At 35.0% G+C, this 72089-nt stretch overlaps 5 protein-coding genes across 6 annotated transcripts; 1 reads left to right on the top strand and 4 right to left on the bottom strand.

Moving 5' to 3' along the window:
• The first annotated feature begins 13942 nt into the window (after positions 1-13942).
• Positions 13943-19228, top strand: LOC140044099 (uncharacterized). Its single transcript, XM_072088579.1, has one exon. The coding sequence runs from the start codon at positions 13943-13945 to the stop codon at positions 19226-19228; it is 5286 nt and encodes a 1761-aa protein (XP_071944680.1).
• Positions 19229-37581: 18353 nt separating this feature from the next.
• On the bottom strand, positions 37582-39257 carry LOC140044098 (uncharacterized). Its single transcript, XM_072088578.1, has 3 exons — positions 39233-39257; positions 38634-38985; positions 37582-37920 (listed from the first exon to the last, which is right to left on the bottom strand). The coding sequence occupies exons 1-3, from the start codon at positions 39255-39257 to the stop codon at positions 37746-37748; spliced, it is 552 nt and encodes a 183-aa protein (XP_071944679.1). The 3' UTR covers positions 37582-37745.
• Positions 39258-41899: 2642 nt separating this feature from the next.
• On the bottom strand, positions 41900-43859 carry LOC140044097 (uncharacterized). Its single transcript, XM_072088577.1, has 3 exons — positions 43366-43859; positions 42612-42652; positions 41900-42464 (listed from the first exon to the last, which is right to left on the bottom strand). The coding sequence occupies exons 1-3, from the start codon at positions 43857-43859 to the stop codon at positions 42118-42120; spliced, it is 882 nt and encodes a 293-aa protein (XP_071944678.1). The 3' UTR covers positions 41900-42117.
• A 3925-nt stretch (positions 43860-47784) lies between these two features.
• Positions 47785-49138, bottom strand: LOC140044096 (uncharacterized). Its single transcript, XM_072088576.1, has 2 exons — positions 47950-49138; positions 47785-47846 (listed from the first exon to the last, which is right to left on the bottom strand). The coding sequence occupies exons 1-2, from the start codon at positions 49136-49138 to the stop codon at positions 47785-47787; spliced, it is 1251 nt and encodes a 416-aa protein (XP_071944677.1).
• Positions 49139-51867: 2729 nt separating this feature from the next.
• On the bottom strand, positions 51868-53846 carry LOC140043670 (uncharacterized). 2 transcript variants are annotated; one of them, XM_072088174.1, is made up of 3 exons: positions 52757-53846; positions 52491-52628; positions 51868-52188 (listed from the first exon to the last, which is right to left on the bottom strand). In XM_072088174.1, the coding sequence occupies exons 1-3, from the start codon at positions 52940-52942 to the stop codon at positions 52051-52053; spliced, it is 462 nt and encodes a 153-aa protein (XP_071944275.1). In that variant the 5' UTR covers positions 52943-53846; the 3' UTR covers positions 51868-52050. The 2 variants fall into 2 exon arrangements, with proteins under 2 accessions (XP_071944275.1, XP_071944276.1); XM_072088175.1 differs by having other exon boundaries at positions 52491-52601.
• Positions 53847-72089: the final 18243 nt, after the last annotated feature.

Genomic DNA, 72089 nt, shown 5'->3' with positions numbered 1-72089 from the left:
AACTGTCTATTTATAATAGATAGACAACAGCTATATATAACCTATTAACAAACTACATTTAACTTATATTCCATACCTACTAAATATCTATTATATATAGATAGATGGAGACTACTACAAGTCTATTATAAATCTATGAGTAACACAGTTTTGTATTATCTATCAACTGTCTACTTATAATAGATAGACAACAGATATCTATAACCTATTAACAAACTACATTTAACTTATATTCCATACCTACTAAATATCTATTATATATAGATAGATGGATACTACTACAAGTCTATTAGAAATCTATGAGTAACACAGTTTTGTATTATCTATCAACTGTCTACTTATAATAGATAGACAACAGATATCTATAACCTATTAACAAACTACATTTAACTTATATTCCATACCTACTAAATATCTATTATATATAGATAGATGGAGACTACTACAAGTCTATTAGAAATCTATGAGTAACACAGTTTTGTATTATCTATCAACTGTCTATTTATAATAGATAGACAACAGATATCTATAACCTATTAACAAACTACATTTAACTTATATTCCATACCTACTAAATATCTATTATATATAGATAGATGGAGACTACTATAAGTCTATTATAAATCTATGAGTAACACAGTTTTGTATTATCTATCAACTGTCTATTTATAATAGATAGACAACAGCTATCTATAACCTATTAACAAACTACATTTAACTTATATTCCATACCTACTAAATATCTATTATATATAGATAGATGGAGACTACTATAAGTCTATTATAAATCTATGAGTAACACAGTTTTGTATTATCTATCAACTGTCTACTTATAATAGATAGACAACAGCTATCTATAACCTATTAACAAACTACGTTTAACTTCTATTCCATACCTACTAAATATCTATTATATATAGATAGATGGAGGCTACTGTAAGTCTATTAGAAATCTATGAGTAACACAGTTTTGTATTATCTATCAACTGTCTACTTATAATAGATAGACAACAGATATCTATAACCTATTAACAAACTACGTTTAACTTGTATTCCATACCTACTAAATATCTATTAAATATAGATAGATGGAGACTACTACAAGTCTATTAGAAATCTATGAGTAACACAGTTTTGTATTATCTATCAACTGTCTACTTATAATAGATAGACAACAGCTATCTATAACCTATTAACAAACTACGGTTAACTTATATTCCATACCTACTAAATATCTATTATATATAGATAGATGGAGACTACTATAAGTCTATTAGAAATCTATGAGTAATACAGTTTTGTATTATCTATCAACTGTCTACTTATAATAGATAGACAACAGCTATCTATAACCTATTAACAAAATACATTTAACTTTTTTTTCATACCTACTAAATATCTATTATATATAGATAGATGGAGACTACTCCCTGTCTACATAAAAACTCTTAAGGTGAAAAATATCTATTAAAAACTACTAACAATGGTGTAGCTTAAAGGCCTACTTTAAATAGTACTACATCAACTATGATACAACTACTTACTGTGTACTTTTAATAGGTAGTACCTATTATGTCACCTATCTATTTTATGTAGTCAGAAAGTAGTCGAAGAAATCATGATAAAATCCTTAGTAGCCAAGAGAAAAAAACTACTAACGGCCTATTAAGCCTACTAAGGATAGAGCTATTTCTATTAAAGACTATCTAAATCTACTTAGTTATTTCGTTATGGGTAATTTTCCCAGCCTTTGATTGTTTATATTATATAACTTCTTTATCAGCCACAACTTAATACATTTTTTACAATGCTTGGCCTATCGTATGTATCTGTTCAGAAAAAAATGTTTTGCTGCTCAGTCGATTTTGTGACAAACAAACAACATAAAAACATTAGACCTAAAGGTTAACATTCTATAAAGTATAAATATAAAATGTAAAATGAAACTCTAAAAAATGTAAAAGGATTTAAAGATTTAAAGAAATAAATGTCAAATGTTTATGCAACTTTTCGATGCTATTAAATTTTGTCATGTCACGTTGCGTCGATCGTTGAAAAGTGAATAGGGTATTTAATCTTTTGCATCGATGTTTTAGAATCAAACGGTGGCTTTGTCGTTTTTGTTATTCATAGTCTTGTATAAACTATTTTGTATTTTTTATTATCTTATATTGTAATTGTATAGGTCGAAGTTTCTTGTATTAGTCGTTAAAACGAATAAATTATATTCAATTAAATACAAAATTTATAGAATGTTTTGTACTGGTTTGTACCAGAGATATTATTAATATCTCTATGTTTGTACCTACTCCAAACGGTGACGGAACGCGGAAGTTCCATCGGATTAGGTGATTTAACCAGATAAAAATGAAAAGAACACATAACGCAAGGTTTTTTTTTTATCCGTTACCTAATAACCATGGTACTGTATTATTAACACAAGTAAAATTAATTCATGTTTTAGTATACTTAGGAAATGCAAAAACAAATTTGACTGTCTTATCTATGAAATGTTGTATATCAGACAATTAAAACCTAGTCTGAATAAACAAAGTGACTCTGTAAAAAAGCTAAGAAAAAACTAAGTATTTTGTTATTTAAACTTTGACCCTTGGCTTGTGCTATTTAATTAGTTGTTGTTTTATATTTTATTCATTGGACTTGATAATGACCCCATGATGGAGTCGAAACGTCGTTCTTTTTTAAGCGTTATTTTTATATTATGTATTTACAATAAACGTACCGTCATTCGTAATTAGAAAAAAACCAAATCAAATTTAAGTGAATAATGCTTGTTGAAAAGCCATTCAAAAGTACAGTATTTAAATTAGTGAATAGAACGTTGTGCATTAGAGTTAGCTTCGTTGCATACGTTTAATCGATTATCATTTACTTAACCATTTTTTATAGGGTTTATACCCTCGTTCCACAACCTATGGGTCGCGGCCTATTTTCTGGGTCGCAAAAAAAAAAATTAATAGGTCGCGAAATCGTCTCTGATGCTGAAACTTGTTATCATATAGGCCTAACTGCTCTAGATGCGAAATGCCCCTTTTGTCACCCCTGGATCCGCCACTGCGATCGCTCAATATTTTGTTACAAAAACTAGTATTCCTTATAAAATTATTGTTGGAACTACTGGTAGTAGAGCTTGTTATTGGTCGTTTAAACTGACCTAATATATATTCCATATCGTGGATATAATATTCTAGTACTGGTACTAGTGGAGCTTGTTATTGGTCGTTTGAACTGACCTAATATCGTAGATATAATATATTCTAGTACTCGTAGTAGAGCTTGTTATTGGTCATTTGAACTGACCTAATATTAATATCGTAGTTATAACATTCTAGTACTCGTAGTAGAGCTTGTTATTGGTCGTTTGAACTGACCTAATATCGTAGATATAATATATTCTAGTACTCGTAGTAGAGCTTGTTATTGGTCGTTTGAACTGACCTAATATCGTAGTTATAACATTCTAGTACTCTTAGTAGAGCTTGTTATTGGTCGTTTAAACTGACCTAATATCGTAGATATAATATTCTAGTACTCGCAGTAGAGCTTGTTATTGGTCGTTTAAACTGACATAATATCGTAGATATAATATTCTAGTACTCGCAGTAGAGCTTGTTATTGGTCGTTTAAACTGACATAATATCGTAGATATAATATTCTAGTACTCGTAGTAGAGCTTGTATTGGTCGTTTAAACTGACCTAATATCGTAGATATAATATTCTAGTACTCGCAGTAGAGCTTGTTATTGGTCGTTTAAACTGACCTAATATCGTAGATATAATATTCTAGTACTCGTAGTAGAGCTTGTTATTGGTCGTTTAAACTGACCTAATATCGTAGATATAATATTCTAGTACTCGTAGTAGAGCTTGTTATTGGTCGTTTAAACTGACCTAATATCGTAGATATAATATTCTAGTACTCGCAGTAGAGCTTGTTATTGGTCGTTTAAACTGACCTAATATCGTAGATATAATATTCTAGTACTCGCAGTAGAGCTTGTTATTGGTAGTTTAAACTGGTCTATCGTAGATATAATATTCTAGTACTCGCAGTAGAGCTTGTATTGGTCGTTTAAACTGACCTAATATCGTAGATATAATATTCTAGTACTCGTAGTAGAGCTTGTTATTGGTCGTTTGAACTGACCTAATATCGTAGATATAATATTCTAGTACTCGTAGTAGAGCTTGTTATTGGTCGTTTAAACTGACCTAATATCGTAGATATAATATTCTAGTACTCGCAGTAGAGCTTGTATTGGTTGTTTAAACTGGTCTATCGTAGATATAATATTCTAGTACTGGTAGCGGAGCTTGTTATTGGTCGTTTAAACTGACCTAATATCGTAGTTATAACATTCTAGTACTCGTAGTAGAGCTTGTTATTGGTCGTTTAAACTGACCTAATATCGTAGATATAATATTCTAGTACTCGCAGTAGAGCTTGTTATTGGTCGTTTAAACTGACCTAATATCGTAGTTATAACATTCTAGTACTCGTAGTAGAGCTTGTTATTGGTCGTTTAAACTGGCCTAATATCGTAAATATAATATTCTAGTAATGGTGTAGTGTGCGTTGGTCGTTTATACTGGCCTAATACGATTATATTCTAGGTATACCGGTAATATTCTGGTACCAGTAGGCTCTACTAAGCGCACGTTGGTGGTCTTCTTTTCATGCTATGACCGGTTGGGCCCACAGAACAAGTTGTGCCGCCACTAATTTTATGAAAAATTATACATAATACATCGTTCATGCTTTATACGTAAATCTACAAAAGAAATATTTTGAACCGGAAATTACCATCCCCTTTGGATAAAATTCCAGTTATTTATAAAGAAAATTGTCGATCTCAATTTTAATCAATTTTTTTGCGCTTCATTCATAGAAAATCACGAATTATTAACTTGGCCTTATCCTATTCGATTGTTATAACATTCATAATTATTTAAAAACCAGAACAATTTACATTTTTGTATTGTGAATGGAAAATGTCAATACTAAAAATGTGATTACAGTAATTGGAATGTAGGCTAGGCTCTCCTTCTGAACTCGTCGTTCTGGCGAGAGAGGTCGCTCCGTGCTTCAATAATAAAAACAAATCCTGCAATCGGCGATCCAATACTAGTACTGGTTGGTTGTGTGCGCGCGACTCCAGTACCCCACCGAGATTTAACGACACTGTATTATATTTCTATGATTATACAGTATATCAGAATACATACATATAGTATTACTTTTAATTATAAAATCAATCTTATATGGAAGCAAATGGCGATACTTTTTAAAATATATGTAGGCTAGGCATAGCCTAGCCGGTACACACAGTAGGCTTTACCGACTTTAATTTTCACTCTCGACGCGCCGCATTAAATAATAATTAATATCGAGTTATAGAATATACATCTATAGGAAGTAATGTATTGGTATATTTATTATTGCAACCTAAACTATATTCATAGTAAAATAAAGGTCTATTCACTGTAAGTTGGCCGATCTAACTGCAGCCGGCCGCGGGATAGCCGTTCGCCTGCGAGGCCTATGTTTTCCGCAACGATTGAAGAAAAAACTGCAGTTTAATTTCGAACGCGATCACACAAAACGGAACGCGATCACACACCACATGCACCACCACCAGAGATCGCCTTTCAGTTTAGCTCCTCCTCTTTTCTGATACTCTATTGTTTATGTATGGCGTGGAAATTAATTGGATTAATGCCAATTATGAAAGGTTCGTTAAACCAATTACCGCGGTGGTTAGAGGGTGTAAAGTCTGTGATCGTTTTTTAATCAGGATAAACGATCAAAACAGACTCGAATATGATAGTTTATGATCGTTAGTACTCTAAACATGTACTAACGTGTTCGTCGTTTTTTCCAAAGGGTAAGTAATTAAACAAAAAATAGTCTTCGGAGTTGCAGAAAAGAAATATAATAATAATTGAAGGAAAAAAATAAAACAATGTATTTAGGTAAACTTACTTCAAGTTGCACTGCCTCTATACCCGACGGCCCTGGTTCATTCTGGTAATACCAAAAGTAATTAAACAAATTAAATACAAAATAATAACTGAAACGGTATAGTATCTACAGTAACGTTGTCGATACCAACATTTAAAATAAACCTTAAACTTAATTTATGTACATAATGTAGGGCTATGCTATCTTTGGTTGAGAAAACTCACCTTGCACATGTACTGGCAATGATATTGCAACACCAACCTGGAACAGAAGAAAAGTATATTATTTTGTTTAACAGAGTCATAAACTAATACCGAACAAAGTGGGTACACATGTAATGTTCATGTTTATTTTGTTGATTTTGGATAAAATTGTTGGTATTGGTATTAGGCCTATTTGTAATCTCCTCTAGCCGTCAGTCTATTTACGGCCAAACTTATTAGTTCAGTTTTTAAAATCCTGATTCTATGGGAGAAGATAATTATCTATTTTAATTGACTGCTGAACAACGATTAACTCACTTGTTCTCTAGACGCCGATTCAGGTATTTAAAGAATCTGTAATTGAAAATTGTATTGATACTATATAGATTATATGACTTTATTGTAGATAAAACAATGACATATATTATATCCAAGTATTGTATCAAAGTAATAATTGTAATGACGTGATAGCTTACCTCCTCTCTAACAGGCGCTGGATCAGTTAATTCAAGATTAAGCTAAAAGATTTAAGTTATACAAATGTTAATATTACACTACAAGTAATTTTATTAATCAGTACCATAAGAGACAGTATGTACAGGCCTACTTACGTTTATATTTGAATGCGGTTGTCCAGCCTGTAACAAAAATGCAACCAACGCCATTCATTAATGTTATAGAAATGTCATATAAATAGAATTATGCACAATATACTGTAGGCCTAGTATTGTAAATAAAGTGTTGCGTGTAATTACCCGTCGAATCAAATCTCGTTTAGGCAAAATATAGATTTTACCCTTCCTGATGAATTTTTTCAAGTCTGTCGCTGATTCGATGGTTTCTGGTGACTCTACAAGTGCTCTGCCTTGTGTTGCCCGGCAAAACGTGAACCCGATCCTCGCAAGGCCAACATTAGGGTAAAGCGAATATATGAAATCCTCCAACTCAGCTATATTCAAGGTTAAATCTATGTTGGTTAACTTGTCTCCCAGGTCATCAGTACCTGGTCTTGCAACTGCAAGAACACCTTTTAGTATAAAGTGGTAATATTGAATTATCACGAGTAACTTAACATAATAAAAACCCTTACCGTAACAATCGAGGACACTATCATATCGGAAATACCTTACCAAAATCTAGAACTGTATTATTTCAAGAGACTTTTCAAGCAATGTTAAATGTTAATGTTTTCCAATTCCATGGACTGTTTTGCCGTATCATGTCCGGTAAAAATAACAGTGGAAAGGTTATGGGCTACACGGACAATCAGCCTACTAAATTTCTCGCATATTAATTACGTTAAACCAAAAATACATACCAAGTCCATTTCTATTCAATAGCTCTAACTCCCTTTGTGGTGGTAAAAAAGAACTACCGTATTCGAATTACCCAGGAGAAATATCGTCGACTTCCACTTCTTCTTTGGAAGTGGCCCCCTACCTACAACAAAACAAACAACAGTGGCGGTAAAACAATAGGGGATGGACAAAGTTTTAGCACTAGGCCTAAATTGAAATAAATCGCAACAAATAGCCTATAGGCTATACACATTTATTGGTATATAAAGCAAAATGATCTTGAAATGTCCATTTACCATGTGGTCTTGTTCTAGCCCTTCTAGTGGAGTTTCTTCTGCCTCTGAATAAACGGCCAACCTTTTCGACTATTTCTGCATTTTCTTGAGATGCACGAAATTCTGCCAAAACAGCAGATGCCCTTCTTATTGTATCTGATTCTGACATTGTAACTATTAGCTAATTACAGCACGGTATAGTATAAATGTTTAAAAAACTGCAAGAATGTATACCCTGAGTACCAGTTTGGTTTGACGGAATAAAATTAAATGAATAGAAATATGCGCGAAAAATAAACTGAATGACCATTTTAACGTAATCTACCCTCTAAGGTCACTGAGTGTTACCTAAAATAACAATTTAGATTTTTAAAGTATATTTACAAGGACCGTGTGTGACAACCGACAATTGCAGGGAGGACAGTGGGCATAATAAATCACAGCTCGCCTATATTTCTTGTATCATATATCAAAAATCAACTGACTTCAATTAAAGAATTGGTCTCTACAGTCGTTGATCATACGTCAGTTCAGGCAACCGATGAACTACTGTACAAACATTCTAACCTACAGTCAGTGATGATACGTCAGTTCAGGCAACCGATGAACTACTGTACAAACATTCTAACCTACAGTCGTTGATGATACGTCAGTTCAGGCAACCGATGAACTACTGTACAAACATTCTAACCTACAGTCGTTGTTGATACGTCAGTTCAGGCAACCGATGAACTACTGTACAAACATTCTAACCTACAGTCGTTGTTGATACGTCAGTTCAGGCAACCGATGAACTACTGTACAAACATTCTAACCTACAGTCGTTGTTGATACGTCAGTTCAGGCAACCGATGAACTACTGTACAAACATTCTAACCTACAGTCGTTGTTGATACGTCAGTTCAGGCAACCGATGAACTACTGTACAAACATTCTAACCTACAGTCGTTGATGATACGTCAGTTCAGGCAACCGATGAACTTCTGTACAAACATTCTAACCTACAGTCGTTGTTGATACGTCAGTTCAGGCAACCGATGAACTACTGTACAAACATTCTAACCTACAGTCGTTGATGATACGTCAGTTCAGGCAACCGATGAACTACTGTACAAACATTCTAACCTACAGTCGTTGATGATACGTCAGTTCAGGCAACCGATGAACTACTGTACAAACATTCTAACCTACAGTCGTTGTTGATACGTCAGTTCAGGCAACCGATGAACTACTGTACAAACATTCTAACCTACAGTCGTTGATGATACGTCAGTTCAGGCAACCGATGAACTACTGTACAAACATTCTAACCTACAGTCGTTGATGATACGTCAGTTCAGGCAACCGATGAACTTCTGTACAAACATTCTAACCTACAGTCGTTGATGATACGTCAGTTCAGGCAACCGATGAACTACTGTACAAACATTCTAACCTACAGTCGTTGTTGATACGTCAGTTCAGGCAACCGATGAACTACTGTACAAACATTCTAACCTACAGTCGTTGTTGATACGTCAGTTCAGGCAACCGATGAACTACTGTACAAACATTCTAACCTACAGTCGTTGATGATACGTCAGTTCAGGCAACCGATGAACTACTGTACAAACATTCTCACCTACAGTCGTTGATGATACGTCAGTTCAGGCAACTGATGAACTACTGTGCAAACATTCTAACCTATTTTTGAGAGGGGATAAAAGCCACAAACGAAATATAAGCACAGTCAGGCCATTGCAAATTTATTACATTTATTTTTTTTTTAAATAATATTAATATAATAAATTTAACGTAGGAGTAAGACCTATGGCTTATTACAATATTTGTGTACTAATAGTATAATAAATATCAAATACTGATATCAATAATAATAATAATAATTATGATGATGATAATGATGATGAACTACGATATTACCTGTATATAAATTATATAAACACAACTTGTTTTTTAATAACCTTAAATTCTGTTGTATACAGTAATCTGTTTTGTCTATGTAGGCCTAATTTTTTCTGTACGGCATATAATGTAAACAAACCAATTTTCGTTTTAGTATTCCTGGTATTTTAATGGAAATAAAATGAATCACGATGCGCATGCGGATAACCCCAGTGCTTTGATGCAGGAATAACACCACCATATTCGCGACTATACACTTCCCATCATACTTGGCAACCGGAAACAAAAGCTAAGATATCTCTATTAATAGAGATATCTTAGTTTTAAATAGAGATATCTTAGTTTTTAATAGCGATATCTCTATTAACAGAGATATCTGTTTAAAAAAAATGAGAAAAAACACGAATGTTTACAAATGTTGTGGTATACTTAACTGCACTGGAATTATATAGTTGACAAAATTATTTTTCATATTATTATCCAAATTCTAATCAAATTACACGACCGTTTATCACAATGGGAACCGTTTATATACATACAGAGTCGTTCAATCAAGAGTTATTTCAACTTATTAGACTGCCCGAATAACATTATTAAAAAAGGATAAATATCACACTGATAACTTTAATAAAACTTAAACAAAAATTAAAATATTTAAAAAGCATGTCAAAACACAGCCAAAATGATATGCATCTGAAAAAAGTGGGCAAGCTAATACGATTTTGGATTTGTATGTTAACGTTTAAACAGTGTTTTTATCAATAAACAGTTTATGAAAAATTTTAAAACAATTATTTACAAACCTTTCGAATCCCGAACGTGTTCTGTCCAATACATAAAACTTGACGGCACTCGATACGATTTTATTTTTTGCATCCATTGATGTAACATATGTATTTACACCCGATATGCTTAATAAATCTTCCGCCTAATCCACTGCGATTTTCAAATCATCTACAGATGTTGTGGACTGTATCTGAATTGTTTTTTTAAAAAAGGTTTCATGTATTAGATATGTAAAACCGTTTATTGTAGATCAAAATTAATAATAATAATAAATATTATTATTTTTATTATTATTATTAGTACCATTTCCGGTCGTTTAGGTGGTGTTATTTAACAAAATTCGCTTCGCAATAGGCCCACTCTTTTCACACCAAGTTGCATTCTGGCTACGGGCCTGTAAAGGACATGCAAAATCAAATGATACGTATATTGTACATACAGATATCAATTAACCTATAACACATTAGCCAGTTTTGTGCGGACGTCTCCAGCACCCAAATCTTCTAAGCCGGCTGTGGCTTTGTCGTAGCCGTACGCTACAGCCTCGTACAGAGTTGTAGAAAAAAAAGTAGGGGATATGCCACCATGCACTAGGGCCATTGCTATTAACTGCCCCGCATAAAAATACTCGTCGTTGCCCATTGCTGCAATAAAAAAAATGTTATAAAAGTGAATGTAACTAATTAATTACATACAACCGGGAAATGGAATGTTATTTGTTATAGTAGGAGGGGGAAAGCTGGACCCTTTTTCAGTTTGAAATGGACATGTCATACCGGAGAACTTTGCGTTTTGGACCCCTCTATTTCAAAATCGTGGATCCGCCCCTGGTAGGTACAATTTTCTGTTAAGAATTACGATACTAAGTAGTTTAAAACGTTTACCAGCTTTTTACCTATTAGTTTTTTTAACATTTCTTATTTTAGATATTTATTTTTTGTTTATACGTAATGTTGTGAGGTGTTCCACCGCAGTATTTGTTTTAACATCTTAAAAGTTGTTTACTACGCAACTTTATTTATGTGCAGTGTGCAACTTTGTAAGAAGTTACGTATTATTACAGTATACATGCATAAATGCAATAATAACAATTTTAAATAATGTTCTTCTTGTACTTTCTTAACAAATTTGTCTTAAAACAATGTATTTGCCTTATGATACAAAACACCATACCTGCACTGTTCATCGAAAGTACTCGTTTGGTTTCTGAGCCTTCGAACAAACGACTATGTTGAAGGTATTCCAAAATCTGTGACAAAAATTCCCTTCGTGGCCCACCAATATCCACCGCTCCTTCTACCTGGCCAATCGAATCTGTAAATTTTACAGAAATTCGTTGGGAGGGACTAAAAGTCTTTCTTTTCAGGCCTCTAATGGCCCCGTCCCAAAGCCTGTTTCTGCATATGTTGAAGAAGCTGGATCGGCTTGCGTGTGTGACCGGATCTAAAGCCCTAAACAAGTCTCCGGCATTCTTCGTAGGTCTGAAGATAAAAAATAAAATGAATTTACCATTGAGAGAGGTTTTGCATTACAAGAAACGGAATGTAATGTCCGAATAAATGATTAAAACGGCGAAACTATCAATTTGTATTAACATTTGATTAAAGAATCAATTACAAGTTACAGAATTTAATAAATTTATCTCAGGCTGGTTATTCCATTGGTAGGTACGTCCATACCCAATGGAAGGTTAAATTGAATCATTATCTCGTTTAATACGTTTGGCCGTCCCCCATTACTTAAAAAGTAACTGGGCGTATCTAGAATTCTACAATACAAATTTGATAAATTTACAAAACGAATTTAAGGCTAACATTAACTACGGGATGTGATTCTGATAATGTACCCGACATCCTCAAGGCTTCAGAGAATGGCATAAGCAGTGGATCATTAATATTCGAGCAATATCGGCTGTAAAAAACACCATTAACATTTTTGCAATCATCGCTAATAATAAGATTTTAATGTTATTAGGCCTACACCCATGCATTCCAAATAACAAATTCAAAGGAAAAAGAAAGTAACATTTTATTGAACCAATTAACTGATGATGAATCTATTGATTATGACAATATTAAACTATTTTTGTCATGTCATATATACTTAATAGCCCTACCTGTACATTGCTCCTTCAGCTTGTCCAGAAAATCCTGGGTCATATAATGGTGAGGCATCACTATTATACTAAGATAAAACAAATTACAGTTGGTGTAAAGTATTGAAATATAATAGAACGCCCTCTATAATTTTGTGGATGTTGCTCCTAGGTCTGATATATAGGGGTGTGACCAAATTCCAGGAGAGATGAATTTTGGGTTTGAACAGCGACACATCTCCAACTCGACACTTTTCTAATTTTTTGTTGTGACAAATTGTTTATTTGGAACTTGTTTGTAACTTTTACAACTTGTTTATAACTTTGAAAGCTTGGTTAATTGTATGAAACATTTATGTGTAATTTGGCAACATTTGTGATTTCGACAACCTTGTTACTTTTTATATGTAAGTTGATTCCGATTTTTTCTTTATAGAATACTTTATGTTTATAATGTTGAATAATCGATTATGTCGTTATTGGGCTCGTGAGAGTCTGTATCATTATCGATATACATTAGTTGTTTTAATCATATATATTATCGTTCATACCGTAGGTAGGCTATAAACTATAACTATGCATTATATACCGTATATATATTTCTTGCCTTTGTTGATATTAGTGATTGTTTTAAATTCTCCAGTTGCGATAAGGATTTAATATGTCTAATTAGGATGTTTTTTATGATATTATTGATACATTATAGCAGTTGTATGCTATTTAGAATAACCTACTGTAGTTTGGAAATCTATACATCATTTGTATTAAGGTATAACGATTATAAAGTGTAATGCCTGAGTGGTGCCTCATTTCGATTCATTGGAGGGCAATTTAAGTTTTGGTTGCCAATAGCAACTGGATAGTTGAGAGGGGATGGGTTATAAATTATAAACAAGGATCGATTTATTTATATTGCAGCTGTTTTGAACTGGGAGTAGTTCAAGTGCATCTGTTTACTGTGATTGGTATATTTGAGGCGTCAAAGTCAAGTAGGTTTATATTTTGAACCCCATGGCTCGTTTTAACTTGTAGTGGTAATTGATAAGGAATACGTTTGTTACTTGTTGCTTTAATGGTAACATTGTTGTGATCGCTATTCTATTGATATGTTTATATTAATTTTAATTGGTACACTTATACACCTTTTCATTTAACTCATTATAATATCGCTGTAATTTCTTGAATAATGTTGTATTCTGTAACACATTATAGAAAGTAATGTAGTTTCCTTTATCTTCTTTTAGTCACCAGAACAGAACGGAAGATCGGTCTATTGTAAATAAATTGTAGATATTGTATTTGCTGGATCAGTGTCTTTTGTTATCTGCGTCGATTGACCACACACGCCACCAAGCGAACTCGCGTAGTACGCTACAGTGATTGACTAGCCTATACGAGTATGGCAGAAGATAGGAAGACTACGCTGACTTTGCAGCGCCGAAACAGAAAGGGATTGGTAACAAGAAGTTTGAACACTTTGAGCGCATTGTTAAAAACGGAAGGAGTTACTATTGTTGACATAGACGACCAATTAGAGCGGGTGGACGAGGCATTCAAAGTAGTAGAAAAGGCCCATCTCGCGTTGTTGGATGTCATTGATGACGATGACATATTTGAGCAAGAAGAGGAGTGGATGGCGAAAGTAGAAAAAGAATATACAGATCAGAGGAGGAGCGCATTGGCTCATTCTTGCGAATTGAGGAAAGTAGACCATGGTAATGAAAAGGTCGACGCTGCCAACAACCAACAAGGAACTAAGGCGGTCGGTGAGCTAAAGACTAGTAGTAGTAATTTAAGTATGGATAGCCTAGTGAAGGCGATGTCTTTACCTAGGCCCGAATTACAAATGTATGATGGCAATCCTTTAAGGTATTGGCCATTTATAAGAGCCTTTGATGTATTAATGTCGGAGGTATCTGACGACAATTTTAAACTGACTACCTTATTAAAATATTGTAGGGGTAGAGCAAGTGACGCCCTACAATGTTGCCTTATGCGGCCCCCAACTGAAGGGTACAAACTGGCAAGGGAAATCCTCTCAGAGAGGTTCGGAGATAAAGGGACGATCGTCCAGACCTGGGTAGATAAGATTGTAAATCGCCCTAAGATTGACGTTGCCGAGTTAAGGCAATTTACCGACGATTTATCATCCTGCAGGGAAACGCTAGATGCGATGGGTTTTCTTGGGGAATTAAATAACCAACGTAGCCTTAGGTCAATAATTGACAAGTTACCACGATACTTACAGATAAGGTGGGTTAAAGAATATCAAAGGATAAAGCTTAGAGGCAGTCCACCTACCATTGCACATGTTGTTGACTTTGTTAAATCGGCCTCTAAGGAGGCAAATGATCCTGTATTTGGTAGCCTTGTCTCGGGTAGTGTAGGTAACAAGCCAGAGAGACAGACGACCAGCAACAGAGAACCCGAAAAACGCCGAAATAAGAATTTTGCCATCGGATCCCCGTCCTGTCAAATGTGTGAAGGTTCTCATTCTTTATTTGGCTGTCTACAGTTTAAAGAAAAGAATGTTGAAGAAAGGCTATCATTCGTAAAGAGGAACCGGCTATGCTTTAATTGCCTGAAACCTGGACATAACGCATCAAGATGTCTATTGAATAGGACATGCTCGGTAGCTGGATGTGGACAGAAACACACCAAGTTCCTTCATATAATTAAGCCAAAGGCGACACAACAACAACAACAACAACATCAAGCCCCCGCCTCTAAAGCTCAGCCACATCAAGCAGAGCAGACACCAGCTGCTAGTGTACCGCAGCAACCACAGACGCAGCCAGTTGGGCACGCCGACAAGATGAACACCTTCATCTCATTACCAATCTTGCCGGTCACAATACGATCACCGGAAAGTGGGATAGAGGTAGACGCATACGCACTATTGGACAGTGGGAGTACAAGCTCATTTTGTACAGAGAGATTGGCAAAGACGTTGAAGGTGAGAGGTAGACCGGAGAACCTGATCATTAACACCATCGGTGATAATGAAAGCAGTGTACCCAGCAGAATAATCAGTCTGGAAGTGAGAGGCATGGGTGGAGGAGAACCTGTAGCACTCCCACTAGTATATTCCACACGAAAAATGACAATTCGCTCTTCGACAAGTCGAGCCTTGAAGTTGGATGAAGTGAACAAATGGCCTCATCTAAATGGAGTTAATCTCCCACGACTAGACAACTCAGAGGTGGACCTCCTAATTGGGCTAGATGTTCCAGATGCGTTACAACCGCTTGAAATAAGAGCCGGTGGAAAAGGGGAACCGTATGCCACACGAACATCCCTTGGGTGGTCCCTAAACGGTCCTGTTATGGGAAGAAATGAGAAGAGATCTTCCACGTTTGCTTGCGAGATTCAGAACAATGTGAGGCTTGATCAGATACTGGAGAGATTTTGGACAACTGATTGTGACGTACCTGCATTGGATGACGATGACAGAATGATGTCTGTTAATGACAAAAGAGTAGTTAAACTATGGGATCAAAATGTACAGTTTAAGGATGGACATTACCATTTACCTATTCCCTTCAAGCAACGCCCGCCTATTTTACCGGACAATAGACATACTGCTGAAGTCAGACTTGGCCATCTCCGACGGAAATTGGTGAAGGATGTAAGCCTTAAAGCCAAATATGCTGAGGTTATTAAAACCCTAGTTGAAGAAAATCATGCAGAACCTGTAGGTAACCGCAATTCGACGTTCCCAAATTGGTATCTGCCACACCACGCTGTCCCCAAGAAGAATGGTGACGTACGAGTAGTATTCGATTGCGCGGCAAAACATAGGGGTCTATCGCTAAATGACGTAGTCATGCAGGGACCAGATCTTGTCAACAGCCTGATGGGGGTCCTTCTGAGATTCCGCCGGCGACAATACGCCATCATGGGTGACATCAAGTCTATGTTTCACCAGGTTAGGGTGCCACCAAACGAAAGGGATGTTCTTCGATTTCTTTGGTGGACAGACGACGAAATGACGGAAGTGAGTACCTACCGTATGTGTGTGCACCTGTTTGGTGGAACCTGGTGCCCAAGCGCGAGCACTTATGCTCTAAGAAAGGCGGCACAAGATAACCGTGCTAAAGTTGACGTTAATATCACTGAGATTGTGAATGAAAATTTCTACGTGGACGACGCTCTAATCTCTGTTTCAACCGAAGAAGAAGGAGTTAGAGTTATAAAGAATCTGACGGCCTTGTTATCCATGGGAGGGTTCAAGTTGACGAAATGGATAGCCAATAGCTCAGAAATCCTACGTCATGTTCCAGTGGAGGACAGGGCCACGACGGTTAAGGAGCTTGACCTAGAAGGTGCCACCCTACCATCCGAAAAGGCACTAGGGATGAAGTGGAATGTCGAAGACGACACGTTTGGATTTAATGTAAACCACAAGGACACACCAAAAACTCGTAGAGGGGTGTTAAGTGCATTAAGCTCGGTGTTCGATCCCCATGGATTCGCAGCACCATTCACGTTAAGGGGAAAACTCATCGTGCAACAACTCGTGCGTCGGGGCGTTGATTGGGATGAGTCGGTTCCGGATGACTTGTTGTCACGTTGGCAATCATGGCAGAACGATCTCCAGAACTTACAACACCTAAAGATACCTAGATGTCTAGAAGACAACGTGTTCGGTACTGTGGTGGCACGAGAGTTACACCACTTCGCTGACGCTTCAGAAATAGCGTATGGGGTGACTACGTACCTACGTACGACAAATGAGGACAACTGCACTAGGAGTGCACTTATACTAGCCAAGTCACGTCTATGCCCCATGAAAACTGTGACTATACCGCGATTAGAACTAATGGCGGCGACACTGGCAGTAAAGATTGACAAGACACTGACTCGTGAAATTGGGCTGAAAATGGGGAAATCTTGTTTTTGGACTGACAGTATGATAGTTTTGCAGTACATCAAGAATGAAGAAAGGCGGTTTAAGACGTTCGTTAGCAACAGGTTAGCGACTATACACGACGGCTCTAATCCGGAACAATGGAGACATGTCGAGGGGATACATAACCCGGCAGATATTGTATCGAGAGGCCTCGAAGCGAGGCTGCTGGTAAACAACAAGTTTTGGTTGGAGGGTCCCACATTTTTAAGACAAGATACTGACAAAACCTGGCCTATGCAACCAGATGGGTATGGTGATGTAAGCGCTGATGATCTAGAGGTGAAGAAATCTGTGAATGTGTGTACCAACGTGCAAGATAACGTTGTTATTCAACACTATTTCGATCGATATTCGTCTTGGGTTGGATTAAAGCGAAGTGTAGCTTGGATATTGCGATTCAAACGTTATGTCGTCCTTAAGAAAAGGAATGACATTCAGAGCCTTATCTGTGACAAACTCACGGTGGATGAAACCAAACAAGCAGAGAGGGTGATTATTCAGTATACCCAATCCACACGCTATAAAGACATCACAAACATTAAAGGATTGGGAGCCTTCCTGGCTGACGATGGTATTATTCGGATTGGTGGTCGAATAGAACTGCAGACAACCCTCACCACTGACCAACGACATCAAATTTTGTTGCCATGCGATAACCACGTAACCAACCTCGTTATACGGCATTACCATCTTCAAACAGGACATGGGGGTATTGAACGCACGCTGGCTGATATAAGACAGAAGTTTTGGTTGGTGAAGGGTCGGAGGAGCGTGAGACGGGAACTGTCACAGTGTATCGTGTGTAAAAGGATGAAAGCTCGGCCAACTGATCAAATTATGGGTCTACTACCGAAGTCAAGGATGCAGATTGGCGAACCGCCATTCTCCAGGGTGGGTGTGGACTATTTTGGACCACTCGTCATTAAGCGTGGACGCACAGAACATAAACGCTACGGTTGCGTGTTTACTTGCATGACGACACGAGCTGTCCATATAGAAGTCGCCCATTCTATGACGACGGATTCATTTATAAATGTATTGCAGAGGTTTATCGCTCGACGAGGAGTACCTCAAGAGATGGTCTCCGATAATGGCACGAACTTCGTTGGGGCCAAGCAAGAGCTCAGACGGGCCATGACCGAATGGAATCGTCAACATATCGACAACTTTATGTTGCAGAAGGAAATCAGCTGGTCATTCAACCCACCGAAGGCGTCTCACATGGGCGGAGTCTGGGAAAGACAAATTCGCACTATAAGAACCATTATGTATAGTCTTGTGCGCCAACAGACACTTGATGATGAGAGTCTCACTACTCTGATGTGTGTCATCGAGAACATCGTTAACAGCAGGCCTATTACGAAACTGTCCGACGATCCAAGTGATGATCAACCATTGACTCCTAACCATTTACTCCTGCTGAGGAGTGGACCATCCTTGCCTCCTGGACACTTTGCAGAGCAAGACATCTACAGGAGACGGTGGCGACAAGTCCAGTATCTCGCTGATATATTTTGGAGAAGGTGGGTGAAGGAATACCTTCCATTGCTACAACATCGGCAAAAATGGGGTATGGAGAAAAGAGATCTTAAAATTGGTGATCTCGTCCTTATTACCGATAACTCTACTCCGCGCTATCAATGGCCACTGGGGTTGGTGGTGGATGTGAATGTAGGTAGTGACGGACATGTAAGATCTGTACATATTAGAACTAAGGGTGGTGTCTATGAGAGACCTATAACCAAGTTATGTATGCTCGAAAGAGCTAATTAAGACCCTATAGTCGTGTTTACTATGTACATATGTATTTAGTTTTTATAATATTTCATTTACCTTTTTATTAAGTGATTGTTAAACCCGTTTGGTTTAAAGGGGGGAGTGTAAAGTATTGAAATATAATAGAACGCCCTCTATAATTTTGTGGATGTTGCTCCTAGGTCTGATATATAGGGGTGTGACCAAATTCCAGGAGAGATGAATTTTGGGTTTGAACAGCGACACATCTCCAACTCGACACTTTTCTAATTTTTTGTTGTGACAAATTGTTTATTTGGAACTTGTTTGTAACTTTTACAACTTGTTTATAACTTTGAAAGCTTGGTTAATTGTATGAAACATTTATGTGTAATTTGGCAACATTTGTGATTTCGACAACCTTGTTACTTTTTATATGTAAGTTGATTCCGATTTTTTCTTTATAGAATACTTTATGTTTATAATGTTGAATAATCGATTATGTCGTTATTGGGCTCGTGAGAGTCTGTATCATTATCGATATACATTAGTTGTTTTAATCATATATATTATCGTTCATACCGTAGGTAGGCTATAAACTATAACTATGCATTATATACCGTATATATATTTCTTGCCTTTGTTGATATTAGTGATTGTTTTAAATTCTCCAGTTGCGATAAGGATTTAATATGTCTAATTAGGATGTTTTTTATGATATTATTGATACATTATAGCAGTTGTATGCTATTTAGAATAACCTACTGTAGTTTGGAAATCTATACATCATTTGTATTAAGGTATAACGATTATAAAGTGTAATGCCTGAGTGGTGCCTCATTTCGATTCATTGGAGGGCAATTTAAGTTTTGGTTGCCAATAGCAACTGGATAGTTGAGAGGGGATGGGTTATAAATTATAAACAAGGATCGATTTATTTATATTGCAGCTGTTTTGAACTGGGAGTAGTTCAAGTGCATCTGTTTACTGTGATTGGTATATTTGAGGCGTCAAAGTCAAGTAGGTTTATATTTTGAACCCCATGGCTCGTTTTAACTTGTAGTGGTAATTGATAAGGAATACGTTTGTTACTTGTTGCTTTAATGGTAACATTGTTGTGATCGCTATTCTATTGATATGTTTATATTAATTTTAATTGGTACACTTATACACCTTTTCATTTAACTCATTATAATATCGCTGTAATTTCTTGAATAATGTTGTATTCTGTAACACATTATAGAAAGTAATGTAGTTTCCTTTATCTTCTTTTAGTCACCAGAACAGAACGGAAGATCGGTCTATTGTAAATAAATTGTAGATATTGTATTTGCTGGATCAGTGTCTTTTGTTATCTGCGTCGATTGACCACACACGCCACCAAGCGAACTCGCGTAGTACGCTACAGTTGGTAATGCTTATCATCTTATTGCCATAGTTTTAGTACCTCGACAACCTGCGATGTTTAAACATAACTAATGAACTATGTTCAATATAAACAATTCCCTTACCAAATTACGAATAAACGATTTTAATGTTTTTCATGCAATTATAGAATAATCACAAAAGAGAAATATAAATGTATAATTGCGCGCGCAAACTTCAACTCACCTCAACTCTGGGACGTTGGCTTCTAGACGGCCCTGCAACCTCTGTCTCTTCCTAAACAAGAATATTGAAATGATTAAGTGGATCACAATGCATAAACAATATCATGATTTTACAACAAATGTTAAATTCACGATTTTAATGTTTTGCAAACAAAATCAGCCTATACAATAATCGCAATATAAATATATAATTGCGCGCGCAAACTTCAACTCACCTCATATGATTTTACAACAAATGTTAAATAAATTAAATAAATGATTTCGATTTGTTTTGTATAATTGTTTAATAGTTAATAGTTATAGTTAGGAGACGACCTCCCACTGGTCCGGCCCCCGACGGCACGGACCTCGACTGCACGTCACCACGTCGCGAACCGCGGTCCCGACATGCTCCCCTACCCGGCTTACCGCCACGCGCGGGGCGGGAATTACGGGGACGCAACGGCCCAGGAGTCTGCCCAACCTCAGACTGATTATGGACCGACGGCGGCGGTTGTGAGATAGTACGCGATGGCACCACCGGCAGTGGGGCTGGAAGCTTTGGACGCGAGTGCGAACGGCTCGCCTGGCGTTTCGGAAAACGCGATCTCGTCTCGCGACGTGCCTCTCGCTCGCGAGCCCACTTATCTTCCTTCTCGGCGAACTTACCATAGAAGAGGTCCACAGCACCGAACGACTCGCTAGTTGTGAAGCGGCGGTAATGCGCGGGCGCAATGTCCGTGGCCTGGAGGCAATTGACCCTCCGCGCGGCGGCCGAGGTCATTGCAATAGTCGCTTGTTGGTCCGCGACCAGGCCCCTAATCTGCTGAAGCAAGCAGATCACGTCCGCGTCAAGGTGCCATGGATGGTCCGGATCCGCGAGGAATGACAGAAGGTAGCCCGACATCGAGACCGTTCGTAACGTCTCGCGTGCACCACGGTCGACCGCGATTAGCGCCTCCTCAGTTTTGGCGGCCGAAGGAGACAGAAATCTGCCATTGGCGTCGAGACCTTGATCCTCGCGCGCACGTTCTTTCGCTGCATCCGGGATCGGTGGTGCCGATATATAGCGTTGAAACTGGTCCTGCGGAAGCGGGAAGGCTGCTGCGAGATCTTGAGGTGCAGCTCTACGGGTTTTAGGCTCCTTCGCTATAGCCTCTACCCTAGCGACAAGTTCGGGATCCAGCGACGCAACTGGACAAGTCGTGACCCGCTTCAATGGAGCACGCACTCCAAAGGTAGAGTACCTCTTCGAAGCCGGCGCGGGCGTCATAGGCGTACTCTACTCCAATGTACCAAAGTACAGCAGGAACCACACGATTGACAAGAGCCTGCAAACCGTCTCCACCCTATGCAACCTCGGAGCGATCCTCACTAGGCAGCGAGGTCATGGTCCTGTCACTGTCGTACCCACCGGCATCCGGCGATGGGTGCGTCCCTCGACCTTGAAAGTACTGCGGAGGCAGTACTGGCACAGGGGGATAATTAAGCGAGGATGCCGAGGAATAGTTGTTTAAGAGAGAAATTTAAAACGCACATAAGAAAACGTAGACTCACCTCAACTACTCTCGGCCGTCCAACTCCACGGGAAGGTGTAAGACTGTTAAGGTGTAAGACTGTTAAGGTGTAAGACTGTTAAGGTGTAAGACTGTTAAGGTGTAAGACTGTTAAGGTGTAAGACTGTTAAGGTGTAAGACTGTTAAGGTGTAAGACTGTTAAGGTGTAAGACTGTTAAGGTGTAAGACTGTTAAGGTGTAAGACTGTTAAGGTGTAAGACTGTTAAGGTGTAAGACTGTTAAGGTGTAAGACTGTTAAGGTGTAAGACTGTTAAGGTGTAAGACTGTTAAGGTGTAAGACTGTTAAGGTGTAAGACTGTTAAGGTGTAAGACTGTTAAGGTGTAAGACTGTTAAGGTGTAAGACTGTTAAGGTGTAAGACTGTTAAGGTGTAAGACTGTTAAGGTGTAAGACTGTTAAGGTGTAAGACTGTTAAGGTGTAAGACTGTTAAGACTGTTAAGGTGTAAGACTGTTAAGACTATTAAGGTGTAAGACTGTTAAGACTATTCTAAAGTTAAAAATTGTCATTAAATATTAAAAAAGAATCTTAGGGTCATTCCATCTCAGATCACCCAATGAGTTAAACCCTACCTCTTCCAATTTTGATGAAAGTTGGTATATGGGTGATTCATAGCAATTAAAGCCAAAATTTCAAATTTTAACTTTATCGGACCAACGGTTTTCAAGATATCGCAATTTCAATTTTCGGTTTTTACGCAAAAAAGGGCGCGTCCGCCACGTTTCAAAGAGCTGTATCTCGGGAACTATAGGTTCGATTTTAAAAGCAAAGGTATTTTTGTAAAGGGGAGACCATAAGGAATCTAAATATACTAATTGTGTGTGTTTTATGTTAATTTTAAGTTGAATAAAACTTTGACATATATTTTGACCTTGAAATTTCCCCCGTGGAACACGCCCGTTTTGTTGGTGACTATCATGAAAAATGTAGCCCTACGTGTCAACTACAACATATAAAAAAATTGGAGGGGTTTTTTTCTTTGTTTCCATGAAATTACAATTTGAAGTTGACATACCTCTTCCTTTTAGTGTATTTTTGGTGTCTGTCCATGCATTACTTCAATGTCAATTTGATGTATTCCAAAATTAATTTTATTTACAAACTAAATATTATTATAATGTTACAATTGTCTATGTCTGGCCTTTACTCCTTGTCATCTGGACAATTCAAACAGTATTTAGAAATGTTGTGGCGATCATTTTGGGAAATACTTTAATTCCTAGTCGAAGAGGATTTTATAAACGGAGAGGCTATAATACAATGTACATTTGATTCAGGAATCCAACAACAGTCTTCTTTGGACGGCCAATAAAAGGTTTTCGCTGACCCATGAGGATGCATAAATTTAATTTGAAAATCCCCAAACTCTTCTGAGAGTGAGACATCCACCACCAAACCAATCCATGGGACACCATCATAACTACAGCACACAAAATTCTGAATTCTAATAATGGTGGGTTGTGTATCAGCAACAATTTCATTTTCATCACTGAAAGATTCTTGAATCACTACCACATCCGGAGGGTTTATCTGGGTACTAAGTTTGTAGACCTGCATCTGTGCCAGAGAAACGGGAACAAAGCGATGATATTGTAATGTACCCTTGATGGTCTGGGCGAGGTTGAATCTCGGCTTTATTTCTTTTTCCACAGTAGATACCTCATCTATTCCCACATGAAAAAAGTTGATGCCTGGAATGTCCATATGAGCGAGTCATATGGCCGAGCGGTTAAGGCAGGGGCGCCGTTTACCGTACCTAAAAGAGCCAACAACAACATCGGCAAGGGTTCGAGGCCGACTCGCTCCGTTCTGGTGGTGGAACAAGTCTTCTCGGATAAGGACTATAAACTGTAGGTCCAGTGTACACAGTTATAACATGTGTGTACTTTAAAGAACCCAGTTCATTATTCGAAAAAGAGTAGAGGGTTACCCCGGTGAACTGGTTCACACAATAGCCCCTGTATCAGGGGGATTACCACCTATCTGATAGGACAGTGATTAATTCACCATTGATAATCCTTGGCCACATTGCCTAAAGACATAAAATAAAAATAAAAAATTACACAGTAGTCGAACATACTGAGAGATGTGATAATATGACATTCAGTCAAACGCTGTAAGCTTCTCTTAGTGACAAGCCTCTTAACTGTTCCACCTATGCCATCAAACGCACTCTTGCCATGTGATGTAGCGAAAAAATTCCACTCGGCGTCTAAACCAAAATCTTCCTGGTGGTGGCAAAGGTTAATAAAGTTATATTTGTTTTTGTATTGGCCGCCACATCCATCTGTGAATAATGAACTTTTTTCATGGTTGGTAGTTTTGTTTTTATATAGGGGATGGCAACCTTTAAAAAGGCATATACAGTGACTGTTGTATGTTCTCTGCAATCACTTATTATGCATATGTTAATGTGCATAATAACATAGTAAGGACACTAAACTATGTGTCAAAATTGATTTGAAAAGTATTTGAGTTACCCAGTATTTCTCATATCAAAATATATCTACTGTTTAAGTGGGCCTGATGAGAAAGCGTAACAATAAGACACCTTAACAGTTAGTGTTCACACTGTGTATAAGTATAACAACACCAAAAATACACTAAAAGGAAGAGGTATGTCAACTTCAAATTGTAATTTCATGGAAACAAAGAAAAAAACCCCTCCAATTTTTTTATATGTTGTAGTTGACACGTAGGGCTACATTTTTCGTGATAGTCACCAACAAATCGGGCGTGTTCCACGGGGTCAATTTCAAGGTCAAAATATATGTCAAAGTTTTATTCAACTTAAAATTAACATAAAACACACACAATTAGTATATTTAGGTTCCTTATGGTCTCCCCTTTACAAAAATACCTTTGTTTTTAAAATCGAACCTATAGTTCCAGAGATACAGCTCTTTGAAACGTGGCGGCCGCGCGCTTTTTTGCGTAAAAACCGAAAATTGAAATTGCGATATCTCGAAAACCGTTGGTCCGATAAAGTTAAAATTTGAAATTTTGGCTTTAATTGCTATGAATCACCCATATACCAAATTTCATCAAAATTGGAAGAGGTAGGGTTTAAAATTCCATTTTTTTTGGGTGAACTGAGATGGAATGACCCCTTACAGTAAGTTATGATAAAAATAAATAAGTGAAAGCGCACAGTGAGACACATGATCCAAGGGAAGATTCAGTTTTGAAGTATAGTGGGGCGCAACATGTCAATTTCAAACTGAGGAGCATGCAGTTGTATTGTAGGATTATTTTTTCGCGATTTAAAGGCTGCGTATTCAACTTCCCTTCCCCTTCCCCTCCCTTTGATCTGTCAATGATGGTCAAACTATCCAGGTATGAGGCATATCGATACACCATCGGCTGTGACATTGATTGAGGAAACAAATTTCCCCCCATCAAAGTATAATTTACAATATCGATTATGGATGTGCAAGAAATCATCGTTATATAAGTTATATTGAATAATTGTTTCTATTTACCTGTTGCGCCAAATCTCGTCCAGGGAGTAGGTAAATTTTCCCTTTTCGGACAAATGCCTTAAGGTCCATTACTGTACAAATTGTTTTAACAGGCCTTTCAAGAGCTCTCCCCTGGGTAGCACGTCTATAGGAGAAACCTACTCTCGCCAGCGGAACCTCAGAGTACATCCCAAATATAACATCTTCTAACGCTTGTAGGCTGATTTGAAGGTCCACTACAGTGTGACCGTCCGACAAGTCGTCATTGCCGGCTTGTTCTGTTTTAGGTGGCCCTTTTAAATTAAAATGTGTAAAACGTGTGTTACTTATTTTGGTTATTGCGTTTTGATTGATATAATTTAATTATAATTAAGACTAGAATGTTTTAATAAAAATCCATAGCGTAAACATGATTGTGTTGTGTATACTATTAGTAGCGCTTTATTACAAGCCAAAAGACTAAATACAGTACTCGCATGCTTAGTTTATCCGGCTAAGTTGGCGACACTACCTACCCGCTAATAAAGGAACGTATCCCGTGTAAATTCATTCATTTGGCCAAAAATAATTATTACAATAGCAATACACAATAAAAAACATTTTTAACAGTTAGAAAGTTAACGATAATAGCCCATAAAAACAATTAAACAAGTTTATTTCCGTTAAGGTTTGGAAAAAATGTTGTTTTAATAACTAAGCCAGAGATTCAGTTTACACCTCGCGTAAGCACATAATAAACCCATCCTTCCCAATCGGATCTATTGGTCCGGCTAGGTCTGTGTGGATTAATTCTAATGGGTAATTTGCCTTTTTGTCGGCTTCCCTGTTTCGGGAGTTTGTAAATTTGCCTTTAATGCATACATCACATGTAGATTCATTATTTGGTAGTTTATCAATTTTCATTCCATCTACAACATTTTCAAGGTTAAGTATGTCCTTTTTGTTGCAGTGTCCCAATACTTTGTGCCAATGGTCAATAGAGAAGTTCATTTTGTCTGTGTTTTCACCTACTTTCAGATGGTAAAGACCATCTGCGACTTCAAGGTCAAATGTTGAGCTGCCTTTCTTCATCCAACTACCTTCCTCTTTAAATGTTAGTTCTGCCCCGTTTTCTGTGGCCCGTTTCACGCTAAAGATGCTCTGTGGGTAGGTTGGACAATAGAGGGCGTTTGAGAGTGTTGCCCTCACATTTTTGCCTTTGTTGTTGATGATGTTTATTTCTGCGTCTCCTCACTTTATAGCACTTCCCTTCATTTTGGTTCCGTCGGCCAGTTCGATGCAGTGATGAGTCGGTTTAAAATTTGGGTCAATTTTTATGAACGTGTCCTTGTTGATTGCGTGCGAGGTGGCTCCTGTGTCCACAATCATGGCATCTTTCTTGCTCTCCTCACTAACGCAAAAATGGTAGGTGTGGTTTGTTTTAACTTTGTCTTTTGAATGCCTGTAGCATTCATCTTCGAGGTGTTTTGCTCCTTTATGGTATTTGCATCGGATCGCACTGCTTTACTAAGTGTTTGGTAGAGCCGCAACCATAACATGATAGGTTTGTTATTTTCATGACTGTGTCCTCAGCTTTCTCTAGGCCTATGCCTGTATCGTCTGGTTCATCAAAACACTCGGTTTTCTCAAATCCTCTTAACAGCTTTGAATTTTCTCATGGAAATATCGTCGTTAGATTGTGTAATATGGATCGAAAATGGTTTAAATTTCTGGGTCGGTAATCCCTTTAGGAGTACTGTATAGAGATTAAGAGTTTTTCGCCTGGTGCTTCTCTCGGTTCGCCTGTTGGGGCGTCCGATGTTATGTACTTTTCAAGTTTCTTGGTCACTAGGTAGGCTAATAATTTCGTTTCCCAGATTTCATATTCGTCTGGATCTCCACTGAATAGCAGCCTTTGGAACCTACTGGGCCCATAACCTGTAGGATTTGTAGTCATACTGATCGATAATAAATGATACTACGATTGTTTTCAACGTCTGTCTACGATTTATTCAATCATTATTCTCATCTGCTACACACAGCAGAAACAACATGCTCTAACAGGAGCAAGGAATTATGGGTAAAAATTATGACATAACACAAATATGAGGTGACAACAACATATTATTCCTTATTATTCATATATTTGGAGAAAATATGCCTTTAAGTTGCGTGCCCTCAATAACTAACATATTATGTATAGTATGTGCATCGCCTTTAAGTTGCGTGCCCTCAATAACTAACATATTATGTATAGTATGTGCATCGCCTTTAAGTTGCGTGCCCTCAATAACTAACATATTATGTATAGTATGTGCATCGCCTTTAAGTTGCGTGCCCTCAATAACTAACATATTATGTATAGTATGTGCATCGCCTTTAAGTTGCGTGCCCTCAATAACTAACATATTATGTATATAGTCCAGTCCCTAAGGGGAGAAAAAGGGGTGGGATGTTACCAGACTGGATACAAATATTTCAGTATAGCAGTTTGGTAGAGTATAGTGTGGAGATGCCAAAACAAAGTTACTGGAAATCTGATTTGACCTCTGTGACCTCTGACCTCAATTTATATATTTTTCTATTATATAACTAAAAATCGCCATATCTTGACAACGCAGAGACATTTTACATTTATTTTTTTTTTCAAAATGCTTGGAAGATATATATTTATATTCGCTATAATGAAAATAATTGTACAAAAATGGCCGCAAAGGCTTTATTTTTCAGTTTGACCTTTGACCTTGATTGCCTAATATCTCAATAACACGCAATCTCAGAGATTTGAGAATGGGCTCAAAATGTTAAGAAAATAAATCTAATATTTAGTCTAATAGAAACTTTTTTCAAAAAATTACCATAAATTAAGCTTTTTTGACCCTTGACCTCTAATGTTTGAATATGTCAATATCTCGGTAACTATTTGTCCCAAAAAGTTCAGTTTGGTGTCAAATTGTTTAGAATATACACATTTATATTTGCTCTAACAAAATATTTTGTCAGAATTCAATTGGAAATGTCATTTTGAGCTATGACCCATCGTTTTGCATATATTTAGCAATTAATAATCTATAAAAAGAGATCGAGAGAGGGGAGGGGGTTGGGGTGGATGGAGAGACACATATTTTTGTTACATGTTACACAAATGTTAAACTCTGTCTACACTATAACATTTTTATGCGACAAAAAAATGTGATGTGCCCATATATGGACACGATGAATGACATATCACTACCATATTTGGGCACATCACACCTTTTTTGTTAAACTAGTTTATAGTGTAGACAAACATGTAAAAAATATGTGTCTCTCCATCACCCCAACCACCTCCCCCTCTCTCGCTTTTCCAATGCTACTGCATGCATCTATACACATCAAATTGACCGGAATTGTACTGGAAAGTTTTTAGCTACATTTGAAAATAAGTCCCAGAGGATGGGTGTATTAAAGATATACTTATTTTCCCCCTGACAAAAGTAATTTTGACAAATATTTTTGTTGAATATGCAATTTTAATGTCACACATAATAGTTTCACCAAAAATTGGATTGAAAAAAAATGATATAGTGCATACCCAAAATAACTGTAATTCAAAGCAAAAAATAGGCTGGAAGTCAATAGTGGGGTTCACATGGAACTATGTCTAGAAGAAGTGGATTTAACAATTTTCTACTAACTGGACTAACCTTGACAAATCCCGTTCTTTGGTACAATTATGTCTAGTTAATTAAATTTCATAAAATCCTGGTATTGGAGATTTTAAATGCTATTTTATGTAAAAAAAAATCATCTATTTCTTTTATTTATCCCGTATGTTGTTTACTTTTAACTTCTGATTACAAACAATTGGTCATTTTACTTTCTGTGTTAAATTTTGTATTCTATTTTTCAGTATAGTAAAAATTTTAGGCCTACCATCTTCTAATATCTTCTACCTCTGTCTTCGTCAGACATAGTTCATTTAATTTTTTAGGACATTTTATGGGGTACACAATGAAGAATGACCATATTCTTTGCAATTCAAATGTTAAATATGAAAATGAAATGGGTTAAAAAATTCTTCAATTTCATTGGTGCAAATGAGGCTAAAGGCCACCCGCTGGGTTGTTAATTGGATTACCCTCATAAAATAACTGGCTATCCTTCCTTGGATTTACTTCTAAATCCAAGCAGCAATAATTGTCCAGAAAAAAAACATCATCCGGACATAATTGAGCGTTCACATCCAAATTATTTACTCTATTTTTTAAATTAGCTCTTTGATTAAACACCTCTTCCAATGCAGTGAAGATCTTAAGTGTCGCCTTGTCTTACTAATCTTCCTTAACTTCTCTTTGAACGATCGTAATCAATATTTGTTGAGGTATAATATTTCCCTCTAATATGGTAATGCCTGTTTTATTGAGTCAAATGCTTTCTGATAATCTCTAAATCAAAGATTTGGTGATATTCATTTCCTTTTTATTTTAGTTGATTGACAAACTGTATAAGATGGTCCTACTGTATAAAGCCTTATATATTGGTTTATTTACTTCTAGATTTTGTTTTTTTATTACTTTTGTAAATTATTTGTGTACATGTGATAATGTTCGTTTGGTCGGTAATGGTTGATGTCAGTTTTGTCATGTTTTTGTGGATTAAAGTATAATTATCATTGCTTCTCTTAATTTCTTCTGGTTTCAAAGATTTTGTTAGTGTTATGAGCTGGATGTGTTATTGCCTCATCAAGCCAAGATGGTAATTTTGACTGCTCACTGGTTTGTTTTCCTTTTATATTCCACTACAGTATGTTCTTGAAAAGAAATCAGCTTTGTAATTAATTTGTCTTTGATCCTTTTCAGATTTCTAATATTTTAAACATATGTTTTTCTTTTCTTCGCTTTTTCCTCACTGTTTCAAACATTTTATTTTTTCAGCATACTTCAAGCAATTAATTGATAATTAGGTCATATGTTTTATGAGTATCAAATCGCATTGGTTAATTCTTCTTTTCTTTCTTTAAGATCCTGATTTTTTTATTTTTTTTTTTATTGTTATTTAACTTTTAAGTTTATCTAATTTTTTGTTGATATTAAGTGTTGCTCTTACGGTGTAGGCCTACCATGCGATGGAATTATATATTGAAATTAAATTAAACATTAAGTTTTAAGAAAATTGTAAAAGGCTAAATAGGATATTGAATGTAGTTCTGGTCCATTAAATCTATATTTTAGGTATATTATTACAAGTATGACACACGCACGCTTAACAGTATATCCTGGTCATACCTCAAACTGGCATTTCCAGTAAAAATATGATAACATCTTCTATTAGTGCTAATATAAATGTTTACATTTTGAACATTTTGACACCAAGTTGAACTTTTTATGACATTTGGTTACAGAGATACAGACATATTTAAACATTAAAGGTCAAAGGTCAGTAAATTACATTTCCTGTGGATTTGGAAGAACATGTTTAATTAGAGTATATATAAATATGTATGCTCTTAACAATTTGAAACAAATTTCAAGAAATTTTGACCAGTAGTTATTGAGATATAGTAAGCCGAGGTCAAAGGTCAAAACATTGAGAAATTACATTTCCGGTCGTTTTTTTGAAAAAAGTTCTATTAGAGCGAATATAAATATGTACCCTCTGATCTATTTAGACACCAATATCATTTCAATTGTCAAACCCGTTGCGGAGATATGGCTGTTTAAGATAGAAATATAAAAATTGAGGTCAGAGGTCACAGAGGTCAAATCAGATTTCCAGTAACTTTGTTTTGGTATCTCCATATCATGTTCTATCAACATGCCAAAGGGCACACTTGTATCCACTATGGTAACATCATTTCCCCTTAGGGACTGGACTAATAGTATGTGCATCGCCTTTAAGTTGCGTGCCCTCAATAACTAACATATTATCAAAATTTGGATAGACGTTCCATTCGATAACTCTTAATTCGTGACCTGATTATTTGCTTCAACTTTTCCACTTGGAGACAATAACATTTAAAAAAAATATATAGCGCCCACTATGTGTTGTAATAAGTCAATAACAATCAATTCACAACTACGTCTTCATGATTTAATTTTGCACCAAATAGTCATCAGCAGTCAGTCTAATTACCGAAAATAACCGAAAAACAACCATAAACAGCTGAAAACAACCAAAAACAACCGAAAACAAAATAAATAATAATCTAAATACCGAAAACAAATTTGTATATCAATTTTTAATGTCGCCCTCTACTGATGGGTGTTTCTAGAGCTAAGAGGACCGAGCTAAGACCATAACAGAGAGAAGACTGCGTGCACAAAAGCCAAGGAAGACCCTACGAAATGATAGTGTGCACAAAATACAACTAAAAATTGTACAATCAATCAATGATAACATCGCATTTACTTACAGAACCTATAAAAATATGTTAATTTTAGTCTTTCGATTTTTGATCCAACTCATTTACTCCTTACAATAATTGTGAATACGTTAATCCATAGTATAGAAAGTAAATTGACTATGGTTAATCTTGATCATTTTAAATAATACAAAAATGATATTTTTAAGAATATTGATAATATTAGGTACTATAAAGTATACTTAAAATAAGCTCACGACAAAGGATTCAATAAAATCTATTCAGTAAAATTACCGTAGTCGAGTAAATAACATTTTTATCCTAAATCACTTCAGTATAAACTTAAATGACGAAAACGCAAAGTTAAGTCAAATCATGCTTTGTTTTTGAAAATCTAAAGACTAAATCCGAAGTGTGTTTATAGATTTTGTAAATAAATTTAGTCTACAGTGTATATCATTCAATTTGTACGATTTTGAGTTGTATTTTATGCACACTACCATTTTGTAGGGCTTTTCTTGGCTTTTGCGCGTGCGGTTTTCTCTCTGTATGGTCTAAGCCTTAGAAACACCCATCATAGAGGGCGACATTAGATTACGTAAACAATCTTGATAACACCTTTGCTTTCTCTCCTTGCCAGCATTGCCAGCACCCACTGATATCACAAACAAAAAATAGCAGTAGCAATTCCTAGTAAGATTTCTTAATAGTATTGACAAATTGGCTAGTATATTAAACAACAAAAATAACAAATGCAATATCATCCATTCAACGACCGTATACTTTTATTCAATATACAGTACCACTATAACTACTAAGTATAAAAAAAAAATTGATTTGCAGTTGTAAAACCCAATAATGATATTTCTTTTCTACCATGGTTTAGGCCTATCCTTTCACATTGTTTTTAATGTTTACTTCAAATAAAAAACCTAATGCTGTGTACCTACACAATAATCTTACACTATTTATTTATATAGATATCTTCAGATGATAAAAAATATTTATGGTGTTTAACTTATTTTTTAAATAAAAATGTATTAAATTCAAAAACCCCAAAAAATGCTATAAATTATTAACATTGATTATACACTATTATATTCACTATAAACTATTCACATTTTTTAACCTGAGTTCTAAACCATCCAAAAATGTGAATATTGTATAAATCATAATTGTTAGAACTTAGAAGTTTTGTTTAAATGAAAGTTACCCTTATTAAGAATTATGATTTATACAATGTTCACATATTTGGATGGTTAAGAACTCAGGTTAAAGTTTTGTTTAACTGTAAAATACCCTGTTTAACTGTAAAATACCCTTATTAACAATTATGATTTATGCAATAAATGGAAGCTCCATACTAACATTAAATTCAACGTCTTCGGGTACGTGATAAACTTTGCCACCCTTCATGACAATATCTACAGGATACCTATATTTGAAAGAAGTAAAAACTTACTTTAAAACCAAAATATTCAACCGATTCAATGACAACATTTACAAAATATATATTTAACTAGAATTTAATTCGTCACTTTGACGAATTATAGGTGATCATTTTTATCATTTTAATGAAATTAATTTTTTTTAAACATGTACGTACGTTAACATATGATAGGAAAATGTTGATGTATGCCATCCTATTATACGCTTATAGTGCTGAGTTATGCCTATTATATGCCATATACAATGTACAGTATATACTGTATATCTATATACAGTGTAGCATAGGTGAAATTATGGGACACACATCAAGTTCAAATTTTTTGGTATGATGGAATTATCAAAATAAACTCGAAGATGACAATTTCGAAAGATAATGAATTGAGCAAATAAATATAAGGATTGGAAGAGAATTTGACACGTAGAAGCGCAATGCGCGCTCTTTGAAATTTGTATAACTTCGACTAAAGAAATTTAAAAACTACTTTTTAACTTCAACTGGCCATATGATAACATCACAACATCCGATAGGCTTAATTTTGATATGAATTCATATCTACATTTCATCAGCTTTCATAATAAATTATAATCTTCAAGGTCACCTTTAATTCTGAGGAGCTATAAGATATTCAAATGTATGGTGTAGCTGAAATTACACGACCTAGGTTATTCAAGTTTTTACGCGTGATGACGTCATCACAATAAAAATGTTGACAACTCACAAGAAAGATAATTAATTGAGCAAGCACATACTAAAATATCTGCAAAAATCGGGCTCAAATAACGGAGATGCGCTCTATTGAATGTGATAACATATTTTTTGGGGTTTTTTTTCTCGCAAATGATTAACTTTATTAAAACTGCCAAATAGCCTAATCTAGTTGGAGGACAAATACATCTTTTAAAAAGATAAAGATAGAACACAAAAGTCATCTTGCTGACCAGCAAATGCTCTTTTGACTTTTTTCTTTTCAACTTTTCCCTGTTTCCTGCACAGATTGCAAATCGGAAAATGATTTGGAATTTCGATGTTATCTTGCTCATTTCCACAATAGAAACATAGCACATCTGTAAATGTGTTGTAGTAGGGAACCTCAATGGGCATTTGCATGTGAGCTTGTCATTAACAAAAACTGTGTTAAAGATGTCATTTTCTTCATCTTCAATGTCTTGGAAACATGATCCGCATGAATATGAAATCAACTCTAATGCTCTTTCAAGCTGCTGTCTCTTTTCAACCTTAAAGACCTTTGCAGTGTAACATACGCGCCACTTGAGACATTCACCACACTAAAAAAAAATATATATATATAAATGTGCTGTTTTCAAGCCAAGGGAACAAACGTCTCCCATTATTCTCTCAATTCAAATATATACTAAGAGGAGAAAATTATTATTATTTTTTTTTTTTCTTCATACTCATCCAACAGCGAGTAACTCGTCAATTACAGGATGGATAAACTATTTAATAATTTATCGTGCTTATTTATAAACTAAGTCTCATTTGAGGCTTAGGGAGTGGAGTTGAAAGAGTCATGAGTTACAACCCTGCACTAGGTCAGGATTGAACCCGGGACCTTGGGATTGGAAGGCAAGCACGTTAACCACCAAGCTACAGCTCCACTCCACCCACCTACTTGTACTACCATATTAACATTGCGGACTTTCTGTCCTGATGGAGCGAATGGCATACTATGATGCTTGTTGGCTTTGTCTATCTTGGACGGTACATGCATTTCACTATCCTTCTTTCCATACATTTCCTGGATTAAAAGAAGAAGAAGAAAAAAAAATTAAGAATTGCAGGAAAGGAATTAAAATAAACCATACATTGAATTTATTGTTATGAATACTGTACACCTCAAATTTACTCTTACCTCAAAGGGTTTGTAGTGATCATTTTGAGGCACTGGAAATGGCAAATGGTAAAGATCATTAAAGATGTCGGGTGGAGTTCTTGGGGCACCACACACACATTATTCAGTCCCACACTTTTTTATGCTGAATTGATAGTGTCCAATACAACAGTGAGTATCCATAAATGCCTCATTTTCCTGGATTGTTTACATGGCTTAGATGTGTCCATTAATGTTATAGCTTCAAACTCATCGTCGATCTTCTTTAAGTTGTCAGCCAAAGTGGTCTGTTGGGAGCGTGCTTCAGTGTTTCAGCAATCTCTATCTCACATTGCTTCGTTTGTGGGTGAGCTCGCATACACGATTCTAAAGATGAACAATTTGAATGAGAGTTATTAGTCACAATGTACACATTTAAAACTTTAAAATTCTGTATTATGACATAAATTGTTGTTAGTAAATAAACGACTTATAATTTAGAAAGTTCAGTACTTTTACATTATGCGCGCGCCGAACACATAAGTACTAATGTGCATGAGCACATTTGGTTTTAAGCGTCTAGTAACATTTAAAACTGCTATAAAATTTCAACAAGACTAGTAATCAACATAGACAATGACTAAGCCTATTAGGCTAATACTAGACTTACTTATTATTATGTAAAATTGATGGATCTGTTGATATTTTGTTTGATTCCCTTGCTTGTTTCCGTCACAAGGTTTTGTCTAATGTCAGTAATATTTAAATGTTGTCTTGTTATCTGTTGATTTTTGCTTGTATATAATATGTTATATTTTACGACTTTCAACCCTGTTAAGGGTGACGTTTGGTCACTGTAGGGTGATGATGAAATAAAATTTAAAAAAAAAATAAAAATAAATAAATAAATAAAAAAATAAAATTACACTGCACAGCTGCGTCTTGCAAAATTCAGCTTTGCCTTTTCGGCCCTTATAACTGTAAAGTGACAGCACATTGTTGGTGGCCACCTTCCTCATAATCGACAAACCGTATCACCTGCCCTGTGTCCCGTCAAGGCGCTTAAATAGTTTACCTTTTTGGAGTATAAATAATACGGTAAATAATGATTATTAATATGTATATAACACACATTGTAAAGGAACACTAAAGAACAGTTAAAAAAAGTCTCAAGTACATCACATAATAGATGAATTATGTAACACGAAATATTAACGCATATGAAAAAGAAACAGGATTAGTATTACATATGGGCCTACTATTCCATGTTTATTTGAATAAACGCCTTGGGGTATTTATTTTTCAAGCGGGTCTATTTGTTTAATTTAAAATGGTAACATATTATACTCAAAATAACGCCCTCTCGCTATGAAAAACTACAATAAAATGATTATTATCATAAAAAAGATAATATACACTACAAATTGTAAAAAATGCTATGTAAATTTTTTTTTCTCATGTACCGTCGTCCCCTGCAGTCTTCAATAGGGAGTCAAGATTAAAGTATCATACTTATTTGACTTCCTTTCACACTTCTTTGTTTTTTTTAAAAGTACAAGTATCTCTATATATTTTTTTTAAATTAGTTTGATTACCTTATTGTTTATTACTATGATACCTGTTATCATTGTTTCACATATAACTTGTATTATTTTTGAAGTGTGAAAAAAAATTGAATAAAAGAAAATAAAAGAAAGAAAAATTGAACTTCAAATACAAATTGTTCACAGCCACTTAAAAAAGGGGTATATTACCAATCATTGAGTCCTACAGAGAAGCGACCGATGTTCCCGCTATTTCTTCTATCTCGTCATTTGCTACGATAATAAAAAAAAATATTTCAATAGGCATAGTCTGTGAGAATATACCTGTTAGCCCCCTGGTCTATAACTACTATACTATACTTGACAACATTATTTTGCCAAGTACTGTAATAATGAAGGTAACTCAATGTTTAAAATAGAGCAACTATGACGATTTCCCAACAAATTTTCCAACGTTGCCATTGTCGACCGCAATCAAAAGTTTAGCAACTTTTGTCAATTCAATGGTAGGTGTTGAGAGACGATAGTAGTCCCTGTGCACATTGATACTATGTCCAAGATGATCCGCCAACCAATCTAACTAATTCCTTTAGGTTAAGAATTTGACTGACTGTTGCAATGTATTTTCTCATTTTTGTGCTACGAATTAAGTGTGGTTTCTGCAAATCAGCTTCCTCAGCGAGTTCTTGAATGCAGTCGCATGCCCGTAAATTTGTTGTGTAGCCATGTCAAGCAAAGAAGTATTTATTGCCCTCAGGGACACCACAAACACTAAGGCAAGCAATTAGCTGGTCCATGCTCTCTTGCTCCCTGATGGAATAATAATAGGTTCCTTCCACGTTTGCCACGTGTGAAAATCATGTCCAATTCCTAGGTGACTTTCAAGTGAAGTCAAATAATTTTTTAAGTCACTTATACTTGATGCTTCCCAATTGGTTCGATTTATGCAAGACTCCAAGCTAGTGGGTAAAAACAAAAATTAATCTTGTTATATCATACTAAAACTGCCAACAATATTTAAGACGTTAGCAAGGTATACTCGTCCAACAGGGTGTTGTGCAAAATGCGTAGGACGATTATTGTGTTTGTGCGATTACAATTGGTACAGCTGGTGTACAGTACAGCCCTCTGTGCCGCTGGCAAATAGCAAACATTGTTATGGATAGTATGACACCCTCTAGTTTGGGGGTAATATAACTGCCTCTATTTTTGCGAATAAAAAGAAGAATATAAGCCACCCTCTATTTGGCTTGGCACATGTAACCGAACTTTGACAATTGGCTTGGCAGTGAGCGTGTTAAATTAATGTATACCAAAAAGCGATTTGTTTTCTCAATTAATTAAGAGCATCTAAACATTAAAAAAAACAAATGTTTAGTATTCCTCATACACTATAAAAATAATTGTAGTTACTAAATTTACATACAGTAAAAAATTGACTACTGTATATTCTTGCATATAAGATGAGGCTTAAAATAGCAAATTACAATCGAAAAACAGGGGGTTGTATTATCACGCAACATCACACTTTTGATTTTTACGGTACTGTAATCCAATGGTGCATGAATTACAATTAACGTTAATTTCAATGCTCTTAGGGTAGTAACCAAGCAGTTGCTAGGTTCACATTGTAATTTATTTGAATATGACATCAAGGCAATAAATAACTTACCTAAGTTGCTCGGTTTCACCTGTTCTCCTTTTGTTGAAAGTAGTTAGGCGAGCAAGAACTAATTGACAGCATCTTCTGAATGTCTTGGCCGATGGTTTTTTTAATTCATCCGTAGCATCCTTAATATTCTCTATCAGAAATGTAGTAAATTTGCTTAAATCGGCCGACTCTGGCAGTTCAGTCACTTGCTTAAACTTCCGTTTCGATATAGTGCCAAGTACTTCAGCTGAAATTTGTTCAGCCCATTCAGCTTCTTTTAACTTAAGGAAACTCTTGGCTTCCTGTTCTGCCACCTTATCTCCCTGTTCTGCCACCTTATCTCCTGTTCTTAGGGCTGTACACCTTTTTATTGCTGCTAATTTTGATAAATTATGCCCAGTTTTAGAGCAACGGAAGGTCGCTCTACTTCAACAGTATTGCCAGCAGCAAGGCGTACTGCTTGAACAACAGTATCGAACTGCTGTGGTCTAATAAAGTGATCCATGGAAGCATTTGACTGTGTCATTTTCCGTAACTGTATTAACAGTCTTGCTGACATTCTCATCACTTGGCCAACATAGTGTCGCTTTACCTCTTTTTTAGTTCCATGGTTAACTAACCTTCCCAAGAATAATCCTTCTTCATTCAATGGTTCTATGGTCGCATCGAGACTATAACAATATAAGAAATCCAAGTTTCCTATCTTAATAACCACCTAAACTTTCTACCGGTAATACCAAAATTGGCATTTAAAGGGAATAAGGAATGGAACAGAATTGTTTTCACTGTATAATTATTGTTAAGTTTACCTTCAATTGCAGAAATAACTTACTTTGAAACATAGAATATTTCCAAAATTGAAAGTAATGTAAATGAAATTAGGTTGATATTCATAATGATCAATGTATAAAAATGAAATTTTTATGCACTGCAGATTTGACAAACAATTTAATCAATACTTTAGGGACAAAAAATTTGCAATTCAATTGATTACATTTAACTATCTATGGGACAAAGACATTGCAATATTAAACACACATTATTAGAGGCAAGTACCCTATAGCAATAGTTAGGGAACTGAGACATTGCAACTTTAGCACACATTATTAGAGACAAGTACCCCACATAGAATTACTTATGGGACTGAGATATTGCATTATAATTTAGCACACATTATTAGAGGCAAGTACCCCACATAGAATTACTTATGGGACTGAGATATTGCATTATAATTTAGCACACATTATTAGAGACAAGTACCCCACATAGAATTACTTATGGGACTGAGATATTGCATTATAATTTAGCACACATTATTAGAGGCAAGTACCCCACATAGAATTACTTATGGGACTGAGACATTGCATTATAATTTAGCACACATTATTAGAGGCAAGTACCCCACATAGAATTACTTATGGGACTGAGATATTGCATTATAATTTAGCACACATTATTAGAGGCAAGTACCCCACATAGAATTACTTATGGGACTGAGATATTGCATTATAATTTAGCACACATTATTAGAGGCAAGTACCCCACATAGAATTACTTATGGGACTGAGATATTGCATTATAATTTAGCACACATTATTAGAGGCAAGTACCCCACATAGAATTACTTATGGGACTGAGATATTGCATTATAATTTAACACACATTATTAGAGGCAAGTACCCCACAAAGAAATAGTTAAAGGACTGAGATATTGCAACTTTAGCACACATTATTAGAGACAAGTACCCCACATAGAATTACTTATGGGACTGAGATATTGCATTATAATTTAACACACATTATTAGAGGCAAGTACCCCACAAAGAAATAGTTAGGGGACTGAGGTATTGCAACTTTAGCACACATTATTAGAGACAAGTACCCCACATAGAATTACTTATGGGACTGAGATATTGCATTATAATTTAACACACATTATTAGAGGCAAGTACCCCACAAAGAAATAGTTAGGGGACTGAGGTATTGCAACTTTAGCACACATTATTAGAGACAAGTACCCCACATAGAATTACTTATGGGACTGAGATATTGCAACTTTAGCACACATTATTAGAGACAAGTACCCCCATAGAAATAGTTAGGGGACTGAGATATTGCAACTTTAGCACACATTATTAGAGACAAGTACCCCACATAGAATTACTTATGGGACTGAGATATTGCAACTTTAGCACACATTATTAGAGGCAAGTACCCCCATAGAATTACTTATGGGACTGAGATATTGCAACTTTAGCACACATTATTAGAGGCAAGTACCCCACATAGAATTACTTATGGGACTGAGATATTGCAACTTTAGCACACATTATTAGAGACAAGTACCCCCATAGAAATAGTTAGGGGACTGAGGTATTGCAACTTTAGCACACATTATTATATAATATGTTATATTTTACGACTTTCAACCCTTAAGGGTGACGTTTGGTCACTGTAGGGTGATGATGAAATAAAATTTAAATAAGTAAATCAATAAAAAAATAAAATTATACTGCACAGCTGCGTCGTGCAAAATGCAGCTTTGCCTTTTCGGCCCTTATAACTGTAAAGTGACAGCACATTGTTGGTGGCCACCTTCCTCATAATCGACAAACAGTATCCCGTCAAGGCGCTTAAATAGTTTACCTTTTTGGAGTATAAATAATACGGTAAATAATGATTATTAATATGTATATAACACACATTGTAAAGGAAAACCAAAGAACAGTACAAAAAAATCTCTAGTACATCACATAATAATAAATGAATTATGTAACACGAAATATTAACGCATATGAAAAAGAAACAGGATTAGTATTGCATATGGGCGTACTATTCCATGTTTATTTGAATAAACGCCTTGGGGTATTTATTTTTCAAGAGGGTCTATTTGTTTAATTTAAAATGGTAACATATTATACTCAAAATAACGCCCTCTCGCTATGAAAAACTACAATAAAATGATTATTATCATAAAAAAGATAATATACACTACAAATTGTAAAAAATGCTATGTAAAATTTTTTTTCTCATGTACCGTCGTCCCCTGCAGTCTTCAATAGGGAGTGAAGCTTAAAGTATCATACTTATTTGACCTCCTTTCACACTTCTTTGTTTTTTTTTAAGTACAAGTATCTCTATATATTTTTAAAAAATTAGTTTGATTACCTTATTGTTTATTACTATGATACCGGTTATCATTGTTTAAATTGAATAAAAGAAAATAAAAGAAAGAAAAATTTAACTTCAAATACAAATTGTTCACAGCCACTTAAAAAAGGGGTATATTACCAATCATTGAGTCCTACAGAGAAGCGACCGATGTTCCCGCTATTTCTTCTATCTCGTCATTTGCTACGATAATAAAAAAAAATATTTCAATAGGCATAGTCTGTGAGAATATACCTGTTAGCCCCCTGGTCTATAACTACTATACTATACTTGACAACATTATTTTGCCAAGTACTGTAATAATGAAGGTAACTCAATGTTTAAAATAGAGCAACTATGACGATTTCCCAACAAATTTTCCAACGTTGCCATTGTCGATCGCAATCAAAAGTTTAGCAACTTTTGTCAATTCAATGGTAGGTGTTGAGAGACGATAGTAGTCCCTGTGCACATTGATACTATGTCCAAGATGATCCGCCAACCAATCTAACTGTGATTCCTTTAGGTTAAGAATTTGACTGACTGTTGCAATGTATTTTCTCATTTTTGTGCTACGAATTAAGTGGTTTCTGCAAATCAGCTTCCTCAGCGAGTTCTTGAATGCAGTCGCATGCCCGTAAATTTGTTGTGTAGCCGGGTCAAGCAAAGAAGTATTTATTGCCCTCAGGGACACCACAAACACTACGGCAAGCAATTAGCTGGTCCATGCTCTCTTGCTCCCTGATGGAATAATAATAGGTTCCTTCCACGTTTGCCACGTGTGAAAATCATGTCCAATTCCTAGGTGACTTTCAAGTGAAGTCAAATAATTTTTTAAGTCACTTATACTTGATGCTTCCCAATTGGTTCGATTTATGCAAGACTCCAAGCTAGTGGGTAAAAACAAAAATTAATCTTGTAATATCATACTAAAACTGCCAACAATATTTAAGACGTTAGCAAGGTATACTCGTCCAACAGGGTGTTGTGCAAAATGCGTAGGACGATTATTGTGTTTGTGCAATTACAATTGGTACAGCTGGTGTACAGTACAGCCCTCTGTGTCGCTGGCAAATAGCAAACATTGTTATGGATAGTATGACACCCTCTAGTTTGGGGGTAATATAACTGCCTCTATTTTTGCGAATAAAAAGAAGAATATAAGCCACCCTCTATTTGGCTTGGCACATGTAACCGAACTTTGACAATTGGCTTGGCAGTGAGCGTGTTAAATTAATGTATACCAAAAAGCGATTTGTTTTCTCAATTAATTAAGAGCATCTAAACATTTAAAAAAACAAATGTTTAGTATTCCTCATACACTATAAAAATAATTGTAGTTACTAAATTTACATACAGTAAAAAATTGACTACTGTATATTCTTGCATATAAGATGAGGCTTAAAATAGCAAATTACAATAGAAAAACAGGGGGTTGTATTATCACGCAACATCACACTTTTGATTTTTACGGTACTGTAATCCAATGGTGCATGAATTACAATTAACGTTAATTTCAATGCTCTTAGGGTAGTAACCAAGCAGTTGCTAGGTTCACATTGTAATTTATTTGAATATGACATCAAGGCAATAAATAACTTACCTAAGTTGCTCGGTTTCGCCTGTTCTCCTTTTGTTGAAAGTAGTTAGGCGAGCAAGAACTAATTGACAGCATCTTCTGAATGTCTTGGCCGATGGTTTTTTTAATTCATCCGTAGCATCCTTAATATTCTCTATCAGAAATGTAGTAAATTTGCTTAAATCGGCCGACTCTGGCAGTTCAGTCACTTGCTTAAACTTCCGTTTCGATATAGTGCCAAGTACTTCAGCTGAAATTTGTTCAGCCCATTCAGCTTCTTTTAACTTAAGGAAACTCTTGGCTTCCTGTTCTGCCACCTTATCTCCCTGTTCTGCCACCTTATCTCCTGTTCTTAGGGCTGTACACCTTTTTATTGCTGCTAATTTTGATAAATTATGCCCCAGTTTTAGAGCAACGGAAGGTCGCTCTACTTCAATCAGTATTGCCAGCAGCAAGGCGTACTGCTTGAACAACAGTATCGAACTGCTGTGGTCTAATAAAGTGATCCATGGAAGCATTTGACTGTGTCATTTTCCGTAACTGTATTAACAGTCTTGCTGACATTCTCATCACTTGGCCAACATAGTGTCGCTTTACCTCTTTTTTAGTTCCATGGTTAACTAACCTTCCCAAGAATATTCCTTCTTCATTCAATGGTTCTATGGTCGCATCGAGACTATAACAATATAAGAAATCCAAGTTTCCTATCTTAATAACCACCTAAACTTTCTACCGGTAATACCAAAATTGGTAATGTAAATATCATGTAGGAGATAATTTTCACAAAATTTCATCTAAAAAAAATTTGTCCCACAAGGTCAAATCCTAGGTCAAATGGAATAGAATAAGTTATACATCTTTTAAATAGTTCTATCTCAAAAGTAAATAGAAGATTTGGATAGCTTTAACAATTAGCTTTCCAAAGATACCTGTCACAACAAAATCGGTCCACACGTTACGGAGATACGGTCATTTAAGTATAGCCCGCCGCATCGATTTTGCGCAAAATCGCGAAGAAATGACGGCGCACGCGCCAACCGTTGGTCGTATGGTGCTCAAATTAAAAATTTCAGGTTTTTTAGCTAAAAATAACCCAAAAACCAAATTTGAGCAAATTTGAAGAAAGTAGAGTTTAACCCATTGGGTGATTTGACATGGAATGACCCAACATAGAATATTTCCAAATTTGAAAGTAATGTAAATGAAATTAGGTTGATATTCATATTAAATGATCAATGTATAAAAATGAAATTTTTATGCACTGCAGATTTGTTTGAGACAAACAATTTAATCAATACTTTAGGGACAAAAAATTATCAATTCAATTGATTACATTTAATTATCTATGGGACAAAGACATTGCAATATTAAACACACATTATTAGAGGAAAGTACCCTATAGAAATAGTTAAAGGACTGAGATATTGCAACTTTAGCACACATTATTAGAGACAAGTACCCCACATAGAATTACTTATGGGACTGAGATATTGCATTATAATTTAACACACATTATTAGAGGCAAGTACCCCACAAAGAAATAGTTAGGGGACTGAGATATTGCAACTTTAGCACACATTATTAGAGACAAGTACCCCACATAGAATTACTTATGGGACTGAGATATTGCATTATAATTTAACACACATTATTAGAGGCAAGTACCCCACAAAGAAATAGTTAGGGGACTGAGATATTGCAACTTTAGCACACATTATTAGAGACAAGTACCCCACATAGAATTACTTATGGGACTGAGATATTGCAACTTTAGAACACATTATTAGAGCAAGTCCCTCACATAGAATTACTTATGGGACTGAGATATTGCATTATAATTTAGCACACATTATTAGAGGCAAGTACCCCACATAGAATCACTTATGGGACTGATTGCATCCTGGGAAACACACAGTATTAGAGACAAGTACCCCACATAGAATCTCTACATACATTACATCTAAAATTTTTAATTTTTTGTTTGGAAAAAGCTTGTCCCGCAGTTTTGTGTCATATCCGTCACATAATTTAAATGTGCCGTCTATAGTTTAATGAACGACAGGGAAAAAAAATGATTGTGCGTTGTAAAGATGCGAAGATATTGAAATAAAACTAGCCGCACACCATTTTCAATAAAAGAGGAAAAAAGCCAAAAAAGAGGAAAAAATCCAATAAAACGAGGTTTTAGAAAAATTACAGTTGCGTACCTTTATTGAATGTCATATCCCAACGGTATAGAAGTCATTAAATAATTATAATTTCTGTAATTTTTCAACTGGAAGTACAATTTATGGTTATGCTCTTGTTTTAAACATCGTGGTCAATTGTAAATATCCTAGCTATAATTTCAAGCGACAAAATTCAAGACATTTTACTATACAGATTTAAAAAAAGTTCAAGAATTTATTGCAATTATAAAAAAAAAATAGGCTGCTAAAATGATCAATTAGACTATAGGCCTATCTCTTGCTCTTCTGGATTTTGCCGTTTGTTGCGTCCTCCATCTCTATCCCGGGCGTTTGTTAGAAACTTAACAATGACGGCTTTCACTTCATTCTTTGTCGCCTCTTTTGTTTGTCTGTTTTTCCAAACAGCGGCTAAAAAAAAACATCCTAGATTATTTATCACTAGCAAGTCAATTATTTTTTCAATTCACATGTTATAATTGTTCGAACACTGAATATAAAAAAGGTTTCTTCACAAAATCTTCCAATTCCCCGAAGGTAGTCCAAATGTCTTGTGTTTTGAATCAATTATTGGCCTTTTTAGTTTTCAAATCTAATAACAGCGATGTGTTGCTCTCAACTTGCTTCTTAACGTCTTTATTTAGAATAATTAGGACATTATGAAAATAAATCTTATCTTTTTGTCTTTGTTTAAAATATTGTACACTTACCCAAGATAAGTTTGTTTAACTGGCTCTTGTCTTTCTGACCAGTCTAATTATATTTCATGGCCAACTTGTTTGTCATTAAGTGGGCCAGAATAGATTTTCCAATTTCGGCCAAATTTCGGCCACCAATCAAACTTAACTGAGAAATCTGTAAGATAATAATTTATAATTTCATTTTGTTTATTAGTAGGCCTATATACTTGATTTCCACAACGGATCTGATATTTTAACTTCATTTGTGTGTTTATTATCTAATTCACTTTAAAAACTTATAGGACATTTACATAATATTTGAAACCATTGAATGCATATTATTTCCCTTACTATTTTCTTTGAAAATTATTTATCCTCCAGCTTCTTCTCGAATTCTTCCATATCGTTTATAGAATCCAATGGAAGTCCGTATGTCTCGGTTTCTTCTTCTGTATTTTGAGCTATATCACTGGCCTTTTCTGTCTGTAACTCTAACAACAGCGACGTGTTCCGCTCCACCTGCTTTTTCACGTCATTAATGCTGTTTGATAGCTTTTCCAGTACCTTAAAAACGGTTATATGAAAGCCTGCAAGATATGACAACAGTTAAATTTTATTTTTTTTAAATATATTTTGTATACCATATTTACAATAATAAAATAGCAATTAATGGTAATGGTTTTAACTGTGTATAGCGCAAAATAAAATTAGTTTCCAAGTGTAAAAGGGAAATAATTATTACTGTTTAAACAATTTGCAGAAGTGTTATTATAAATGATAAATCAAGAGACCTAAAAAATGTAAACAAAGTATACCTTTCTCACGATCGTCAGAACTTTGACTCTGAGGAGTACTAGGCCTACTACTACTACTACGATGTGGGGTTTCTGCCATTGGTGGTGGTGGTGGTGGTCAGTGGCGTATCCAGTAGGGGGGCCGAGGGGGCCCGGGCTCCCCCTGATTTCGTTTCCGTCGGCACATCATCGCGGCCGTCGGCAAACAAAGGTGCCGGGGAAAAAAATAAACTATTTATTCTGACAATAATTGAACTGTAAACATAATTCTTTTGAGTGTTTGTTTATTTACATATCATATCATCATTGATCCCTTCAGGTCAACTATTTTTATTTTCATTACATCTAACGAAACACGTAGAAAATGTGTAGCACGTACGTACGGCCGTACGCGGTAGATTGTTTACTCAAAAGTCTTTGACCTTACCAAAGAATATATACATAATATAAAAATAACGCTTAAAAGAGAACGACGTTTCGACTCCATCATGGGGTCATTATCAAGTCCAATGAATAAAATATAAAACAACAACTAATTAAGTAGCACAAGCCAAGGGTCAAAGTTTAAATAACAAAAGACATATTGTCTAACATCCTGTCAAATGAAAAGCTTAGCTTTTACAGAGTCACTTTGTTTATTCAGACTAGGTTTTAATTGTCTGATATACAACATTTCATAGATAAGACAGTCAAATTTGTTTTTGCATTTCCTAAGTATACTAAAACATGAATTAATTTTACTGGGATTAACAATCACTTTATGATCCTTCAAATGCTGTCCTATTAAGCATCTACTATGTTCAACAATGCGTTGGTAGAGGTGTCGGCATGTATATCCAACATAACTTGCATCGCACAAGTCACATTTAAATTTATACACAACACATTGTTGACTTATAATAGTTGGTTTCTTTTCGACTTTCCTAATGTTATCTTTAACTTTTTTACTTATGAATACAGGGACAATGTTTTTGTTTATCTTGTGACTTAGTTGGCATAGTTGTCGCTTGACGGAGTTCGCAGATTTCTGGTCTTTGAATGGCAGGATGATTCGCACTGGTATTTCGGATAGATCTGTTTCATCTTCTGCAGTGTTGTTATTGCTCTCTGCTGGTTTAAAGTTCTGTATGGTTGTTGTTATTAGTTCATCTGGATATTTCAGACGCTTAAAAATCTTCCTTAGAATTTCACATTCATCATTAAAAAGCTGGTGGGTCGACGATAGTTTGTAAGCCCGATTTAACATAGTTATAATAAGTGACCTTTTATACTTGTTGTCAACGTGACTATTGTAGTGTAGCAATAAGCCTGTGTCTGTTGGCTTTCTGTAAACCCGTGTGTGCAATTTTTCCAAATCTTTGGTTATCAGCATTCCTAGGAAAGGGATTGAATTGTTCACGGCAGTTTCCATTGTGAACGCTATCGCAGGATGGGTTGTGTTGAGTAAAGCTAAAAATTCATTGGCTGCTTCTAGATTTGGCATGAATACTAGTGTGTCATCAACATACCGTTTGTAGTATTTGGGCATGTGGTTCGTAGATTCAAGGCGTTCCTCGATGTGGCACATAAATACATTTGCCATAAGAGGCCCTAGAGGTGATCCCATTGCAACTCCATCAACCTGTTCATACAAGTTACCATTAAATTGGAATAGCTGATCTTTCGTTGCTATATTGAGGAGTACAATTAAATCGTCCTTATCTAAGTTTAGTCCATAATTATCATTGAACCAGTTGTTAGTAAATGCTTTATCAGCAATAATTTGAATTGTCTCGGTTAAAGGAACATTTGTGAATAAGGACGAGACATCATATGATACCAAAATATCACTAGCATTAATAACGGTGGAGCGTATATCAGCTGCAAAGCTAAATACATCATCTATTGTATATGCGTTCTGGGATAGCGGTTTCAACTTCTCATCCAGCCACTGAGCTAATTTATAATTGTAGGTACCTGTTGCTGACAAGATTGGTCTCATAGATAACTTTTCTTTGTGTGTTTTAGGCAATCCATACAAATGAGCTAACCTTGATCCGGTTTGACAAATTGATTTAGCAATTTCTTTTGGAAGAATTTTATGAACCGTTGAAATCATATCTTTCTCCTTTTTCAGGAGTGGATGGTAGTGTGTCATTGGTCTTCCTCTTGTTCTTGGTTGTTCAGTAGAGATTGGTATAAATTTGAATATATATCACAAGAATGAGTATTCCGCGATTTTCCCTGTAACAGTAATATTGTCCATGTGGTAGGGCGCCGCCATAAGTGTGGATGTATCTGGGACGTATACAACTTTTTGTGACGGTTTCACTAATCAAAGGCTGGACCACCGGTAGTATTTTCATGATAAAAAATGTTATCAACTACATGCCAACATCATGTTAAATACTATTTAGATATTTAATTGTTCGTTTTATGGAATTTATTTAGTAAAAACTGCCGTATAAACAGTTTGCTTTATCAACCGGGCGCTACGATAGCGTGACCGGGCGTGTTGGTGTTTACGCGTTTTCACGTAGGATAGTTTAATAATATTCCTATATTTAACTTGTTTCTGGTAAAACAAATAAATGTTAATGACATTTAACATTTTTTCCTATTAATAACATGTATCTTATACTAATTTATATCATAAAAACAATACTTAATTTACCGGGCGTAGAGTAGTACACGGGTAATGGTAAAGAATAGGCCGTGCTGAGTAACGATTTGTTGACTTTTGGTGTTGCTGTGTTAGGCCTTTTTTGTGAACTAACTTAGCATGTTAGTAAATAATTGTCTGTAAAAGTGAATGTACACTAGTTTGTTAATAAATATGTATTATAAAATAGTTTACAATTGCAAAACTATTATCATAATTCTATTTAATGTGACATGTATAATATCTATTAAATCAAGTCTTATTTAGTATGTATACATCCGCCCTTATGAGGGCGGGCATCACTCTCTGGAGCTCTCTGTTACAAATTTCTCATGCAAAAATCGCGGAATACTCATTCTTGTGATATATATTCTTTGACCTTACCCTAAAACCTTGTTTTTGCATGCAGTTGAGCCTCTCATGACCTGGGATTTGTATGTCTTCCTACGCTAAGAGATTATATAGTTCCACATGCCATGTGGTTTTTTGTCTAAGATATATTTATTATAAGTGCCAAAAACCCGGTTTTTTCTCGATATGAGGCCTTTTTTATTCAAAATTTTTAAAGAAAAAGCACATACCATAAAAAATATCCATGTATTTCATTTTTGGAACAGAATATTCCATGAGGCTCAACTACAAAACCACCATTTTGTGATATGATGTCATCGTAAGCCAATCAAAGCTGAGCTTTCTATCTCGCGATTGGCATTGCTCACGGTTGAATGATTTAGGATTCTAGCTGATTTGATTGGTGGATGCGAATCACCCGCAGCGGAATGTTTTCTCTCGCGCGTGTACCATGAATCTCTCTGATCGTTACTACACAAAGTTAGAGCAATGAATTTGTCCGAATTCCGTTAAGTAAACAACTTTATATATTTTATAAGCATTTAATAACATGTTTTATTGATATTTCCAATGGTGATATATAAAATAAATTACTAAAAAACGTAATTTATATGTAATTATTTTAACCAAAAATGGCGTAGTTAATAGAATTGTCGACTGAGGCCGCAAATTGTTTTACTTCTTTCGTGGCTAAAAACGATCATTTTCGGCGATGTTTTAGACCCTATATTTCGAAAACTACAAATCAGATTTTCCTAATTCTTTCATTATTGTAATATGAATACAACATACTAACAGATAATGTTGGTTTGGTTTTAATTTTGCATCGTTATCCCATATAAGACAATATGACTATGTAATCCTAGAACATATATTGATCAGTGACGTCGTGTATGTACAGATAATGACACCAATTTTGTCGGCAAATTGGCAATTCCCGGCCCCCCAACTTCAAAATCCTGGATACGCCGGTGGTGGACATGGTGATAAACTTGGGTTTGTACAGCCCTCATCTTTTGAACTATCTTCTTCCTCTGATGGCTGACAAAGTAATAAATATGTTTAAACAAATATATAAATATAAAGTACTCACTCTGAACTCATGATTTATGAAAAATCTTAGATATAAGAAGAACGAAATATATATAAACAGTGATTTCATAAAAAAAATTAAACCCACCCCCACAACCACGATTATCCTCAACACCTGTCCTGTTTTCGGGGTGAACAAATTTTACATTTAATTTTGAAGTGGTTATTGTGGTTTTTTGATCATGTAGGCCTATGTATAAGTAAAGTAAATAATTAAGTAAATTTATCCTATTTAATTTACACCACTCTTAAACGGGCCTACATTGTTCAGGTGTAGGCCTACTGTAGGAGCTGCCTATGTTAAGTAAAGTATTTTGTTTCACATTCATGAAACTTGGGAAAATGGGTGTCATGGATGGAACCCATATAATTATTACAAATTTCATCATGGTTTATAAGCCTTTAGCATTCCGAAAAAATCCCACAAAGAAAGTTTGCTATCTGAAACTCATGATTTCACGGCAAGTAAAACAAAAAGTGTAGTCAATTTGAAAACTATCTAGTGTTTCTAAACTATCACAGTTAATTTAAAATGTAATTTTTCATTTTCTGACGGCGCTTTAAAGTAAGGTCCTTCAGCCATTTTGCTTATTATAATTCCATCACCTCTGACACCATGTAAACTTATTGTTATGTTTATCAAATATACACGAGGCGTAGTTTCTAATACTAATATGATCTTTATTTTTTGATGTTCAATGTACAAGTGAAAGTAACTTAACTAATAGTACAGTATTCTAATCTACTGGTATAAAATGTTTAGTAATATTCATTGTGGTTACACAGGATACTCACAAGGTGCTAATTGTATACCTGTGCTATGAGTACAGATGATACTTAGAAATATCACATCTGTTTACAATTTTTTTCAGTTATTTTATCTCAAAATATTAAACTGACCTCCACAACAGTGGAAAGAGAGCTTTTCAATTTGAAATTCTCCTCCTCGACTTCAACAGCAGAAATCAAGCATCACATGATTTCAGATTGCTTGGAACACCCACAGCGACCTCACCCCACAACATCACAGCAATGCTACAACCTTCGGTGCCCAATTTTAAACACCTCCTTTTATACGTCGGTGTTTCCACCAGTTCACCTACCTACATATATAAAATAAAACTATATTTAATATAAACATTTCAACCAAACATAACATTTACCACATTTTTCATATTAAATATACAATTTGTTGGTAACAATAACACCAACTTATATTTTCTTATTCAGTGCGATTCGCATACAAAATAAGTCGCAAACGTATTGTCACATTTAACGCTCATTTTCATTTTCAGCACTTCATCATAACATATTCATACTAACTCAAAGTCTAAAGTAGATATGCTTAAAAAACATTATACACAAACGTACATCTACTGTACAAGAATATAATAAATTCAATTACCTCTAAAACGTTTCCTTCTAAAGAAAACCGTCTCTTTTGGAGACTCCCTTTAGCCTCCATTACCGAGATAGAATTAGGCCGTATAAATTCGTTTAGCACATCTTCATTTATCTGAAACGCGCCAACATTGGTTAGTACCTAGAATATTAAATACACCATTACAAAATTTTAAATATACCAATATACCTCATCCAACCTCAACAACACATAAAACAAATAATGATCATTTATCAACTAAAATACACATAATTACAATAAAAAATTACCTTCGACTTCGCAGACAGCCTTATCGAAACATTTATTTTTTCCGATACCTCCGTTATCAACACTGGCTGGCGAATGTCTAGTTCCAACAATTTCGCTGCTACAGCACTATTCACATTGTTTTCATAGCACCCCACAACTTCATTACTCCCTTCCGCCAACACCTTCTTGAATAAACTGCCTACCATCTCTCTCTTTTATTAAATCGCTCGGCAACGACGAACTTCACAATCTTTCGGATACTCATCCTAACAGTTACAGTAACATCCACACAACAAATGACTTATACTTACAGTTTACAGTGTATCACTATCAAACTTCTACAGGCAATAATGTTGTAATATAACCCATGGGAATTCACCTCAAGATAAACTTCCTGACATTGAAATCTAGCAACAATCATTGTTATCATTTGAACTGACAGCCTGTATTGGACTCCCATTACATTAGCCATATATTATAAACATTACAAATTCTCAACTTTTAACTTCACCATCAAATATAATGGTCTGCTTTATCAAACAGAATTTTGTAGGTTCGATTCTCGGTTGAGAAACTTTTTCAAATTCTCACGATTTAGAATTATTGTTATAATCAATTTGGAAATAGCTGCTAATAATAAGACAGGCTAACATTTTCCAGGTGATGTATTTCAATATTATAACTCCTCGAAATGAAAAGTTACCCACGTAATTTAAACTTATTATTTAGAAGCTGTAAATTGTAAATATGATTCATGTTGTATATTGGATGTCGTGACGTCATCATGTGGTTAGTTGAAAACAGTTGCAATCTAAATAGAAAAAATAATACATTGTCGCTATGTTTTATTCTTGGGAAATAAGTATATATAGTTTATAGTGTATGTTAAAACTATAGATTAGAAAACAATAAAGCTACCTCTATAGCTAACAATAAATATACTTTAATAACAATTGTTCATCGCATAATCCTTCTTGGTCAATAATGTCCAATGACATTATTTGCTTTTACACTTCAGTGACCAGACACCTAAAATGTTGCTTGCCACTTCTTTTAATATGTCCTTCTTGCAATAAGTACTCAGTACCGTCATCAGTGAGAAAAACATATCCTGACCTGCACAAGAAATATGTAACAATTACAAAAAAATCTGATATTTTCACAAAATACAAAAGCAAAAAAAACCAGCTTCAACATTCAACATGAATCAATTTCATTTTCTTCTTTTATAATTTGTGTATAAAACTGTGCACATTCGTTACTTGTCAGCAGTAAATTTTCCCACAGGAGTAATTCTGTGTCCTGTAAAAGATGTAAGTATATAACCTTACTTGCTCAATTTTAATAACATTCTTTAAATCATTAATAGCCTTCTTAGTTATAATATTGCATTGTGCACCAGTGTCCACTTTAAACGATTGCTTAGAGTTGACTGTTTCAATTTTATTGCGTGTACGGCACATTTTTCCGAAATGGTTTTGTTTTTGGCATTTTACACACTTTTTACCAAATGTGGAACAACTTCTTGGTCCATGTTGTCGACCACATTTTTTACAATTGAATGTTTGTTCACGTCGCTTGTATTGTTGTCTGCGATGATTAACTTCATCCATATCAGTGAGCGATTCAACTGGTGTTGTTTCTTTAATTTGTTTAAACTTGTGCATAGTTAGAATCTTGAGCATTTTCTCCAAAGTCAGATTTTCTTCTTCATATTATCTTGTCTCTAGCTTTTTTAGACATTTTTATCGTTTTTAATAGTTGGTCTCGATTGATACCATCTTCAGAATCACCAAAGTTACAGGTTTCTGCTAACTTTCGCAGAGCACTTGCCAGTTGGTTAGCTGTTTCACCATCCTTTTTTTTTCGGTAGTAGAACTGGTGTTGCTCTAAAATTTCCGTTTCTTTAGGCACACAGTGATCTTCAAATCGTTTAAGAACAATTTGTGGCTTCGTTTTATCAGCATCATTCTCAAAGCGAAATGTATCATAAATCGCTCGACCTCTTTTACCGATTATGTTTAATAGACACATGACTTTTTTTTGTCGTTTTAGTGTCCAGTCCACTTGCAATCATAAAAATTTTAAACTTTTACTTTCATACCTGCAACATTACCTTCAATTCTGACGGCGCTTTCAAGTAAGGTCCTTCAGCCATTTTGCTTAAAATTCCATCACCTCTGACACCATGTAAACTTATTGTTATGTTTATAAAATATACACGAGACGTAGTTTCTAATACTAATATGATCTTTATTTTTTGATGTTCAATGTACAAGTGAAAGTAACTTAACTAATAGTACAGTATTCTAATCTACTGGTATAAAATGATTAGTAATATTCATTGTGGTTACACAGGATGCTCACAAGGTGCTAATTGTATACCTGTGCTATGAGTACAGATGATACTTAGAAATATCACATCTGTTTACAATTTCTTTCTGTTGTTTTATCTCAAAATATTAAACTGACCTCCACAACAGTGGAAAGAGAGCTTTTCAATTTGAAATTCTCCTCCTCGACTTCAACAGCAGAAATCAAGCATCACATGATTTCAGATTGCTTGGAACACCCACAGCGACCTCACCCCACAACATCACAGCAATGCTACAACCTTCGGTGCCCAATTTTAAACACCTCCTTTTATACGTCGGTGTTTCCACCAGTTCACCTACCTACATATATAAAATAAAACTATATTTAATATAAACATTTCAACCAAACATAACATTTACCACATTTTTCATATTAAATATACAATTTGTTGGTAACAATAACACCAACTTATATTTTCTTATTCAGTGCGATTCGCATACAAAATAAGTCGCAAACGTATTGTCACATTTAACGCTCATTTTCATTTTCAGCACTTCATCATAACATATTCATACTAACTCAAAGTCTAAAGTAGATATGCTTAAAAAACATTATACACAAACGTACATCTACTGTACAAGAATATATTAAATTCAATTACCTCTAAAACGTTTCCTTCTAAAGAAAACCGTCTCTTTTGGAGACTCCCTTTAGCCTCCATTACCGAGATAGAATTAGGCCGTATAAATTCGTTTAGCACATCTTCATTTATCTGAAAGGCGCCAACATTGGTTAGTACCTAGAATATTAAATACACCATTACAAAATTTTAAATATACCAATATACCTCATCCAACCTCAACAACACATAAAACAAATAATGATCATTTATCAACTAAAATACACATAATTACAATAAAAAATTACCTTCGACTTCGCAGACAGCCTTATCGAAACATTTATTTTTTCTGATACCTACGTTATCAACACTGGCTGGCGAATGTCTAGTTCCAACAATTTCGCTGCTACAGCACTATTCACATTGTTTTCATAGCACCCCACAACTTCATTACTCCCTTCCGCCAACACCTTCTTGAATAAACTGCCTACCATCTCTCTCTTTTATTAAATCGCTCGGCAACGACGAACTTCACAATCTTTCGGATACTCATCCTAACAGTTACAGTAACATCCACACAACAAATGACTTGTACTTACAGTTTACAGTGTATCACTATCAAACTTCTACAGGCAATAATGTTGTAATATAACCCATGGGAATTCACCTCAAGATAAACTTCCTGACATTGAAATCTAGCAACAATCATTGTTATTATTTGAACTGACAGCCTGTATTGGACTCCCATTAAATTAGCCATACTGTATATTATAAACATTACAAATTCTCAACTTTTAACTTCACCATCAAATATAATGGTCTGCTTTATCAAACAGAATTTTGTAGGTTCGATTCTCGGTTGAGAAACTTTTTCAAATTCTCACGATTTAGAATTATTGTTATAATCAATTTGGAAATAGCTGCTAATAATAAGACAGGCTAACATTTTCCAGGTGATGTATTTCAATATTATAACTCCTCGAAATGAAAAGTTACCCACATAATTTAAACTTATTATTTAGAAGCTGTAAATTGTAAATATGATTCATGTTGTATATTGGATGTCGTGACGTCATCATGTGGTTAGTTGAAAACAGTTGCAATCTAAATAGAAAAAATAATACATTGTCGCTATGTTTTATTCTTGGGAAATAAGTATATATAGTTTATAGTGTATGTTAAAACTATAGATTAGAAAACAATAAAGCTACCTCTATAGCTAACAATAAATATACTTTAATAACAATTGTTCATCGCATAATCCTTCTTGGTCAATAATGTCCAATGACATTGTTTGCTTTTACACTTCAGTGACCAGACACCTAAAATGTTGCTTGCCACTTCTTTTAATATGTCCTTCTTGCAATAAGTACTCAGTACCGTCATCAGTGAGAAGAACATATGCACAAGAAATATGGGTGTCTCGAAAACAGAGACCAGAGACCCGAGACCCAGGGTCTCTGTTTTCGAGAAAATCTCGAAAACAGAGACCCCCACTAAAACGTCTCAATATTACGTAATATAGGGGGTCTCTGTTTTCGAGTTCTCGAAAACAGAGACCCCACTAAAACGTCTCAATATTACGTTATATAGGGGGTTCTCTGTTTTCGAGATTTTCTTGAAAACAGAGACCCCCCACTAAAACGTCTAAATATTACATTATATAGGGGGGTCTCTGTTTTCGAGAAAATCTCAAAAACAGAGACCCCCACTAAAACGTCTCAATATTACGTTATATAGGGGTCTTTGTTTTCGAGACACCCCAAGAAATATGTAACAATTACAAAACAAACTGTTATTTTCACAAAATACAAAAGCAAAAAAAACCAGCTTCAACATTCAACATGAATCAATTTCATTTTCTTCTATTATAATTTGTGTATGAAACTGTACACATTCGTTACCATGTTCATTTGTCCACTAAAGTGACACAGATACAGATCATACAGATACAGATACAGATACAGATCTTACAGACAGATACAGATTCAGATCTTTTATTGTCATACAAACCAAAATAGTACAGTATGAAATTTGTCTTCTTGTTGCAAAAAAGACACAACATATGCTAAATAACAACATTATCTAAAGTGAAAATACAATTATTTTAAGTTTATTTTTATTAAAAACACAGACTGCTGAAGGTAGAAAGGAATTCCTAAATTAAGTTGTATTAATACGCATCATTCTTAATCTACCAGACTTATTAACTATAAACTCTACGTGCAAGGGATGCGTATCATCAGCGATAATAGATTTAACTTTCTTATTTATTTATTTATTTATCATTGCACATGTTTTCTAAGAGGTCTAAGTTTACGTTTATGATTTGGCTAGCTGTCTTCACTACCCTATTCAGTCTATTGTAATCGACTTTGGTAATACTGTTACCCCAAACAATGCAGCAAAAACAGAGTACAGATTGTATTACTGATTCATAAAACAGTTTCATCAAAACATTACATACATTGAACTTATTCATTTTTCTTAAACAATAGAGACATTGGTTATTAACCTGATTGGTTGACTTGGTTAACCAACTTGTCCAGCCCGCATTTAGCATAATTTGGGTAACTGGCACATTCTTAGTACTTGCAGCGGACTCGCCGCTGCCCTCACTGAATGTGGTTTGTATTTAAAATCAATTCCAGAGTTTAATAAAATTGTTTTTATCCACCTTGCTATGGTATCTTTTGAAACCTTATCATGAGGTTTTCTATAACTAATAAGTAACTGCTGTTCATCTTTACGTAACATTGCGGTCTTTGCTAAATAACACTTCAACACATTTACTATGCACAAATTATCCTCAGCCTGATAGGCATCTAAACGAATCCTTTGGCCATGGTAGTCTGGTTTACTTTGTTTGATTAACTCATTTATTCGAAATTCAACATAATCATTCTCAATAATCATATGATCTATACGTAGTAGATGAACTGTCTGGATTAATGCTATAAGTTAAGTCCCGTAACCTGAGCTGACAAGTAGGCTGTAATGTTCGAAGATATTTCAGCAAATCACCTACATTCCATATATCATTATATCTTGGTTGAGGTAGTTTAAGATTAAATACGCTTTTCATAAATCTGGACACTAATGGATGATTACTAATTGGGATATTCCCCTCAAGAGTAACAAAAGACGATAATGCACTCCTTGCTGTATTGAGTGCACTATAACCTATCCCACTTTCAAAAAGATTTGTGAGAAATAGTAATACATTATTTAAATCTGGTTGCAACGGATTACTCTGTTGTTCACTACAAAAGTTCAATTCAATTGGGAATCCATCAATACCTGGAGCTTTACCCCTTTTCTGTGCTTTAATTGCATAAATTACCTCTTCCCGGCTGATTTCTTCATTGTAACAATCGTTATGTTCGCAATTGTTATCGTTATCGTCTTCTATATTGATTTCTTGTATATTATTTGTTTGATTTTGGAACATAGTTTTGAAGTAATCATGCCATTTTTTAAGTGTAATGTTTGTCACGTTTTGTTGTCATTTAGTTTTAAGGTTTTTCCAAAATTTTGTACTGTTATGTTCCTTTATTAACCTGATTACTTTTTGTTGGGATGAATTTTTATGTTTATTTTTTTAAAATTTTATTAATTTTTTATAACTCCTTTTCTTTAACAGATATTCCTTTAATAGGGTGTTAGTTTTGTATTTTCTATATTAAGAATGCTACGAATAATAATTTTCTTTTTTATGCATTGACGATCAAACCATGTATTCTTGGGCAATTTTGTGCATTTTTTTTTGTATTTGTGTTTGTTTTTTTGTATTTATGTAAACATATTCTAAAGTTCTATAAAGGTTAATTAGGGCTTCATCAATATCCTTTTTTTCAACATTTGCATTAATATCATCAAGAAATTTGAAAATTTGTTCATCATTCCATTTGTCCTTGGCTTTATTCACCTTTGTTTCCCAGATTTCTTTTTTAAATCGTTCGTAATTTCTTTTTTGTTTTGTTCAGTCTCTAATAAAATTTCAAAATGTAAAGGCATATGGTCGGATTCTATCCTAATATCCACTTTTGGTCTTATTATTTTTTCAAAATTAACTGGAAAAGTAATAATATAATCAACAAAACTTTTGCCAAAATTTCCTAAAAAAATAAAGCACCTACTAAATTCCCTATTTATCCTACCATTTACTATTCTCATCCCTGTTTCTTTACAATGACTTAATAAATTAGTTCCATATTCATTGACTATTTGATCTTCATTACTTCTAACACCTAGCTATATTCTATTTCATTATCTTCTTTATATATATCATTATCCGAATTGGGTGGACATTCATCTTCTGTAATAAAATCATTCATTGTACCTGTTCTTCCATTAAAATCTCCCATTACATATATATTTTTTGTAATTTGTTAGGTCATTTGAAATAGTTCCAAAAAAATCTTGATTATTTATAGCATGTGTTGAATTAACTGGTGGTCTATAAACCACTGCTAAGGCGATATTTTCAGAATTATGCTTGATAGATAACCAACATATATAATTTGATGTACTGGGAAGTTCTTTAACGTATAAATTTGTTTTATAATAAATAATAATACCGCCACTCATTCTACCCCCTGCTGTATGTCTTATGGGCAATTTACTAATACAGTCATATCCTTCTATATAACAATTTTCTACAGGTCCCATCCATGTTTCTACTAAATATACAATATTATATTTTTTAATATAGTTCACAAAATCAGAGTCGTTTATTTTATTCTGTAAACCGTTCACATTCCAAGTTATGATCTGTAATGAAGTGCGTTTATTTGTTCTCCTATCGCTAGGGCCTTGGCCATACCCCTATAGTTTAACCAATTCCTCCTTTTCAATATTGTAGGTAAAAGCCTCTCCTTCGATGATCAGTTATAAATCATATCTTAAACGAAATCTTTTCTTGTTTTCTATAGCTTCTTTGATTTTTGGTTGTAGTTTATTTCTGATGGTTCTCACTCTTCTGGTATAATCCTCACTGACACTTCTATGCTCATCTTTTCTGTAATTTTGCTTTTTTCTCCGTTTTTGTTGTAATAATCTACTCTCTTTTAAAATAATCTCTTTTTCCTTGTAGTTTGCAAATTTTGCTATAATGGGTCTGGGGTTTGTTTTCGTATTGATTCTATGGGCCCTTTCTATTGCGATGCTTTCTCCATTAAGTCCAAGCTTGTCTGTTATAAAGTTTCTTACCTTCTGTTCGCTTATTTCCCACGTTTCCTTTTCCTCCTCTGTAAAGCCGTAGAAAACTAAGTTGTTACGTCTACTTTGTGCTTCAATGATGTCCATTTGCTTTTGTAAATATATGTTGTCGGCTCTGATTTGTTTATTTTCTTCTTCAATATCTTTCAATCGTTGATTTACAGAGTCTATTTTCCTGTTCAAATTGTTAATTTTGTTTGAGACTTCAATTGTATTTTTAGCTATACTTTGTTGTATTTCTTCGTTCATATCGTGCATTTGTTTAAGAATGTCTTTTAATGTAGGCTCTCTGGCTATCTCGTCTAAAGTTGACTGCCGAGTTTGAGTACCACCGGTAGGCCATTCAGTTTCAGGAATATTTTTGGATCAAGTTTCCACTCCAATTCATCTTCAAACTGTCGGTAAATTTTATCTGCCACAATATTCTGCAGACCAGGTAAGTGCACAGCAGTTAATCATATGTTACGTTGAATACACCATTCCCATAGATTTTTTGCTAAATCATTACATTATTAATATATGCAATTGCTGTAGTGTTATCTAGTTTTAATCCTACATGAATATCTCTTTTTGAATTACAAAATGATTGTAGCGTTAAGAACGCTGCTTTTACTTTAGTTCCAATTGATTTATATTAAATATAGAGTGCTGGTCAATATCAGCTGGTCCCCAACGACCTCCAATATGAGTAATTCCATTAGAACCACCCCATCCTAATCCACTAGCATCGGACTCTAGTGTCAAACCTGAATTTTGTCTATGAATATTTCTAACTAACTGGCCGACATTCACATACCACCATCTAGCTTCTTCTCTGGCACATATATTAATCTTTATTTTTGCTTCAAAATTACCTCTATTTATGGCAAGATGTTTAATTTTCTCTCTTTATAATTCTCTATAATGTAATCGCCCATACTCTGCCCCAGGTAATGATGCTACTACTTTCCCAATATAACATGCCAATTGTCGAATTGTTATTCTCTTTGACGTCATTATTTGTTTGGAAAATTCAGTAATTTGTTCAATTTTGCGTAGGAATTAGAACAGACTTGGTAGGATGAATTACAAACCCCAATTGTTGTAGCATCCAAACAGTATCCGATACTGCTCGTTTAGCAGTAGATTGCGTTTCTGCAATGATGAGCTCATCATCAATATATGCTACTATCTCGTGACCGATACTCCTGAGGAAGGAGATAGGCACTTTAAGAAATTTAGTAAAGATCCTTGGACCTGATGTTAAGCCATTAAATTGCCATTTCTCTCCCTTCCAGAAAAAGCGAAGGTATTTCCTAAATGATTGGTGAATTCGTATTGAATAATGTGCATCTTTTAAATCCAAGGAGGCAAAAAAGCAATTTTTTGTAACAAGGTTAATAGCTTGTTCCAGGGAATCCATCTTAAATGATGGTAAACAATGTACTCATTTAATTTTGATAGATCTAGGATCATTCGGATTCTCCCATCTTTCTTTTGTCTAGTAAATATGTTAGATATGAAGTCGTGGTCCTCAGGAGTGGCCCTTTCAATCACCTGTTTTTTGATTAAGCCTGTTTTCCTGTCGACGCTATCATCGTTAATCGTTAAAAGTTCAACGACGATCGTATGTTAACGATAGCGCGAACATTTGATTTCTAGCGTTGAACGTTAGAGTTGAAACTCCTGTTTTCTTTCTCGACGTCGTCGTAACGCGCAAAATTGAATAGAGGACTCCCCTGCCTCTAGCAGTAGGTGCACAGTGTAGGAGACGTGGGCCTAGGCATACTAATATCTCTATACTGATGGTTCTTTGTTCTCAGTAGGCCTATCCTAGTCCAAATAGTATTTTGGACTAGGCTGAAGACTTTGACCTACCTAATATCCACGCGCCTACTTTCCGGAACATCATTTTATAGTAACTTTGGTAAGGCTAGGCCTAGCTTTGACCGCGCCGAAAATAAAATGTAATCAGCAGGATTTGCCATCAATTATGTGACGTCATGTGCTGTATCGCCATGATGATTGGTCAGTTCTTACGTTTTAGCGTTGCGATATCGCTAGAGTTGAACTGGATTCAACTCTTGCGATTGTCAAAAAAATGTCTATGTTTACGTTGAAGATCGCAGATTTTTGTTAACGATAGCGTCGAATAACGTCGACAGGAAAACAGGCTTTAGGGATAATATCTCATTATCCACAGCACTAACCTCATGGTAGTTTAACTTATAGGGATATGGAATCCTCTCCTGAATTGGTGGAGAACTCAAAAATTCCAACTGGTATCCCTTGATAATATTAAGCACAATCTGATCAGAAGTGTATTTATTCCACTCTGATTCATATTTTCTTATCTGTCCCCAAATAAACTGATTGGGATTTAAGTATATACTTACCTCATTAGTTATTTCTTTTCTTGTGTTGTCAACAGGGCTTTGGATTTTGTGAATGGTTTCTTGTGGCTTGACTACTTACTGTCCTCTCCTGAGAGGTTGTCCTAAAAAAAAGGACCCCTAGAGTATCCCTGGCCTCTAGTTCCTTCATAAGGGTTAGACAGCCAAGTTCCTCTACCCCTGTTAATGACTCTTCCTCAGAATTGAGAACCCCGGTACACATTATAGGGTTGCCTTTTAGTCACAGTTTGGATTTTATCTTTCATCTCTTTGACTCTTTTTGCCGTCTTCACTTTCTTCCTTTTCTACAAACTAAAATAAACACACTACCTGGTTATTTCAATACTTAAAGAAATAGGTAAACAGGTATTCATTTGCATTGAACAAATTGTGACCACCGTTTAAGTAACATATTTTCTGACTAAAACATTCATTAAAATGACAATGACAATGAAAATCATTAAAAAAACAACACAAAAACCTTACCTCCACTGTTGTTAAATCAGTTAATTGTAAATTTTTAACATTATTAAACATGTTAACCTCCACATTTTTTAATGTAATTGTCTTCCCTACACTTTCTTCACACACTTATGACGAAAACTGATTCCACAGTTTGTACTTGATACTATTGCTCCTCCCATCCGAAATCCGGAAATCAAGCCGTCTCCATTTGCTATTAATCCTCATAGGGTACACCTGCAAAACAAAATTTGTTTCACAACATATCTCTTAATTAAAAGAACATCAATTTCTATGTCTTGCATGAGTATTCTACATCACACGATATTCCTTTAAATGAAATACTAATCTTGTCCACATTTAATTACTACAGTACAACAATGCAGTTGTACCATTACTCCTACAGGTCCATTCACAATCTTCAATCTAACTGACATTCAACATTATTCAGTATACGCAGTCTAAAGTTAAAGAAAACAAACTAATTATTATTATTAGTTATACGTTTGTTTTTTTACTTCTCTAGTAATTCATATACAATTCAATTACCTCTTCCACAACTCCGGACAGGAACGTTTTCCTCTTCACAGGGGAATCCATGACCGCCGCAACCGTTTCAGTCGCCGGATCAAAACAAGTTTAACTACTTCATCTCGTACGTCAAATTCTGACATCTTGAACCCCTATGCGAAAACAAAAGTTACATTATTTCAAACCATAAATCATTATGCTGTATACTCACAATTAATTAACAAATCATTTTTACAAATGATAAAAAAAAACTTCCCAGTTTAAATGTGGCAAAACATTATTTGACATTCAGTTCTCATGTTGTGTTTCCCGGCACAAACATAAAAAAAGATGAATGAATGAGCAATCTGATTACTGTAACTATTATTAGTGATAATCTAATGTTAAATGATTTTGAATAAAAGTGATACATGCCACAAAAAGAAAAACACAAATAATGAAAATATCTGTAATATATGTAAAATTCTCATATATCATACATTCCTTTTTACTGGGTATTTGTTTATAAAAATAATTTTAATACTTTTTTTTGTTTTCAGCTTTAAGTTTTAAAAAATATTTAAAGTTTGTTGTTATGAATTTCTTTTATTGAAGTTTTGTTTTCCATTTTTTCGAGCCTTTTTCCATAAAAGTAATACTAAAACATTACCTAATAACAACTAAGTTTATATACAGATTATACAAACAATTTAATTTGGATGGCTTTATGATAACTATAATAAATTGGAATCACTTCTGCCTGTATTAAATCTAGACCTTTGCTATAAATATGGTCAATCAATGTATTACTTTCAGTAGTAGAACTTTTAACATGTTGTTGATACCCATTCTCTGACATTATATTATTCACTCTAGAAGATTGTTTGAAAAGATTTTCATTAAAGTCCCCCATTATGATACATTTCGTACTTACTTTATGTAACTGTTCTAATATAGTCTCCTCAAATTTTGGAAAAAAACATGTTACATGTTAATACTAAATCACTACAAAATAAAGAATAATAATCCATAATTACCGTAATCAGTGTCTTTAGAACTCCACTTTTTGGCCCATGGAAAATGCAGAGGTATCATTTCACTAATTTGTAAACCCGATAAAGACCACGACCGCCTTACAATTTAGACCAGTGGTTTTTTACAAATGTGATGAGGCATCGAGGCATCGATTTATTGATAATACTCGCGCTTCATTACAAAAGAATTTTCCGATTACCATTTAAAGTTTTAAAAATATACTGTGTTTAAACATCCAACATTTCAACCGTTGTTAGGGAATGGGACCGGAAGTACTATTTTTAACCTTTGACCCATATTTTAAGGTATTGCCATATCTCAGTAAATAGTTGTCACAGATTATTATTATTATTATTTTGGTGTCAAATTGTTCAGAATATATATGTTACTATTTAGTTTAATGAAACAGTTCATGCAAAGATGTCTGAAAGTACGCAGTTTTGCCTTTGACCTTTATGGTGCATACTGTAGATTAACGCAAATGAGAGAAAGTTGTATTAGACCAAGTATACCCAATGTCATCTAATCGAATACTTAAAAGAAGTCTTCCACACATTTATCAATAATGTGTGCTGATGAAATCCATTCAAGTTTTGTTTGGAAAGTTAGTGTTTCCATTACTTGTGTTTAATAGACACATATCTCGGTCGCGAGGTCACCGTCAGTTTGACCTTTTAGTGGGTATACAAAGGTAAACAAACACAGCGAGGTATGTTAAAGCATGGAGAACTGAGAGATGATCATCTTAAAAAGCAATCGTCAAAACTAGCCTTTTGATGGAATGGCATGGTAAGGATGTTATTTATTTTCTAAACTTATGTTTTATATTCACTGTAGAATTATTTGGGCATGATGGTCTAGGCCTAGCCATTTTCATTCATTTTTCATTCTTCTCATGCTCCTATGGCATCTTCCATGTATTATGTGATGTTCTTCGGCGCTTTCACAGACACCCAAGCCTAGGCCTAGTAGACCGAGTACCACATCAGGCAACGCCACTGGCGGAGACACGAGCACATCGTGGACGTACCTTTCCTTGAAAAATTTCCAAGATTTTGCGCCACTATCCTTTGGAGCAGACGCAAACCACTCAGCAAGTGTTTGAAAATTAAAAACAGGAATATTATTCAGTGATTTTGTGTAGTTAAATTCACGATTTATCCAACATAATACAACATTTATGATGCACCTTGCAACAAAAGCACTCGGCAGTCGCCATTTCGCTATGCTTCAACACGCACTAGGCGAGAGCGGTGTTCGGTTTGTTTGCAAATCTATACCCACTATTTGCTGATTAGTCGCAAGCGAGCAACGTGTCTATTGGTTGTTACATATAACAAATTTTAAAAAACAAAATACCTAATGAAATATAATGTTTAGTACCATGGGCCAACTTTATATTTATCATGGTAGTAAGTAAAAATTATACTTAAAGTAGAAAAAATGCCTATTTTTTTCTTTTTTTATGTTAAAGTTTCACATTAATAATAATATACAAAATTCAGTCTGATTGATCTTTGTTTATCATGGCTAATATAGCCTGGGTGCAGAAAAATAGATATGCACATTTGAGAAATAAGTCTAGGAAAATTAATCTTTAGTCTTTCTTTTATAGAGTATATACCATATAGAATGTAAAAAAAAAATCATTCCACGATCTTGGGAAAAATTTGTTATGTCACTATGAAATGTTGCCCTTTATCCATATCCATATATTCACTCACAAAGATGGGGATAGGGAAAACAAATTCACAGTTTTTGTCACTTTGAGTTGTGTTATGATAATTAAAATCAACAGAGGCTTACTTTAATAACTACTGTTCATTGTAGTTGAAGAATCAAGTCGATAATGATGACATCATGATGTAAGAATCCAAGATGATGTTCATTTTGGCCGAAAGAAATTGATTGAAAATTGTAGGGATTTTTGTCATTAAAGATGTATACATAAATCCATACACGGTTTTATACAGTATTACTATTCTCTCAAACAGTCCATCTTAACCCCGATAAGCGGTTAAAGCGCTTGTGAGGTTGAAAGTCAAGGTCATTGTAAACAAATTGTAAATAAATAAAATTAAACCGAATTTACATGCGCAGTTTGTTGTGCATGAAACGTGACAAAAAATTATACAAAATGCTCTCAACTTAAAAAAAAAAGAACATGATTCCAACAATTGTTGAATCGAGTTTGTTTTTCAAAGCACGCTGTTTGAAACACGACGGGCGTGTTATAGACGTAAAAATCTAAAATCCATCATTATTTGTAATAATCACAATTTTTTAAGCTTGTATACAATAAATATATAATAAATAAATATTATATATCAGTTGTGTCTAAATCATCTTATTTCCGTGTAAAAATGTTAAACTTTTCTATGGAGCAAAGTCGTGGCTGCGCCATTTTGTTTACCTTTGATCTGTAATATGAACCCTGACATGTCACATGCATCATGGGCATGAAATATTTTTTCAAACTCTTAACAATTTTATGCATTTGGTAGTCAAAGATAGATTAAATATTTTAAGTAATTTTCCTAATTCTTTTCAAAAATTTGCATAATCCATACTCCGTCAAAAGTCGTAACACAAATTTGATAACACATTTAAAAAGCCAATGTCCTTGGCATTTTTTTTCTTTTTTACTTTCTGTCTCTAGAAAAAAAGTTGTGGTTAATTATGTGACATCTGCTTTTTAGGTCCTAGGGAGCAAAATATACTTAGGCATCAATGTGTTAAATGGGTGATACATTAAGACTATGTTCAGACCTTTGGCGTTAGACGGTTTTAGTGTACAACGTTACTAGCAAGGTCACATTACAAACCACAGAGTGTTCATACCCATAGCGTATGATTACCATTACAATGGAAGTGTGTCATTCAGGTTGTTTAGTTGCATATTCATGTGCTCTTACCCACATGTTTTTATCATTATTTCCATTGTATACACAGGCTTAGATGATAGATCTCGGCCTAATAAAATTAGCTGTAAATAAAACATACTGTACCTCCGTATTAATTTTTTTTTAAATATAGTACAGCCAAATTTCTGTTGTTTTTATTTTGTAGTAAAACATTTCCCCCAGGCTCTTGTGTTGTTACGAATGAAGTAGGCCTCTAATGAAATATAATGTTTAGTACCATGTGCCAACTTTATATTTATCATGGTAGTAAGTAAAAATTATACATAAAGTGGAAAAAATACCTATTTTTTTCTTTTTTTATGTTAAGTTCCACATTAATGATAATCTACAAAATTCAGTCCGATTTCATTTTATTGTATAGGAGGTTCTGTGTTAACCATATGGAGGAAAAAATTGATTGTGATAAGTCGGTTGAAAATAACCCCAACTTGCTAGTTAAAAAGACACAGCTCCTCTTGTTTACTGAATTTGTTAGGACTTCCCATGCTACTGTAGTTTTTTAGCTTAAATGAATGCGTGAATGGCTCTACCCGCTAGAAAACAGTTTTACAGTTTAGACACAAACGCGCTACCGCGTCAATGTCTATTTGTAGATTAGGGAAATCACTTCCAATTATTGAACTGAATCCTAGTGATGAAACCTGCATTTACTCTACATTGTCATATATACAAGACTAAGTTACTAAACTAAAACTACCAAATACATCTGCAACATTTGATCAACCGCTCTTCATTGTTGAAATCGCTACAACCAAGTACGTTTCACACTCTAATGAGTGCAATATTTAATATATTTCATACGATACGAGGATCAGGAATTGATGAGGCCCTCGGCTAGACATTTGGTCCTAATGCCATCGTGCATATAATTATTATCTGGCAAGGCAATTGCACTGGCATTACGAGCTCTGTATCTTCTAGACGCATGCTTAAGCACAAAGCTATTTGTTAATCTTATTGCCAGCATATATTGTAAATCCTGATGATAGTGTTGATCTTATAAATGAGTCCAGCAAAGTCAACTGACTGCAACAGAAGCTTTACAAATCTATTATGAATTGCAATTCAGAAAAATTAATCAAAGTATTATAAGCTTTAAAGTATTGGGTTGCTAGATAGATATATTGAATAGTTAAAGAGTTCATTATCATCAAAGTTCAGAACAGCTAATTTATAGATCCAACTCTTGGATTGTCTCATTACAGACATCCATTCCTGTGTGAACACACGTTCTTTACTGTTACTGTGTTCTACTTTTTTGATGGAGAAAGAGCAGTTTTCTGTTTGGGCTCATGCCTATTACTTGCTCCTGGCAAGATGAATTGTGAAATGTACTTTTATAAACTTTTGCCGAATAAATATTATTATAATTATAACTACTACATTAATTGGATTAACTGCAGAAAGTGCAGATAATATAAACTGCGATATTACTGAAGCTGTCCTACAGAAGAAGCTTGACAATGTATCATACAACGCTGCGAAAATGAAGAGATCACAAAAAAGTAGCACCTTTTAAGACCTAAAACTTTGAGGCAAAAAAAGACACTTCACGTTGATGCAGCGATTCTTTTCAGTTTGTGTTCGGCAATCTCTCAAAGGATTGGTTTAATTGGATTTACCAGTTAGGTCAGCTGCTGTTGATTCTTTGTTTTTAATGTACAGTATAAATAAAAGTATTAACTGAAAAGAAAAATAATGGCTGCTTATGCACTTGCACAGACCTGTACCCTTGCACAGGCAAACAACAACTGAACAGAACAAAAGAAAATCAGGACAAAGGAAAACAAAGGAAAACAGCACACTGTGCACACTTGTAAAGTTATTATGTAAAGTAATATGTAAATGAGAATGCAATATTCAAGGGAAGAAACTTAATTAAACTTAGATCAAAAGAAACAATAATATAAATAACTACATGCAAACTGCAGTAACAATTGGAGAAAACTTGGAACAGTATTATCAATGGGAAATGTGTATAGAAACCCCATCTTTGTTTAAAGACAATTTAATTAGAAAGGCAGTGAAGTCTGAATTGACTGACGCACTATATGTTGATGTAGGAGAGATTATCCCATCAGGTAATCAAATGCGTGTTGTCGATGGTATTGGTGGCTGGTTAAAAATGCCAAACAATGTGGCACTAACCTGTGTACCTGTTTCAAGCATGGAATAAAATGTGTAGAAGCTTGTGGAGGATGCCATGGTGTTACCTGTAAATGTGTTAATTGTTGGCACTGAAACCTACCATTTGCATAAAACAAATTCAATTTAATATATTTTTCAATAGAGGGTCATTCATTTGTTAATGATTAAGTATGTGGTGTAAAATGGGGATTACCTCTTCAGACTCAAGAAGGGCCGTTTTCTTTGCAGTCTAGTGGTAGTAGACCCGATGCACTAGGCAAAGGCAGAAGCTATTGCTACATCGTACTAGCCGGTGTGATATCTGCGTATATCCTCTTGTGAAAACGACCCAATCTTGACTCAGTTGATGGATCCCCGTTTAAGATGGACTGTTTTTTGGACTTTATTGTGTAGTTTACAGTAGTATAATCGTGTATGGATTTATTTACACAGATCGTTAACAACAACAAAAAACCCGCAATTTTCAATATACTGATTTTTTTCCGCGCCAAATTGGACGCCATCTTGGATTCTTACATCATGATGTCATCGTTATCGACTTGATTCTTTAACTACAATGAACAGTAGTTATTAAAGTAAGCCTCTGTTAATTTTAATTATCATAACAAAACTCAAAGTGACAAAAACCGTGAATTTGTTTTCCCTATCCCCATCTTTGTGATTGAATATATGGATATTTGTGTGTGTTAAAGGGCAAAATTTCAAAGTGACATAAACAATTTTGCCCAAGACCCTTGGATGGACATTCTATATGGTATACTCTAACCTAAAATTTAATTTTACTTTATTTTTGTTCCCGCAAAAAATCCAGAGAAAAAAAAGAAGAAAACATTGGCATATTATTATGTTGTGGGTCTCATCTTACTTTCTCATTGTTTAATAATAGCAATAACCATGGAGGAAATATATAGTTCCTCCATTCAATAACTGTCTTTCTCTGAATGCTTAAAGACACCTTCCCTACGTTTTTTAGATATATTTTAAGATCACAAACTATATTTAATGTAAAAATAATATTATATGGTCCTACCCTATAGAAAAAACATCCGGGATCCCGCCGATATCACGGTCGGGATCCCGCCGGGATCTCGCCGTGATCCCGATATTTTCGACCGAAATTTTTGGTCGGGAATTTCGGTCGAAAATATCGGGATCCCGATTGACGTCCCGATCTTTTGGGAATCCCGATTACCCATCCATATCGGGATTTTTATCGGGATTCACGAAAAATCGGGATTTTTGGTCGGGAATTTCGGTCGAAAATATCGGGATCTCGAACGACGTCCCGATTTTTGGGATTTCCCGATTACCCATCCCGTATCGGGATTTTCATCGGGATTCACGAAAAATCGGGATTTTTGGTCGGGAATTTCGGTCGAAAATATCGGGATCCCGGACGACGTCCCGATCTTTTGGGAATCCCGATTACCCATCCCGTATCGGGATTTTTCATCGGGATTCACGAAAAATCGGGATTTTTGGTCGGGAATTTCGGTCGAAAATATCGGGGTCCCGGACGACGTCCCGATCTTTTGGGAATCCCGATTACTCATTCCGTATCGGGATTTTCATCGTGATTTTTATCGGGATTCACGAAAAATCGGGATTTTTGGTCGGGAATTTCGGTCGATCATCGGTGAAATTGTAATCGGGATAATGCGCAAAAACGAACGGGATTTTTAACCGGGATATCGATCGGGATCCCGCCAAGAACCCCGATCGATACCCCGGTTAAAATTCGTTTTTG

This window comes from Antedon mediterranea, chromosome 3 (assembly GCF_964355755.1).
Source record: "Antedon mediterranea chromosome 3, ecAntMedi1.1, whole genome shotgun sequence".
In the NCBI taxonomy this organism is placed as follows: domain Eukaryota; kingdom Metazoa; phylum Echinodermata; class Crinoidea; order Comatulida; family Antedonidae; genus Antedon; species Antedon mediterranea.
Note: the sequence above shows the minus strand (reverse complement) of the source record. Positions and strands in the feature narration are given on the sequence as shown.

Excerpts from the sequence above, each read along its gene's own strand:
- LOC140044099 (XM_072088579.1), top strand. The coding sequence starts at position 13,943 with ATGGCAGAAGATAGGAAGACTACGCTGACTTTGCAGCGCCGAAACAGA.
- LOC140044098 (XM_072088578.1), bottom strand. The coding sequence starts at position 39,257 with ATGAAGAAGGATTATTCTTGGGAAG. Across the intron at positions 38,986-39,232 it reads GAAGGATTATTCTTGGGAAG|CAATAAAAAGGTGTACAGCC; the intron begins GTTAGTTAACCA and ends CAAAATTAGCAG. Across the intron at positions 37,921-38,633 it reads GGTGAAACCGAGCAACTTAG|CTTGGAGTCTTGCATAAATC; the intron begins GTAAGTTATTTA and ends TTTACCCACTAG.
- LOC140044097 (XM_072088577.1), bottom strand. The coding sequence starts at position 43,859 with ATGCTTCCATGGATCACTTTATTAGACCACAGCAGTTCGATACTGTTG. Across the intron at positions 42,653-43,365 it reads GGCGAAACCGAGCAACTTAG|CTTGGAGTCTTGCATAAATC; the intron begins GTAAGTTATTTA and ends TTTACCCACTAG. Across the intron at positions 42,465-42,611 it reads AACCAATTGGGAAGCATCAA|TGTTTGTGGTGTCCCTGAGG; the intron begins GTATAAGTGACT and ends TGCTTGCCGTAG.
- LOC140044096 (XM_072088576.1), bottom strand. The coding sequence starts at position 49,138 with ATGACACACTACCATCCACTCCTGAAAAAGGAGAAAGATATGATTTCA. Across the intron at positions 47,847-47,949 it reads CATTGTCCCTGTATTCATAA|TTATGTTGGATATACATGCC; the intron begins GTAAAAAAGTTA and ends GTGCGATGCAAG.
- LOC140043670 (XM_072088174.1), bottom strand. The coding sequence starts at position 52,942 with ATGGTAGGCAGTTTATTCAAGAAGGTGTTGGCGGAAGGGAGTAATGAA. Across the intron at positions 52,629-52,756 it reads GGCTGTCTGCGAAGTCGAAG|GTACTAACCAATGTTGGCGC; the intron begins GTAATTTTTTAT and ends TTAATATTCTAG. Across the intron at positions 52,189-52,490 it reads TAGAAGGAAACGTTTTAGAG|GTAGGTGAACTGGTGGAAAC; the intron begins GTAATTGAATTT and ends TTATATATGTAG.